Here is a 72,089-nt window from a genome sequence, read left to right on the forward strand (position 1 = left end):
ATTGTGTTAATTTATATTTTTATTATAAAAATTAGCTTAATTGCATAGAGTGTACATTTTAAAATTTATTCAGGCCTGTTATTACTTAATTAAACAGTATAGTTATAGCTTATAATGACTATAAGTCAGTTCATTCAACAGTCTTTTTTAAAGCTTTTATTTCAGGTAGAGTATAACTTAATAAAAAAAAAGGAATAGTATTGTTTAATACTTTTTTATAGAATATTGAAAACTAAACCTTCTAGAACACATACAAAATCTGATTTAGGCAAACAGTATTCAAAGCACGGCATGTTACTTAAAAAACTTTAGCTTTTGTAGGTAAAATAAGGCTATTAATGAGAAACTAGTGAAAGCTTAGTTTGAAAATTTGCTTGTTCTTTTTTAATTAAAACATTGATGTAAAATCGTCGAAATGAATTTCTAAAATGTTTCTTAAATAGTAAAAACTGAGCCAGTCTTACGTCATATACAAAATTAAAGTTTTTATGTGAGTTAAATAAATTCAAAACTAGGTGTAGGTGTCAGAAATGCACGGAACGTCACTTTTGTACAAACAGACACTTTACAATAAAAAACACCAGTTTAAAAAAGAATTTCCAAACTACTATTCTATTTATTGGAAAACATTGTTTCAATTAAACAGTTAAAAATTATAAAATTTCCTAATTAGAACATTTAAAGCCCGTGAACAAGTGACGCTTCGTGCATTTGTGGCCAACTCCCTAAGGCTAAATACATCCCGAAGCATTTTTATAAAAAACTTTGAACATACTTCTTGGATAATCTCAATATCTAGGTCCCAGTCTACCGAGAACTTGTAATCTGGTGATCAGAGTTAAATGATCAAAACTTGTTATAAACACTTTTTGAGCTTGCCTAGTCTTCAAGAAATTAAAACACGAAATTTATTTTGGGTGCACGAAACGTTTTGGGTGCATGAATCGTAACTTGAAAAATTATCTTAAGTTTGGAATCTCACACTGGATTTTCTTGAGTTGATGACGAAAAGTTAAAAAAAGGTCTTGTGCGTTTTTAGTAGTAGTTTTTTGAGAAATATTGTTGGAGGGGGCCATAGCTTGTTTAATTTATTTATGGGGGGGCTTTTCGAAAAAGTATTTGGGAAACACTTCACTAGATATTAAGGGAAATTTGGAACTTATACTATATACTCGCACATTGGGGTACACAGAGCTTTAATTCTTCAATTTAGGGTGCACAGATTTTGATTAGCTTGAAGACCACTGCTTTAGATCATTCAGGTTGCTTAAAAAGGTGTATAATAAAAACATTTAATTACTAAAAGCGTATTAGATTAAAACTAAATAAAATAACCTGGTTTTATAAACTTTATTAAGCCTACTTCTGAGACTGCGATTATTATAAAGATTAATTCAACAAAAACAATATTTTATTTTTCAAAGTTAAGTAGCAAAATAGTATTTGCTTAAATATATTTTATGATAATAAAAAAAATTGAGCACTTTATTGAATCATTAAAAATATATCACTTTATAACTTAGTTTAGAATATTTTACTTTTTAGAAACAATCTAAATTAATTGCTTATAAAAATTCGCGTAAATGAACAAAACCAAGTGAAGAATAAAAACCATCTTCGGAACTAATTAACTTTTTAACGCTGAACATAAATAAGACATAGTAAAAACAAATTTTCACAGTACTCATTTTTATTGAAATAACATTTGTTTTTGTGTGCGAAAAGAGTTAACACACTTCAAAAGAATCCAAAAGTACTATTTTTTTTGAATTATTTTTATAGAAAAAAAATTCAAAAAACGTTTTCAAATGCTTTAACAAAAGCTTATAAGTAAATCTACTACAATTTTTAAAAATCTAAAGAAAAATATAAAAGAAATCATCACAATGAAAGAGAATCATATTAATAGTAAAATATTTGAAACTAAACAAGTTTAATAATTTAAAGTAGAGCTAAATATAGTTTATTTTGGTGGGTATCAATATCTTTTATTACTGTGTATATTATAGATCAGTGAAAAAAATCCCACTAAGTTATTAGGTACATACATTTTAGTTGTCAAAAACTACTTTTTTATGACTTAAATGTTTCTTTTGCTAAGCTTTTTACAGTGTTTATTTAGTATCATCAATATGTTTAAATAATAAGATGATCTAATAAATTGTTTATTACTTTAATTTAGAAACTATATTTAATTTTCTGTGTACAATCAAAAACACTGATTTAGATAATTTCGTAAAAAATAGTTGCTTAAAATTTTTAGAAAGCGTTTAATCGATAAGAAAACTTCTGTAAAGTAAATATTGATAACGTTATCTTAAAAGGAGAAAGAATTAGGCTTAAAAAATTTAAAAGTTTTAAGAAAGTTAATTAGAAAAGTTCACAAAAGATTCCAAAAAACTGCTTCAGAATCTACACAACTAACGGCAATTTTTTTAATAACAAAGAAAAATAAATGAGCAAGATAACAATCTAATAAAAATGTACAGAGTTTCCTTCATACTAAATCAAAAGTTACTATATAAATTGAAAATTTTATTGATGGGCCACCTCAAAAATTTTTAGGTAAGCATAAAATACTGAGCAATAATTCAAATTAAAAGTGGAAAATACAAGGTAACGTAAGTAGCACTTTTGATAACAACATCAAATCATTTAAAAATCAAAAAGCTAAAATGGACACCTAACAATTGACAAATTGTTAAGTAACAACTTGACGCCCGTGATTCTTTTTTTAATAAGAATTAATTATTATTGATGGCGCAAAACATTTCAACTCTGTTGATGATGGCTGTAATAACCACTGGTAAATAATAATAAACAAGTTTTGGCTTTTCAAATTAAATATGTATACACACCATTGTAGTTAAATGTAAGTCTAAATAAAAAAAAAACATTAGTAAATTCAGACATTTCAACTAAAATCGGATCATGTTTTTTTTTTAGAAAACACTTGGTGTTCATCAGAATCAATTACTAATACTGAACATTAAAAAATATATTTTTCTATAGCATTAGTAAAAGAAGAATAAAAAAAGACTGCTGCGAAAAAATAATCATATAAACATATTTCAAAAAAAAAACAGACATTGTTGTAAATGAAAATTCAGAGATAAATTATCATATCTTTATAATATTTTTCAAAATTGAAGAAAAGGTAAAATACAAAAATTTGGAAGTTTAATTTCAAGCAGAATTATTGCATTTGTAAAGACTATTGAAGAAGCTACAAATAAAGAACTGCCAGTTGGAGTTGAGTCTAGAAAGAGCAAATAACTTGCTTTCATACAAAGGTCCAAAGCTAAGCCAAATAGTTGGCTCTTCTATTAAATGGAGATCAGCATACAAACGCAAAACAAAGTTAAAGAAGTTAAAGCAAATCAAGACTCTAAAATAAAACTAAACGAAGTTGAGAGTATTGCTTTATATTCAAAACTTATAGAAAAAGTGGAAATAGTTAAAATATTCTGACATTAGTACTAAGATGTCTAGTACCAGGCATAGTAAATAAAGTTTTCAGAAAGTTTGGAAACTCTGAAGTTAAAACTAAAATATCAAAACAAAACTAGATTTAAAAAAAAATCAATGTTTGTTGCAAAAAATCAAAAAAAAAAAGTTTGTTTAAGCAGCACTTTTGATAACAATAACAAAATATTTCAAAATCAATAAGCTAAAACAGAAACTTCACAAAACTATCAATACGTTCGTGAAACTCTTGTAGATGAGGATTTAAACGGTATGTAATAGTTTTTCTTTTTGATGTAACACCCGTTAAAAACACATTATTATAGTTTAATACAAGTCAAAATCAGATAGAAATAAAAATTGTATATGCCAAGCTAATTCAAAAAAAGTAACTTGTATTGGTTACATACTAAATAGTTTGATGAATTATGTCGATAAAAAGGTTTAGATTCATGTGACTTATAATACTTAAAGTACTAAAAAATGTATTGAAGAAACTTTTAAAAGCTTTTCAAGTACAAAGACTGAAGATAAAAAAATAACGTAATAATAAAACTATTTGTAAAATAAATAGAAAAACGTAACGTCAAAAATAATCATAGTTAAAAGTTTTATTAAAATTGTCTGTTGTAAATGTAATTGACAATTACAAATAGATATCATCATCTTTGAAAATATTGAAAATTGTGAAAAAGTTAAAACAAAAGATTTTTTATTATGCTTAAAAGCAGAAGCAATACAGAAGAAAATGTTAAAGAAAAAGCTACCAGTAAACAACCATCATGCTACACGATAGACGTCACGGGGTGAACCATGAGAAAACCAAATTTTTATTTTTGCTGATTCCAACATACAACCAAAACATCAAAAAATTGACAACACAAGTACCAATTTCATTATGAAGTTGCAAGTAAATAGAGCAATGCAAACTAGAAACTGACGAACAATTGAAAGTTTGTGGGCAGTTTCTCTAAACAAAAGTGACGGAGAATTATGTCAACTCTTACTAGATTTAAAGGTTTATTTTTAACACTATTAGTATTACAAAAATAACCGTATTGATTTTCAAATAAGTAATCGTATAAAATTGTATTCATAACAAAACAGATGAAAGTTTAACTCAAAATCTAGCTGAAGAGACAGAAAACTTGAAAGCAAAAAGTAAGGGATTAAAACGAAAGTGTTAAGTAAAAAATGTTTTGTTAATATTTAAGAAAAACTTAAACCCATATTGGTCAGTATCGTATATTTCAAAATTACCGAAAATTGAATACATATGTGAAACTAAGTTAAATTAGTTAAAGCAAATTAAAACTTTGAATTAAGATTACACAGAATTAAGAGTATTGTTATAATATTTAAAAACATATCAAATAAGCATTAAAATTTAACAAAGTCTGAAATAAAAAGTAAAACTTCTAATATCAACTAATCGAGCATAGAAAACAAATTTTCTATAACAAATTTAGAGACTATGCAGTTAAAATTATTTCATCTAGTCAACACTAGATAAAAAGTATGCATAATCATAAGAAATATTAACATTTCATGTACTTTATAATTTAAACAAAGCTTTAAGGCCATAGGGGGGGGGGTAGGCCATGTTTTTTACAAGTTGATCTTATTATATAGAGTTTTTACTAAGCTTCAAGTTGCTTTTTACCGTTTTTAAAAATTCGATTTATTTTTTGAGATATGACCGGCCAAAGTCGGGCCGCATAACAGGTTCCTTATGGGGAAGGAAAAACTAAAACGGCAAAAAAAGACTAATGCATTCAAAATCTATCTCCTCCTTCATTTTTTAAGCAATCTTCTTCAAACTTTCACAGTCTATTCTTTATACAATAACAAAAAAACGTTATTTGTGACTTTAAAAAATTTCAAGTAAAAATACATTTTTTTTGAAAAAAAAAATTTTTTTTGATAAAAAATAACTTTTTTTTTTTTTTGTTGTCATAAATTTTTTTTTTCTTTAAATTATTAAAATTCACAAATAACGTTTTTTTCTCATAATGTAAGAAACATTTCCTGAAAATTTGAAGAAGATTGCTTGAAAAATGAAGGAGAAGATAGATTTTAAAGCCCGTTTTTAAAAACTCGAGAAAAACGACTTTAAAGTTACCCTTTATATACCCTTTATAAAGACAACCCTTTATATAACCGGTCATAAAAAAAAAAATTACTTAATATTTTTAAAATCTAAAAAAAGCATTTGAAAGATTATGAAATTTACTATAATATAAGTCTATATGTTATTTTTGGTCAAAAAATGGCTTCTACCTCCCCCTATGGCCTTAATATAAAATTTATAAGGAGCTTTGCTGGGAGTTTATAAAACCTCGAACTGACTATTTTTTTAAAGGTTCGGTCTTATATAAAGTTTTAGGACAAGGAAAATGTAACTATTTAAGCAAAACAGTACAAAGATATTATAAAACCACTTTCTGCTTATTTTCTGCTAAAAAAAATAAATTAATAAGATTAAGAACAGCATCAATAAAATCGTAAAATTATAAATCTTGTTTTAAACTTGTACCAATTGATAAAAAGACCTTGAAATTTTTCGCTAAAGAAGTCTTGATTCATTACATTTTTATTATCTTATGTACTACTATTGTTCGTGTTAGACACCTTGGCACCTGTTTGAAAAATTATTGTTAAAATAATTTATTAAGTATTTAAGTTGGCTTAATTTAAAAAAAAATTAAAACAGTTTTATAAATACTTAAGCCAGTATAGATGACTATTACTATATTATTTATAATTAGTACTTATACTATTATAGACTACTGTCCTCATATAAAGATGAAAGATATTGTACAACGTACATAGAAATTGCTGTAGCTTTAGTAGCTAAAGATTTATGTATTTTATTAAAAGTATTGCTTAAGTTATTTTAAATCAATTTGTTATTTAATATTTTTACTTATATTTATGTTTATGATTTTTTTTAAATTAGAGTGGCCATTGGTTTTTGGCAAATTTTCTCCAAGTTTTAAATTTTTCTTTCAGGTTTTTGAAAGTACATCTTTTTTGACCACTTTTAGCAGTAAACTAATCTTAAGCATGGTTGCCACTCATCAAGCTAAGAAAAATTTCCTGACTTTTTACCAAAATTTTCCTGACTTTTCTATATCAAACTCTTAAATTAAACTTAATCTAAAATACATAATCTAACACTTGAAACTATATAAAGCTTTCAATCTAATTTTAATACAGGTTAAAAACAACAGTTTTTTGCTGAATTCTATCATCAAACTTCCAGTACATCACTTAAACCATCTGTGTATGATTGATGTTTGTAATAAACAGCTCTATCAGCAAAATACTTGTATTATTACCTTAAAAACACAGCTTGTCTGAAAAAAGACACAAAATTTTAGCATTTACTAGCATGAATGTATCTAGATAAACTAATGACATATAAGGAACTTTGTCATCTATATAGTTTTCAAAAATATAAAGATGTAAAGTATACACATTAAGGTCATAGGGGGGGGGTCCGACTTTTTTTTTTACAAAAAATAACTTTGGCTTTTATATGAAAGCTTTAAATACAAACTACAAGCCTGTTTTTATAGAATTTGAAAATATCATTTAACTTTTGAGATATTTTATTTTTTGTAAAAAGTTTCCGATACAAAAGTATGGACCGCAAATTTTTCGGGGTCAATTTTCTCGGAAATTTTAAAACTCACTAAAAATCTATCTCCTCCTTCATTTTTTGACCTAGAGACTTCAAATTTTCAGGAATTGTTCCTTTTAATATTTTGAAGAATCTGAATGTTGGAATTTTTGAAATTTTGAAAAATAAAAATTTTATCCACAAAAAACTAAAAAAAAGAGTAGTTTTTTGACAATAATTTTTTTTTACTCAAAATTAAAAAAAATCCTACAATAGATCTCTTTAAAGTTTAATGATACACATTCTGTAAAAATTTGAGAAAGATTACTCAAAAAATGAAGGAGGAGATAGATTTTTAGTGAATTAGTTTTTTTTCACATTTTTAGTTTTTGCCTTCCATAAGGAACCTATTGAACGCCCTTTCTTTGATTGCTTATATCTCAAAAGTTACTTTGAGTTTTTTTAAGCGATTAAAAGTGTCTGATAGCTCAGATTAAATTCTACAAAATAAGATCAAGTTGTAAAAAACAAAGTGGACCCCCCCCCCCTATGGCCTTAACTTGTTACATAAAATACTAAACTAACTGCTTAGTTATAAAGAACTCAATTATTTACTTAAACAAAAAACAATTTGATTCTAAAATTATGCTAGATAAACTTTTGTGTATAAACACAGTTTTACTATGGAAGTGTCCTTGCTAAAGACCATCAATACTACAAATCTTACAAAATCTGCTTGTTCAAGTAGGGTACTTGTTTAATATGTTAATAGAAAATTATTGCAGTTTTATAAATGATATTTTTCTAATTTATACCAGATGAAGGCATTGGAAATAAAATTAAATATTTTTGTAAATTTCTAGGAAAATTTTGGAATTTTTTTCTGACTTGAAAGGTCTTTTAATTAATTTTTACCATTTGAAGGCTTTGGAAAACAAGGAATTTTGTAAATTTAAACTGACAAAATCTGACTTTCTTTTTTAAATTTTATCAAATTTCCTGACTTTTCCTGACTTTTTTTCAAAATCCCCCATTTTTTCCTGACTTTTCCTGACTTTTGTAATTTTTTTTAATTTTTCCTGACTTTTCCTGATTTCCTGAATTTTCCTGACCGAGTGGCAACCCTGCTTAAGTTAAAAAGGTGGTTTTTGACAGATTTGAATTAATTAAACAATACATTTTGACTATTACCAGGGTGGTCAAATGTTTTTGAGAAATTTCTTCCAAATTTTTTAAAGTACTTTTTTGGGTCTGATTTTAGTTTATTAAAACTAAGTTTAATCTAAAAAACTGTGTTAAATAGTAAAACAACATTTAAAAACTACTGTTAAGCTACTTAAAATGTGTTTTTTTAAATATATAATAAAGACTATGACAAACTTTTTTTTATCTTCAGTGATTTTTGTTCAAAATTCCAGGTTTTTCCATGATTCCAGGTTTTGTGGCCAACCTGTTTTATAAATTGTTCTATAGTCAAAATTTCAGAACAAAAATGACCAAATGAAAAACTAATTTTAACAGTTTCTTTTTAAGTTAACAAGAATAATTAAGCAAGAATATAAACAATACAAATTTTTGAAGACAAGTTTATGACCGAAAATGCAAACAATTAGTGTAAAATTTATATTTTGAACTTTTTCAATTGGTTTTAAGAAATGCCACAAAAAGTAAATTAAAATAAAAACGTTTTTAAAGTTTTTTTTTTTGTTAGTAAATAATTAGTAGTACAAACAAAAATTACTTAAAAGAAAAATATTTGTTTAAGTTGTTATATCATCACTAGGTTAACTGAAAAAAATAACTAAGTTTACTTATAACAATAACAAAAGTTTATTTGAAAGTATAAATCTTCGAATAAACGCCTAGTACATAAGAAATTTACAAATTATTTAGAATATTAGAAAAAACAATAATAATACATATACTAATAAAAGATTACAAACTTAAAATCAATTTTAAATTATACAAACCTTTTAACACACAAAATTTTGTTTTTCAAATGTATACTAAAATTAATTAAGTATTTATTTTATTTTATTGTATTAGTATTGAAAGTATGTTACTTATTAAAACTGTATTAAATCAGTGAAAAAATTGTAATGTTGTTTGAAAAAGTCTTAACACTTTAATATAAAAAACAAGAAAGCTAATCAAAACAAATCGTTTTTGTTATTTTTTGCATTTTAAGGGCATAGGGGGGTCCACCTTGATTTTTACAAATTGACCTTATTTTATTGAGTTTTATCTGAGCTATTAGACATTTTTAACCGCTTGAAAAAATTCAAAGTATTTTTTGAGCTATGAGCAGTCAAAGTCGGTGACCTCAATATGTTCCTAATGGAAGGCGCAAACTAAAAACGCAAAAAAAAGATCATTTCACTAAAAATTTATCTCCTTTTTCATTTTTTAAGCAATCTTCTTCAAATTTTCACTGAAAGTGTATTATTAAATTTTAAAAAGATTGAATGCAGGAATTTTTTTAATACTGAAAATTAAAGTTTTTATAAAAAAAAACCACCTATTTTTTTGTTTTTTTTATCTGAATTTTTTCTTTTTTAATATTTTTAAAATTCCAACACTCTAAGTCTTTTAAACTATAAAAGGAACGTTTCCTGAAAATTTAAGGTCTCTATCTCAAAAAAAGGAAGGAGAAGATAGGTTTTTAGTGATTTTTTAAATTTCTGTGAAAATTGACCTCAAAAAACTTGCGGTCTATACGTTTGTATCGGAAACTTTTTATCAAAGTTACAATACCTCAAAAATTAAATTATATTTCTTAATTCTATAAAAACTGGCTTGTAGTTTGTACTTTAAGCTTTCATATGAGATCCGATGTTATTTTTAGTAAAAAAAAATGTTGGACCCCCTATGCCCTTATTACTGAAAGAAATCATTACAGTGTTAATTAAAATCTATCTTATCTTATCCTTAATTTTGTATATACAATTCTTTAAATTTTCACACAAAGGCCTAAACTAATATTTAAATTGATTGAATGCAAGACTTCTATTTAGAAAATTGAATATATTCACTAATTTTTTTAATCTAAAATTATTTTTTATTCTTCAAAACCTAACATTCTAAGTCTTTTAAACTTTAAAAGGGATGTTTTCTAAAAATTTGAAAATTCTAGCTCAAAAGGGAAGAAAATAATAATTTTTACGTGTAATTGCATACTTTTAAAACCATTGACAATAAAAAATAGCAGTCCATACATTTGTATTGAACATATTTTAGAAAAACGTCTATATCTAAAAAAAGTAATAAATATTATACTATATAAAAAAATGAATTAGAGTTTATATTTAAAGATTTCATAAAAGAGCCTATGCTAATTGTTTTAAACAAATGTTGGACGCCCCTATGCCTTTAATTAAAGCTATATGCTCATTTATTATTTTTTCAAACATTTATTATTTTTTGAGTTGTGGCCCTTAAGATTTTTTTCTAAACTTTAGTTTTTGGAAATCAAATTTTTTGAAACTAAATATCAGCAATACTGAGTTAGCTTAAGTTTAAAAAACAAATTCAAAAAATATTGAGTTATAGTGAGATTTTTGAAAATTTTTAAATATATTGAGTTATCCTGAGTGTTGTGAAAGTGTGGCAACCTTGAGTTTTACATCAGAGTAATGAAAAAAAGTAGTTGGTTTTAAAATTGTTCCACAGTTTTTCCAGGGTTGCTATTCTTTGAGGCAATTAAGCCAACTTAAGTGACCAAAAGCAAGCTTGAGTTATATAAAGCTGAATTTATAGTATATCAGGAATAATTTATGAAAAAACTGAAAAATAATATTATGAGTCAAAAACTTAAGGGCATAGGGGGAGGAGAAAAAACTGTTTTTTTTTGTTTATTTTTTATATAAAAATTCTAAAAAATATAAAAAATTTATATAAAAAAGAAGTTTATTATATGTTCTGACAGAATTTTCTAAATATATCAAGGAACATTTCCTAAAAATTTGAGGTAGTTATCTCAAGAAACGTAGGAGGAGATAGATTTTTAGTGATTTCTAGTTATTTGCTGTTTTAGTTTGCGCCTCCCATAAGGAACCTATTGTTGCCTCCGACTTTGACCTGCTATATCTCAAAAATTAATTTGAATTTTTTAAATCTGTAAAAAGCATCTTGTAGCATAGTAAAAAATATACAAAATAAGATCAAAATAAGATCAAAAACCAAAAAAGGGTGTTTACCCCCCCCCCCCTATGCCCTTAATAAATACGTATGTAAATAAAATTTAAATATCTAAAACTTTGAAAAAAAAGCAAAGAACTTCATAAAAAAATAAGAATTTAAGTCAAAAAACCTATCCTGAGGTTTAGAAAACATGATAATGTAAGCCTGAATTATGCTAAAAAGTTAAAATTAGCCTAATTGTTTATTACTTAAATTAGACTAGGTCATGCAGAGAGTATTGATTATGTGACAACCCTTACAGTTAAATATACTCAATAAATATTCATCATGAAAAATATTATCAACAAAAGTTGTTTACCTTTGGTTGATGTTAGATGTTTTTTGTCATTGAATGTACCTCTTGCTCAGAACAGGCATTGTTACTCATACTGATACCCCTGGTGCCGACATCTGATCAACAAACACAACAAATCTGCAGTGCTCCTGCCCTCATATTGTTAAGCATTTCATGCTTTCTAGAAGCTATATTAAAGGTGCCTGTCCAAGTGCCCAAGTTTTTGACATTATTGAAAGCACTTTTACAATCATTCTTTTAAAATTATGTTGTAAATATTTTGTAATTAAATAACATTGTTGTCAAGAATAAATTAACAAGTAAAATCATCCTATAAACTGGTTAGAATAGTGTTAGGAAGTTTAAAATTATTAAAGATAAATTAAATTAAAGTAAAGAAATTTATCTAATTTCTAAGAAGAAATTTTTTCAAAACGTTTAAATTTTGATTAGACTAAATTATAATCAATAATTATGTAAAACATTTTTAGCCTATTGCTAGCTTTGCTTTAGGTAGCTTAAAATAAGTGACATAATTGATCAAAATGCTAGATCTGACATAGCTTGCAATATCCCTAGTTGACTATACATTTATTAGTTTGAAAAGATTAAAATCTGGTTACTACTGGAACTTAAATTTAAAACTATGCCCTATCTGGTTCTGGTCCAATCTAAATATAAATTTTAAACAATATATTAAAACAATCTTAACTAGATAAAACCTTTTGTTAATACCAAGATGCAACCATAATAGAGTTAAAATCTGTTATTAATCAAAACCTACCTAAATAAGGATCTCAGCTATTATATATGGTCAGAAATGACCAGATTAAATTAGATCTGTTAGATCCAAAGTTAACTATTATTTTTTCAGAGTTTATATATTTTTAAAAAACAAACCTTATTTTAAAATATATAGACTTTTTATTATTCTACTAAAAGTGTGGCTATGTGAAATATGAAAAAAATATTAGAATCATGATTACGGTAAACTTCTTTTTTTCAAAACTTTGCAGCTAAAAAATAATACTTATCATAAGTTAACTTTGATATTAGCTCAGTAATAAAATAAACCCAAACTAGATACACTCAGAACTCTTTTTTAATTTTTATTACTGCAGAGTACAGAATTTTAAAATTTATAGTTTTAAATGCTACTCAAGAACAATGTTCAAATTTTACAATGCTTCTATGCTTGAATGACTTCACAAGTTTGAATTACTAAACAACGTTTACCTAAACCACTAAAACTCCAAAAAGTATCAGTCTTAATGGAAAGGAGAGAAAAATAAAAATGATTATTTGATGTCAAGATGCAACTTGTTTGTAAATTATTTTTATATGAAAAGCTCTTATTTTAGTTAATAGTTATATATTTGTTTATTTGTGTATAACTTTTAGATTATAAAAATAAATTTATTGCATAAGTATTAACCTAGCTTTCATTATCTTTTGTATTACAGACTTTATCATTCTTGTAATTAGTTTGTGAATAAACTTAACAAAGAAAGATATATTTATTTATGATAAAGCCCTATTCAATATATGTGAATTATAGGTGGTGTGGTGGATTGTCTGCACAAAATTCTGATAGCTTTTGCATCCAAGGTCGTAGGAAAAATATGTTCGAGCGTAAAAACGTAAAGAAGAAAAAGTAGGTACAGACAGGGACAGAAAAATGTATTTATACACACTGGATGGCGACAAAAACCACACAAATCCCAAAGCAATCATCATCACCTACCTCCAAATGATAAGAAGTCATTACCTTACGTTGGAAAGAGTGTTATGACTTACAATAACCCGCAGATCTCAAAAATGTCGCGTGATGTTTGGAATAAAAAGGAAGAATCTCTCAGTATTAATTTTGTTAAGTCTCTGGAAAATATAAGTGAGAACACAAAATCGTTGCCACCACTGAATTGCGGTGATCATGTCGTGATACTAAATCAAACAGGTAACTTTCCTAGCAAGTGGGGGAAAAAAAGGAGTGGTAGTGGAAGTGAAGGACTGCCATCAATGTGTTGTCAAGGTTGGTAAATCAGGTCGCTTAACTGTTAAAAATCGTAAGTTTCTAAAAAGATTTACCCCTCCTGTATGCAAATTTCTAAGTATTATCCCTTATCTGAGAAAAGCAAACATACCACTGTAAAAGTTTGTCTTTTCTGGTAAAGTTGAGAAAAAAGATGTCAAGAAAAGTTTAAATGTTCTGTGTTTTTATAGAAGGAAGATTCTTTTTGAATAAGCATTGTGTAATTTCCGTCTGTACTGATGGCTTTCTTCAAAATTGATGTTGAACTGGAATGGCTCGGATTTGCTTTGATCTATATTTTCTTGACTTATATTTTCTACAGAAAAGCAAACAGAGCGCCAAAGTTTACTTGCGAACAACAATGTGTCCGGGATTGGTGTGTGAAATTATCGGATTATTCGCATTTTTTCTATGTATAACTTTAAGATGCTTTTCAAAAAATACGTGTAAAATAATGTTTTATGGTCTAATTGATGAATTTCAGTTCTATCGTGACGTCATAAAGTTTGTAATTGAATTTGCAGCAGGCTTGTCTAACAGCCGTCTGTTAAAGTGATCTTGGATGAGGACGCAGACATTGACTTTCAAAATGTCGAACTGTTAGTTAGTATCGAGTATTTGGAAAACGTGTGTAGCAGTATTTCTTGAGTGTTTACCGAAATCAGTTATGCACCTTCTACTCAGTTTGAAGCTGAAATAATGATAGGAATGTTTATCAGCGAATTGAGTGAGATTCAAGATTAGATGAATGGCGTGTAGTTTCGTTTGAAAAATTCAAATCGGTGAAGAAATTAAGTTTTTGAATGCCTGTATTCAGCAATTGAGTAAAAAAAAGTATAGATTAAGTTTCAAATTTTTTGTTACAGTTTGTTCGTTTAAATTGTAGTCTTTTTTTAACATTTTTATTTAACAGTGAACTAAGTTAATCGTAACTTTTAAATTTATTTGTCATTTTGAGTTCAATTTCGTTGATTTTTAGAGTTAAAGTCTGTGTTTAAGTTTTTACAAATTGTTTTGAAATCATTTTATTTCGCTAGTTTAATGTATCGCTTTATCTCCTTCGTAGATATAATCTGGGGGGAGATGTATAAGTATTTACCTAGCTTTCATTATGTTTTGTATTACAGACTTTATCATTCTTGTAATTAGTTTGTGAATGAACTCAACAAAGAAAGATATATTTGTTTATTTATCTTAAAAAATCATACTTAATCAATCAGAAGACTACTACATCACAGTCTTTCTGCCTATTAGAATCATCAGATATACAAAACTTATTCCAAAAAGAATTAATTACGCATCTAGCCTTGTCCGTCTAAATGAGAAGTATTAAATTTGACGATCCCAAAAGGAATTAAGCAAACTTTTCTCAAAACAAAAATTTTAAGCTTGTTTATTTTTTTGTTAATTAATATTTCTTTCAAATTTACAGCCGAAAAATAAAAGAAAAGTTGGACAGGCAAAAAAGCTGAAAGAACAAGAGATCAGAGAAAAGGAGGAGGAAATAGAATGGTGTCATCAGTACATGAAAATATGAAGAATCATTCTATTTGTCAGAAGTTCCGTTTGTCGCTTATTTGAAGATACTTTTTCCTATAAAGTTGTTTTCTCTAGTTTACTTTTACTCTAAATTTGGATAGTGCATTAGGGTGATCAATAATATTGCAACCTTTAAGTTTTCACCTGTTTTTTTTAACATTTGGCAAATTTTACAAAAGCATACTGTGAAATAATTTTTTGACTTGAAGAAAATTTCATCTTAACATAATATGATTTTCTGAAAACCACCGTAATGCAAACTATAGAGGGTTCTCGGAGATTTTAGCTGAATTTTTTTACATTTTGCAACTATCACAAAAACACATTGTGCACAATTTAAGACGATTTATAAAAAAAATTATTGGAGCAACTCTTGATTTTTGAAATAAAAAGGAAAATCAAGAAAACTTATAACATATTTATAATAACTAATAGTTATTAGGTAAACATTTCGTAAAATAATTAGCAAGCAAAAAAAAAACGCTTTATAAGAACAGAAGAATTCTTTTTATGTTTAAGAGGCGAATAATTTAACATGCAAAAAATAAAAAAAGCTTAACAAAATAGGTCAACTGAGATTTATCTGTGTGTTTTAAATAAGCATTAAAAAGCTGTATATAGCTTATAAAAGCTTTTTTAGTACTTTAAATATATGATAATAACTACAAGATAATAGAAGTTTAACTAAAATATATAAAAACATGGTTTTCTACAGTAACTAAAATGTTTACAGCGCTAATGCTTTAGCGTTTAGTTAATGTTTAGCGTAAATGTTTTTAGCGAAATTTACGAACAAACGTTTGATAATGTAAGCGAAATATTATTTAGACCATTATTTGTTTAGCTTGTGTACTATGACAAGATTTTTAATAAGACGAAGTGTTCTAACAAAAAGTTAGTCTTGGTGGAACTTAAAACCTTGTCTATTTATATATATTTACAAGAACATGGTTGATTTAAAAACTTGAGTCAAAAAAAGACCTGGAATTTTTTACTTAAGCATAAAAAAATGCTAGAAATAGTTCAGAAAACCTAAAAAAAAAAAAACAATTCTGGAGTTGAATTTATTTCATATTTAAATTCATACTTTTCTCTCAATCTTTTTTAAATGGTATATAATTTTGTTTTAATATTACTCTTACTGCAGTAGTTACGTAGGAGAGTTCTTAATTTTGTTCAATTTTTAAAACTAGTAAAAAATTCTAGTTTCAATTGTTTTAAATATTTCTATTATTATTATATTGATTCTTCTAGTATTACATTACTTGTAATCGAATCCAAAAAAAAATTAAAACTAAACTGCGTTGTTCAATGAATATATAAAACAGATGAGCGCGGACCAAAATATTTTCTTAAAAAGATGTAAAATAGTTACCTTATCTAAAACAAGTGATCTCAATTCTCAATTTATATGTACTACTTTGTTTTTGTGTACAAAAAAATGTTTTTACTCTTCAAATTGAAATTTACAATCAAATTTAAGTTAATTAAATTTTCTTAAAATTATTCTTTTTTTATAAACTAAACACTTCAATGTATCTTGTACTCTTATTTTTGGTTATAATTTGTTTATGTTTTGCTTTTAGGTCGGTTTTATACTGCATTGCTAAGTTTAAAAATGCTTGAATATTTTTTAAAAGTAGTATTAAAATGATTTTGAATAGTGATTGTTTTGTTTCAGCTTCACCGAATACAAAAAATGAACAAAATTGTTTATTGTGCTTATACTAGGTTGCTATACTTTCAGGCTACCCAGGATAAGTAAGGTTAGTTTGAACTTTTTATTTAATTCCTAAACCTCACGCAGTTTTAAATACTTTTAATCTGTGATTTTTTAAAGTGTATTTTTAATAAGCCTTTCTGTTATTGCTTTGGTATTTTAAGGTTTTAAAGCTTGATTGACGGTAATATTTTTTTTTTGACTTTTCCTACTAATTTTTTTACTGTAAATTTTTAACTAAAAATACTTCCCAGTTTATTACCAAACCTAGTAAAAGAACTATAAATATAAAAATAAAAAATAAAAAATATTACACAATTTTTCTATACAATTTATTTTGAGTCTAAATGCATAAATTTAATTTTAAAAGGAATAGCCAGAACTGTATCAATCAGGGTTGCCAAAACGCCTGAAAATCTGAAAAAACCTGGAGTTTGACAATCTAGGCTAAAAAACCTGGAAAAACCAGGAATTTTAAAAATATTGAAAAAAAAAATCCTCGAAAAACCTGGAACTTTTAAGAACTTTAACATGTTAAGTAATAAAATTTGATTTGACTCAAAAAATCTATCAAATAGATAAAATTTTTTGTCATCATTAGAATTTTTTATAAAAAACACATTTAAAGTAGTTGTACAGTAGCTTTTCAATGTTTATACAGCGTTTAACACAGATTTTCGCCTTAAACTTAACTTTAAATTAAAAATAGACCTAAAAATGTGTACTTTTAAAATCTTGGCGGAAATTTTGAAAACCAGGATAAAATTTGCCAAAAACATTTGGCAACGTTGATTATAAGAAATATTCTTTAAAGAAGTATATATTGTAAATCGTGAAGATATTTTCTTTTGAATGGTACCTTTATTAAATTTTCAGATTTTGAACATTATGTTATAAGATTAATGTCGCTACACACTACAATTTGTAAATTTTTGAAGCTTTTTTCAAATTCTGCTAGTTTGATTTTTTTTTGATGTTGTGAAATACTCGGACAAACTCAGATCAGTTTTAAGACTTTAAGTGAAAAAAAATCTAACTTTAAACTGTTACAATAAAATTAAAATGATTAACAATGTTTTAGTAAAGTGAGCAATAAGCTATTAGTATGTAAATCATAATCAAGAATTATTTTAAAGTAGATATTGCAGCTGTATTTCAAGTTGTATATAATTATCAAAATTGAAAAAACCTTGTTTACTTTTAAAAAATAGTTTTAATGGTTGCAAACATTTAATTAATAAAAATTTTTTAAAGTATAGAAGTAAAAAAGTTTAGTTATTTTAAAACATTTTCCCACGCATCTTATAGCATGATTTTTTCTTTTTTTTTATTAAGTTATTCAAGTTTTAATTCATATATTTAAAAAAATTTACCATGTCATTTCTATAGTTTAACCACGTTATCAATATAGTGAAATTCAAAATTAGATTTTATTTTGCGTTTAACTTAAAGGCTTCATTTTAACTTTGTTATTAAAAACGTTAAACAGTGCTTACGCTAAAACCAGTAAATGAATTTTCTAGTTTAAATAGTTTAAATAAATATTTTTTTTTCAAAACAATTCTTAGTTTTATCCAAACTCCAAACTCATAGTTACACAGACGTTTTTATTATAGTTCAAAACTTAAAATTTAACCTTGTATTAAAGTTTATAATTGAGAGATAAAATCTACTAATACTATCTAACAGTGGTTAGTTTTAATTCTTCTTTAATTTTTGTCTCTAACTTATAAATTCTTTAGTGTTTAGTAATAAAAAGGGTTGCAACTTTCTTAGGATACTCGGGATAACTGTAGTAACTTTGAAATTTTTGAAAATCTCAAGATGACTCAGGACAGCTCAGAATATTTTTAACTAATTATTAAAACTAAAGTTAGTTTTTTTTAATAAAAAACATTAAGATTTTAAAATATCTCACGACAGATTTTTTTTATAGATTCTGAATAAGATCTAGTTCTAATATTTTGATCAGTTATTACTAATTTTGTTGAAGTACTTAATTTTTAGTAATAATAAATAAAAAAAAATAAAAAAAGATTTTACAAAAATCAAACTCAGGACAGTTTCGGTCACTCAGGACAGATTTTTAGACCAACGAGTGGCAACCTCTCTAAAAATTTCAAGCTGTATTTAATACTACTAACAATGCCTTAATGTTTGACAAACATTAATTAATTGAATTTTGTTTGTTATACTTTTGAGCCACTAATTTATGTCTAGTAGCAATATCTTTGATACTAAATAACTTAAACATTTTTTCAGATTTATTTTAATGAGCTGATTTAGCGAGACACCTAGTTTCTTTTTTGTAGAAACTAGGGCTACTTTAATATTATTAATACTTACACAATAAAAAGCAACTGCTTTAACATATGAGTAGATTCTTACATCACTCTCAAAATAGTTTGTTTTTTAAAGCTTCTTTAAAATTTCTATATTATTTACAAAAATAAATGTTCTACTTTACTAAAATTAGCCTAGACACTATCCTGGTATTTATTACAAAACAAAAATAAAAACAGATGTTTTAGAAAAAAAATTAAAGTGTTTAAGATTATAAGTAACGAATCTTCATATCTATATCTATTATATTACTATTATTTATCTATTACTTATCTATATCATTATAAACTGTTAAAACAAATCAAGCTAAACTAAACATTACTGTATTAGAAAAATATAATAACGTAGTTGAAAATTTCTAACAATATGTGAATAATAAAACTGTAGTAATCTTTTAATATCATTATTAAAAATTATTTAACTATTTTAGTTAGTATATTAGTTTTCAGTTCCAAGTAGTTTGAAGTAATTAAAAAACAATGGATGATGATCTATTTTCCCCACCTGTCCACTCTAGAATGTCGGCCCCTGCAAAAATCTGTGAAGCATTTGGACTAGGATGTGTTCTTGGAGCACTGTCTACAGTGCGAATATTCCTGACAATGCACAAGGAGATGAATGTAAGTCGCAAAACTAAACTCCTGTTCGGAAGATCTTCAGGAGTTGGTGCCATTACATTTGGAATCTATATGGCGTATGACGTTACCAGGCAGCACTATAGAAACGAATAGTGTAATATAGTGTCTTTTGTTAGATTTAAAGCTGTTTTTGTTAGGGCGTATAAACTTTATCTTCTTAAAAATTTTAGATAATTAGTTTTTATTGTATATATTAAGTTTCTATCGTGACAATAAAGCACAAAAAAGAGATACAGTGTTATTTTAATTTATTAAAAGTAACTAATAGTGTGAACTGTTCTAAATAAAACGTAATAAGTTGTAGGGAAAATGTTAGTCATAGACTAGTTTAATTGTTAAACAAAAGTTAGTTAGCTGTATAACCACAGAGATGTTTTATAATACTGGTTATTTTTATGGTGTTAAGTATGTGGTCTCCAAGTAATAAAGCTTCAAACTGACCGCTTTACTTACGAGTAGCTTACCATAAAATTGGTCTTCCTTTAAGGAACAAAGTTATGATTAAAACATTTAAAAATAAGGAATATTGTTTCAGTAAAAGGTCTATTGTTGTCCATTGTTTTCGTTTTAAAATATTTTTTTTCTAGTAATTCAATAACGTTTTCATCAACTACACTTTTTTATGAATTAAATGGTAAAATTACTTATTTAACATTATTAAAAATGTTTGATTGCTTTAACATAAGGTGTTTGTTACACATATTTAGTAAAAGTTTTTAAAAGTGTATTTATAATGTTATATTCTAGATAGATTTATGTTTTTATCCAACTGTTCTTGAACTAAAGTATTTTGATACTCACTTAGCCCATTTTAAAGTCTTAATCATGGCATAGAATCGTTTTTGCTCAAAACATCTATAAATTTGGTGTTTAGTTGATAAACAAATCGGTACTTTGTAAGATAATGTTTAGCTTGGACCGGTTAGCAGCTAATATGTTAGTGAATTTTAACCAGGTTTAGCTAGCTTATCACTGTAGTAGTTTCGGTTATACCGTGCTTCCTTGCTTATTCGACCCTGCTAATCCGTTATCTCACTAATCCGGCCGGTTTAAGTCAAAAGGTAGATTAAATTAATTCAAATAAGTTTTTTGTTGTACCTTATCTGGATCTTTTTTCAAATTAAGATCCGGCTTGAACCGGTTAATTTTTCAAACTAAGATTTATTTTACTTATTAATTTAGCTTTTATGTTCATTTATGTTTTTTATAAAATAAATAAATAAAACATTTTTATATTCAAATTTTTAACCAATTTAACTTTTTTTTTAATACTATGAAGTGCTCATTATAATTTTGATTACGTTGGGTATGCATTATGCAACTCGATGACCGAGACAAGAGGTCTTTTTGCGTGATCAGGTCCTTAAACCAAAAAATTTTTGAGAAATGTTTTGTTTTTGTTCAATACACCACTATGCCATTTTTTATATGTAAAAATAAAAATTGTGTTTAAAACTGTAACTTTTGTATTTTGCCTACTAAAAAAATACAAGTTTTTTTATTCATTTTATCATAAAACATAAACAATTAATTTTTAAAATAATACTTTCAATAAAACAGAATTAAAAACACTCTTATTTCAAGTTTGTTTAAGTAAAAAGCAAAACAGTTTCTAATAGTCGAATAAGCAATAAATATTTATAAAAAACTTACTTAGTTTCTAGTAAAATTTGTTATTTTATATTAACAAAACCAAGGTTTGATAGCCTTTTTATGGTCGCGGGGTATTATTTCAAAAATAATATTTTTAAAGGCCTTTTTTGTAGTTTTAGATAGAACATGACGTTTTTTTCTTAACAGAACCCAGTAAATTTAGTGTAAGTTTTAAATTTCCTGTCAAGTATACCTAATATTAAGGCCTTTTTCACACTTAAAATCTTTATTCCAAGTTCCATAAAATCTAGATTAAGCTTTAAACACTAAATGCTTTTTAATTATTAAAGCATGTTTACTACCCCCTAAAATAAACCTTTGGTAAATTTTATTAAGTTGTTTTTTCACTTTCTTCGAAATGGTTACAATTTCAAAATAGCTTAATTTTCTTTAACGAATTTATAATTAAAAAAGCTAACTTAAGTCATGCTCTCCACAGAATTTACAGTTTGTAGTTATTATTTCAGTAAATATATATCCAATAAGAGCAAAAAAAATGTTCTTCACAGCTGGAACATTTAAGACGGTTTTTATTTAACTATTATTTTAGTTAAAAACCACTACTTAAAAACTGGAACTAAATTTTTTTTGTAAAATAGTTTGTAATTATGGTTTTTTCTTAATTTTATGTAAATTAATTAAATAGCTATAAACAACAACAAAAATATTTTAAAATTTTGATTAATTTCACAAACATTACATTAAATTTAACAAACATTTGATTAAACTTAAATTTCATAAACTGCAATATGTTTAGCGAATTAAATTACGCACTTTTTTACTTCTAAAAAAAACTATACAAATTATTTTTTAATTATATACATTAAGTTTTGATACTAACTATAGTTTAGCTTGTTAAAAACAGAAAATTTAATTTGTTTTTTAAAGTTTTACTTTGTTCATGATAGATAGGTTTAGATCAGCGGTTCTTAACCTGTGATAAATTTCTCCCTGGGAGTGAATTTCTTTGTTTTTGGGGGTAAATTTTCTTTATATAAGTTATGTAAATTAATGTATATTAAATTTGTATAAATTTATAAGTTAGTATTAAACTGTAATTTTTTTAAGCTAATAAACTCTTTAAACTTTATGATTTTTTGTATTTAATAAACTAAAATTCAAAAAAAAAGTTCCTATCTCAAAATTAAACAATGTTTTGTATGTTGGAAGTAAATTTGGTAATTACCTTCCAAAAAGGGGTAGAAATGAAAAAAGCTTAAAAACCGCTGGTTTAGATTGTTTAAAAAAAAAAACTTAGTATGTACATATAAAAACTTTTCTTATTGGTTTTTAACATGTTTAAGTTTCTTATTGGAATATTTTGTTGTAAGGCGTACAAATTTAATGTAAAAATACTAGGCTTTTTTTTTTGTCTGGCAAAAACTGGTTAGAAAATATTATGATTTATAATGTAAGTTTATTAATTAAACTTTTATTGCTTGTGTTCAGGTGGAAAAATACAAAAATCTAATAAAAGTAATTTTTTGAGTTAATTTTTTTTTAAACTGTTAAAAAGATTTAATTCTTAAATTTTTTCTTGATTAGAACTTTAGGTAAATTATTTTTTTTTTTAAATCATAATTGAAAAAGTTAAAAACAACTTATTTTTCTGTAAATTCAACTGTAAAAATTAATTTTTTGCTATGTAATCTGTAAAGTATAGGTTTTAGTACTAAAAAAATCGTTTTTTTTTTTGGGATTGTGAGAACAGTATCATTTAAATTTTCTTTTTTATATCAGGCTAGTTTTTTATGCAATTAAAAAACAGTAGTAATAAATCATCAGAAAAATAATAACAAAATTTATTAACTTTAACTTGAATTAACATTCTAAACTCTTACTGTTTATACAACCATAACATTTAAAATATATATATATAATAAATTTAATTTTAGCCTTTTAATAAAAAAAGTAAAAAACAAAGTTCAGTTTAAGATTTAAAAAAAATATTGCTTTCATATTGATGAAATAAAAAGTGGCTTTATACTTAACTGAGTTTATTAAGTTCAAAAAATGCTAAAAATTTTAAAACTAACAAAACTTCGTATTTTTTTTAAACACAAACGATACTAAAAACTCTTATACAAGTTAGTTTTTTATTTGTTGATATTACAAATAAATTTTCACGCTTAAAAAGAAATTGGTTAAATTTTCTTAATTACGTTATTTATTTAACAACAAATTAATTAGTTTAAGGAACAAGTGTGCGTAAAAACACTTTGTTCATCAAATGTACAACACTCGGATACAGTTTAATGTCTTTTTTAGATTTACATTTGATAGGACTTAGTATTAATTTGAATTTTATTGTTAAGATTTTTTTATAAATTTAATTCCTATAATGTTATTGGTTAAAGTTTATAAAAAATGTGTTATATAAAATATGTTTTTTGAAATATAAATCTTTTTATTTAAAGAACGATAGCATTGAAAACAGTTATTGAAAACTTTTATCAAGTATTTTTATCTGAGTTGGTAAATAAAAGCTTACAGAAATATAAAAACGACTCTTTATAACTATAAAATCTTTGTTTTTTGTATTAGATATAAATAAATAAGCTGCTAAACTCATGTACTTAAGCACGCTCGATTTGACTTATACAGTGATTAATCGTGACCATGTTAGCCTAATGAGTCCTAAAGAGACCGAAATCAGTTTGCTGACCATCATATCGAAATTTAAATCCCATATATCTTTATAAATTTTCTGTTTAATAATTTTTAAGATGACTTTGATGCATCTTTTATTGGTGCTCCTTTCTAGACTTATAGTTTTTATATTAAACAGTTTTTATTACCTACAATTAGTTTACTTCTACACCAAGATTTTGTATTGTAAGGTTGCTAAATTCTATGAACTCTGTCAAGCACAAACATTCTGCCCGCTATTTACTTTTACTTAAAAAATCTTAAAGCCATCACATTAGCCAAAGCAGGCTAATTATTGCAGAGTTTTTCATAAAATAAAGATTGACAAACTTCGGTCGGCGGGTTACCTTCGAAATTTGTTTCATTTTAATTATAGCAATTTTGTATTTAAAAAGTTATATTGCTTCTAATCTTCAAAATTTACTTTATCCTACGAAGCACTTTTTCTTAGAAATTTCGACCCAAAATTGTTTTTTTAAATAATGTTATATTATGGTCATTTTTAGAGTTTGCCCACTTTTTTATAGAGTATAAACTCAAGGCAGAAAATAGCAATATATCAAAAAATGTAACGTGATATATATTAATTTGTTTTACTCAACTTAAGTTTTTAGTTTTTATTAGTTACCTGTAATAACTTAAAGCTTAAAATTAGCAAAAAAAAAACTTATAAAATATAATCGGTTTTAATAAGATGTGAAAACAACTTTGATTGTCACAAAGTATCTACCTTGCCTTATAATAATACAAAGCTGAACACAATAAGTTTACAAATTTTAATGAAAAATTTTTAAATTGGTGTTTGATGTACACAACTTTGTAGTTTCCAAGTGGCAACATTTTTTGAGTACACCTTATAATTTTTAAGTTAATTTGAATATTTTTAAGTTGGTACTAAATACTGGCTGATGGCTTTTAAAGTTAGTAAGTAAATTTAAACAAAAATTAAAATGAAAAGAAACTTTAGGGCCAAGATAAAAGAGTAAGGTATTTGAAAGAACTAATATACAATTAGAACTAGACACACCTTTGTAACAAAGGTATACAAAGCTTGGACTATAAAAACTTAAAATAAAGCCATTCTAGGTAACAAATATAAGTAAAAGATGTACTTTAGAAGAAAAAAGTTAAATACAGGAATTTTTATGCTAAATGGTAAACACCTTTTTAAGTTGTACATATACAAAATAACTATATAGTATAACTATTATAACTAAAAACTACCATAAAACAGATTTTGAGTGTATTATGATAATAAAAACTTTTGTAGCGATCTTATTTTATTTCTACAAACATTTAAAAAGTTGGCTATTTAAAAAACTAGGTAGGTTTAGCTAATTAATTTAATCAGAAAAACAGTTATTATCAGTAGTTTAAAAGAGCAAAAGGTGTATTGAAACTTTAACTTATAAAATAAATTATCAAAAACTTTTAAATTTCGAAGTTTCAAACATAACATATAAATAAAATTTCAAGCTCATTAATTCTTTGTATAGATTTTATATATATAACTAATACCAATTTTAATAGTTAAGATTATGATATTGAAGTTGTTGTTTCCAAAAATATATTCTGAAAACTGTAAAACTTTATACTAATAAACGGTAAAATTTCTCAAAATAAAAAGTATACTAAGATATAAAACACTAAAATGAAAAAAATAAAAAGCCTGTACGTGCAATAGCTTTTTACTGTAGTAGTTTTTTTTTTAATTTTTAACGACCGTTTATATATTAAAATGCACAAGGTCTCTGATGAATTAACTTTTACGTATACTAGCTTAAAAATATTTTCAGTCGCTGTATAGTCGTATTTAAAACTTTTATTAATTTAAAACATAAAACAATGAGTATTACCAGCATTTCGACAGCTAGTGTTGTTCTTAAAAACAACTTAAGTTTAATTAAAATTTATTTTCGCAAACCATATCCCCAGGCATATTTTTTGAGTCGAGCGAATGAAAATGTTTAATGATGAAACTCAAAGAATACTAAACGCAATTTGAAATTTAAAAAATTTGAAGACAAGTTTTCAATACAATTAAAACAAAAAATATGGTCATAAGTTGTTTATCTACCTTGTTTTGTGCTAAAAAATATAGTTTAAAAATATACTCTTATTAAATTAAGACTATAAAGAATTTGCTTAGACTCTGTTTTACTAAAATTAAAAGTTTTTTAGTTTAATTCTAAATGTTCTATTTAACAAACGAAAGTATAAGCTGAAGTACTGAAAGGAATAAGCTCTCACCACAGTATGGTTCGATTGCGGGCTACATGTTTTTATATCTGTTAGGTTTCTCTCCATTTAAAAAATGGTTACACGCTTTAAATTTTTTGTTAAAAAATCAAATGTTGCTTGGTGTAAACGTTTGTGAACATTAAGAAAGCAGTGAGTTTCTAAAATAGTAATTAATCAATTTGTATCACAACTTGACTAAATCTTTTACATACATGTAACTACTTTTCAAAGTTAATTAGCAAGCTTTATGGTTTTATTTAAAATACAAGTGTTAAGTAATCCACTGTTATTCTCAGTTTCTAGAACAATGACTAACTTAAATTATCTAGCTTTAGAATAAAAGAACAATTTTTGAAAAATATAAAAATTTTCATTAATTTTTAAATCCAAAATTAACATAAAAAAAGATGATATGCCATAAAACTAAATTTTAAGTGTGTTTTTGTTAAATTCCACAAGAGCTTTTAACTGTATTATAATTATAAAACGTTTGTAACGATCTTGTTTATTACTAAGTAAAAAAAAAATAGTTATTTAGTCTAACTGTGTACTTTTTTCTGTATTTTTGAATACTTAAGTTTTTTTTATTTTTCCAATAAAAAAAAATCTAACGCGCTAAGTGTCCATTTGTAATAATTTTTGTAAAGTTTAATTTTTAAAAACACGATAACTGTATTAAAACTTTTACTCAGTTTTGTAGATTAACAATAATGAATCCTTATTTCTAAATGGTTGTAAAAATACGACTTTACTAAAAATAGCCTGTTTATTCGTTTCTATTAAAAAGTCAAAAAAAGTGCTGAACTTTCAACGCAAAACAATATTTAATTTCAGAATCAAATCAAGCATTCACCTTTTGGACAGACTTCAGCAAAACATCAAAACATCTTGCAACAACTCAACACACACAAAATCTCACGTTTCGAGCAACCCTCACTAATCAAGCGTGAAACTTTCGAGTCTCGAATGTTTCGCAGACTTTCATCACACGGTAAGCCCAGCTGACAAAAAGCCGTTTGTGCAAATATTGAATCGGTAACTCGATGCTAAACCAATCACAGGCTACAGTGCATTTTCGAATGGTTTGGTTTCCTTTCGAAACTCTGTGACCTTAAAAGGATAAATAAGAATCAGTTTACGAAACTTGTTTTGTTCAATTAGCTTCGTTCAGATATAGTGTATTTTGATAAGAAGTTTATCAATTTTACAAACAACTTAAAGTTAAACAGTTTTCAACTTTTTTTTGATTTTAATACTATATTTGCATAAACCTTCTTGAGTTAATCAATTACAAAAAACATATGTTATCACTATACTATAATTTTGAAGTATTCAAAACTTTTCAAACAACTATTTAATTTTGTTTATGAATTGGTAGAAATTTTTTAAGTGTCTTAAGTGCAATTAGAACAAATTTACAAAATTACTTATATTAAATAAAACATAACTAAAACTTAGCTAATTAAGTTCAACATTTAAAAATTCTAATTAATATGTATAATATTCTGTGAGTTTATTTAATTAGGTAAGTTTTTATGTTTATGAGTTGTGTTATCTAATGTAATATATTTTGAATTTCAATATAAGAATTATCAAAGAAAAATTGAAGCTACAGTATGCTTTGTATATTTAATAAAACTTTTAGCTCAGAGTTAAATTTGTTTATTTTAGCTAAACTAAGTGTTTGAGTTGCAAAAACTAAAGGTTTTTTTGATAACAAATAAGATAGGCAGATTACTATTTTATTTATTACTTCACAGCTTTTACTAAAAAATTACTTCATCCTAAACTATAAATTTAAGTAGGTTTTAACGATGTGAATATTACTAACAAGTATTTAACTAAAGCTTTACTAAGGCCTAAATGCAAGCATTATATTCTAAAATTGTTATAAAGCTTTTTTTAGTAAAAATCACTACTTAAAATTTTCAGAGTTAGTAACTGTAATAAACAAATTGTTGTTCGTTTTTAATCTTTGTTTGAACAAATACTTAAAAAAAAGTAAAAAAAAAACTAGCTTTGTAGACCAGTTGATATAAAAAATAAACTATTTTTCAGCTAGTATTTTATAAACAAGTTGGTACGCTATTTTTAAACATCTTTTTATAAGTTATTAGTTGTTTAGAATTCGACTTATTTAATAAACTATGATAACCAACTATAACTGCATTAAAAATGACCTGTCTCATGTAAAAAATAGTTATTCATTGATGTATAAGGCATTACTATTTTTTTTTAATCTACTTCAAAAACAAATTACGTACAAAACTAAACATCAAAGTTAAACACATAGAAGTAATGCTCTAATAAGTAATTTATGAAGTTTTAGTTTTACGTTTAATAAGGTTGAAGATTTTTTTACTGAGTTATTTTTTTTTCGGAATTTCGACTTTGTAAAATATCTTTCAAAGCCAACTAAAATTTAAATTCAGTTAATTTTTAAATTAAGTTAAAATTTTTAGAAAAAATTGTGTTATTAGATAGACAAAATTTTAGCTAATTTTTTGTAATCTTTTGAAGAAAAATTTGTTTAATATTAAATACAAAACTACTTTTCTACAATAAATTTGTAAATTCAGTGATTAATTATCTAGCGAATTAAATTTTAGTAGCCCTGAGGGTTACAAGTTAAACAACGGATCTAATTCATTATAGTTTGTACAAAAATATAAAATATAATTTTGAAATCAACTATTAAATTATACAAACTAACGTTGAAGTAGCAACATATTTCAAGAGCTTACTAGAAAAAACAACCTAAATACTGTACAGTGTTATAAACGTTTTCACATTCTATAATTCGGTTTAATAACTTTTTCATGTCTCGAAAGTGGTTAAGTTATATCTGCACGCTAAATGACTTGGTGTTTACACAGATGCTCTGAGTGTGATTTGATTAGACGATATCCTTAGCAAACAAAGTTTGCATTTTGAAGAATCGTTTTACACACTAGTTCGTTTTTTTTTTGCTGTCACAGTGTTCACAGTCTCAAAAAAATAAAAATTAAAAATATTAAAGCATATTTTTATGTCAAAAGTTTACTTTATCATTATTAATAATGGTTAAGTGCAGCTTAAACTGCCTTGAATTTAAAGCAATTCTATAAATGAGATTTATTGTTTTTAGAAATTATGAAACATTTTTTCTTGTGAAACAGCGTTTCGAACAAAAATAAAAAATTGGCTCTAACTATTATTTAAGTCTAATATATTAGCAAAATTGAATACAGATTTTTAAAATGTTGCTTATTTATTTGTAATATTTAGTTTTTAGTGGTGCCAGCTAGACCATGCGTACGTGACTTTAAATTTTAGTTGAAAAAGCATCAAGGCGATAACAACCCGTGCTAACTCTTTAACTAAAACCAGTCATGCGATAACAACCTATCAGATAGTCCTTGACTCTTTTTACTTTATGCTTGATCGGTTTTCAAGCGTATTGGTATCGTTTAGTTTTTTTTTTAATATAATATACCTAAAAGTAAGCCGAAAGTTAGCTTTATCTTTAAATTTAAACTGATGCGTAAAACTGTTTTAAAAAATACAGCTTTTGTTTTTACATAACTGTTTTTTCAACCCTTGAAAATTTTAAAATATAATGTTGTAGACTACTTCTACTTGATACTTATTTTTTATTTGTTTAAAAATTAGTTTAAAGCTGCTTTTAAAAATTTATTAACTTGTTCTAAGTAAACTTTAGTTTCATATTTTTCTATTGACAATTTTTTGAGACATTTATTATTAGTAGATAAGTTTGTTTTAACAAGGGTTTACAAGCTCTCTAAGTTTTCTTAAACTTGTTCGATAACAAATACGAATTTTTGAAGAAACTATAGTTTTTATTATATATGAAAAACTTCTTTTCTAAGCAAAACTTTAGTAATTTTAGACATGTAAACTTATGAGCAAATGACGAACGAAAATATGTTTTTAATAACCACTAACATCCGTGCAAAACCTTTCAAAAAAAAAAAAAAACAACCGATTGCCGACCGCTTTGTTCTCAAAAAACCCTCAGCATTCAAAAAGGAGTCTTGAGAGTTTCAAGCTGCGATGCTCGGCTCGATAAGAGTTTACGCGAGTTTGCTGGTCTGGGCAAGGCAGACAAGATTATCATCGTGAGTCATTATTTGCTGTTCAGCAATATTTTGGTTTGCTGCTGAGTCGACTAGACTTAATTAATCAGCGTAATGCATCTCACTTGCAATCGCCTTCGGCCAACAACTTGTTAGAGGCTTTCAATTTGAAAAATTATGCGGTTTTCAACTAACATCTTCGCGTGATTAAATGTCATTTTTCACTTTGAAAAATTTTTCTCTGAATCATACATAGTTGTGATCAAAAAATTTTAGTATTTCTTTTAAAGTCGAATTTTCAAAATAGTTTCTCGAAAGCTGTGGTGTCGTAATATTGAAAAACGGACATTTTCTAGTTCTGATGTTAAAGATTGTTTTAAGAAAAATGTTTGACCACAAAAATGTACTTTAGCTGAAAATATCTTAAAAAGGACATAAATTTTATATTAACTCTTACACCATCATAATTTTTATTACAAAAAAATATTTACTTAAGTTTTAGTCATAGCTTAGTGGTTTCATAACTATCTATCACTAGTTAAAACTTTACTTGAGTTTTTTTATTTGAACTTAATATCGCTAACGGGTGCATAACTATTCAAAATTGTAAAATTAAAGTCAAATCAAATTTAAATAGTTCTGTGTTTTTGTTCATATCTCTTTTATTGAATTGAAAAAAAAATATCATAATCTTATTAATTATATCTACATGCGTATTTTTTAAAATATAGACCAGTTTTTGAGACATGGATAAAAGAAGTTTTAAAACAAACTAGTTTTAGTTGTTCTAACAGTTCTCTTTTATATTTTTATTTATTTATACTTGTTGACTATCATAAGTCTATTAATTACACCTACAAGAGCTTTTTTATTAAAAAAAAGTTTACTGTTTTTTTGATGTAACCCGTTTAATATTTTTTTAAGAACTTGAATTGTGATGTAACTGCTTAGAACAATTTCATATACCTTATAAACGGATTAAATCATCTTTAAAATACCTAAAACTGTGTAACATATATTTTTTTGTGTTTAACTCAAACTTTTTAGTAATACAAATAAGTAAACATTGAACTATAGACTTATTGATTTTTTGTGTATTTTACTACTTTTATTTAGCGAAAATAAAAGCAAGGAAATAAATGTTAATCATCAAAGTATACTTTTCCTTTTAAAATATTTACTTTTTGGCTTCATATAATAATAGTTTAGTTAATTTAAAAAATTAGATATGTTATTAAAAATTAATTTAGTAATTACTAAACACTCTTAAAACATCAACGCAGTTTGCAAACTAAAAATAAATACTTTTTTATCTAGAACTCAAATTTTAATAACACTTTGTTATTAGTCTAACGTCTTTTTTTAACTTTATAGTCGAAATGTACTTTGAAATAATTCAAAGTGATATGATTGTTTTCAAAATAGTTTAAATATTCGTACAGCGTTTCGAACAAAGTAAGTAACACTAAAGCTGATAAAGTTGAAATTGATACTTTTTACAGTGAAGAACAGTTAGTTTGCATGTATAAAAATAGACCCTACTTACTTTTTTCCACACTGTTGACTCATATTTCACTGGTGTACAGCTGCTTAGCTGGCGTCACGCATTTTTGAATCGCTTCCCTTTCCTGTATACTCTATTTCACTTTAGCAGTTTAGAACTGTGTTGAAAAAGTTATTTAAAACATTTAGTTAAACTTTTTTTTATCTCTAATTGTTATATAAAACACTCCATTTGTTGATTCCAACGGCATTATTATAACAGGATTATGCACTCACCGTTATCTAGTACTAATAAAAACTTTATTAAAAATATAAATATTATTTATGTAACTTTCATAATTAGTTATCGTTTTGATTATTTCCAATTGAAAACGACCTGATAAAATTAGTTAATTGTAAATCAATTTGTTCTAATCATGCTTTAAGTTATACTGAACTTACTTAATAAGAATTAATTTGTTGTTTTCTGTTAAAGTACACTTTTACAACCTATTAGAAAATCATACTAAAATGAATCATTGATAATTTATGTTATGTTTTTATTTTTTAAGCAATAAGTACTTTAAGTTGCTAAAAAAAATACTACCAGCTTTTAAAACAAACAGTTGATTAATTACTCGAGTGTATTCTATACTTATTTAAAATTTATATTCTTTTTTATAATGCTAGTCATAAGTAGTATGATTTTTAAGGATTAGTAACAGCTAAACTCGCTATTTTGTTCTTTAAACAACAAGTAAACTCTGAGTTCGAATAAAAAGTCAGATAAGGCCAGTGGCAGTTACTTCTTGTTACGTTGACTTAGTTTAGCACAAAATCGTATTACCGACGGCTGTTGTTACCCAAAACACAACTCAATAATCTTGTGTGTTGAAAACAGGGTGGCTCGCAGACAAATCGGCTCGACTTCTTGCTTTAAAAGAGACTCAAACGTCGCTCTAACGAAGATTTATCTTGCCCTCGAGCTAGAAGTCTGCGAGACGTTTCTGTTTTCGCAGGTGCCCACCTCGTACTTTGCGGCTTGGTATTAAAATTTGAAGTGAAGCAAAACTGCGATTATTTTGAGATCTTGTAGTCCGTAAACTGATTTTTTAGGAGTTCTGGTATTTGTGATCGGTTTGTAAAAAAAAATTAAAAAATAATTTTTTTTGGGAAAAGAGCAGGGAATCTAACTTCTACAAACTGAATTATCTTTGTAAGAGTTTTTAAATTTTTTTTTTTCAAAATGAATACAATCTCAAGTAAACTTTGGTAAGTTGAAAATATATTTTAATAAAATAACTACAAATAATGTAGAAATTTTTTGAAACTTGATTAATCTTGATATAGTTTTTTTCTAAATGTGTCTTTTGTTCGGTCTTTACAGCTTGATAACACTCTAAACTTTTATTTATCTTTGAATAAGTTGTTTATTAGTTTTTTCATCTACAAGTTTCACTAAAATATTAGGTACTAATGGTAATTTTTTGTTATCTTACTTTAATATACTTTAGTTACTCGTAAAGTTGTAACAATATTTACTTGGATATTTTTTAATAAAAAATAAAATAAATACATGAATCAACACTTTATACTTTTTTACGAACCAAATTTATAAGTTCTTTATTTGTAATTTGGATGAAAGGTTTAATATTTACCTAGAAAACCAATTTTAAGTAATAGAATTAAAGTTTTAACAAGTTACAACTAAATTTTATAACTTTTTATATTGGGGAAGCAGTTAGGAAATACAAAGAGTCTCAACTGAGAATTCTAAAGAGAATGAAAAATCAACGCAATATTTTTCACTCAAAGACAATTAGCAATTTTTTGCTTTTCTAGCAGATTCTAGAACTCTACGTGGAAGCATTGATGCGTGAAAAATTTTAATAACGAGAGATTTACTTTTTTTGTTGCGTCTAGTCTACAGAGTCTCCGCTGTTCGGTTGTTTATTGGCCCCAAGGGTGCTTTACAAGTGGCTGGCTCGTGAGTTTGAATTTTACAAAAGTTGTTTTAATATTTTAAGATTAATATTTTATAAGAGGTTTGGATAGACTGACTAAAGGATAAAATTCTATTATAAGTAAATTTTTTTTAAGTTAATTTAATTTTAATTTAAAAGTTAATTATTACATACAGATGATATTTAATTTTATATTATATATAGTTGAGAATTAATGTTTAGTTTTAAGTAGTTTTAAAACAAATAGTAGTACTTCTTTTAATTTTATTATGCAGCTCGTTATTTTACAACTATTTCAAAAAAATAAAAAGGTAGGTTAAAAAGTATATTTTCAATTTTTAGAAAAATAAATCAAAACAGTTTGTAAGTTTTGTGGCTACTAGAAAATATTTTTTGTTAGTAAACTGACCAATGATAGGTTCAAATAGTTTTTTCAAACTATAAATACAGTTTGAACGCCTTTCGACAGACATATAAAGCTAAAATACTGTACGATAAGTTTTGAGCTATTAGCAAAAACTAATCATAAGTTGTTCATATAACTTACTGTTTATTGAACGATGAAAAAGCGCTCAAAAAGTTTGGTCTAAGGACCCTGTGTACGAAAAAAACCTTTCGGTTATCGAGTCGCACACCACATATAACATGCTTTTATTTGTCTAAGTTTGCTACTAGATAGTATGTTTTTTATTTAATTAAGTATTCTATGACAAAAAAGTTTATAAATAGTTCAATTTTAAGTTATCATACATAATTTTTAAAAGTTTTCGTTTATTATAATTTGATGCAGTTATACATTTATAGTTTATTTTTTGTATCTAAAATTTGTTTGAATATTCAAACTTGTCATAATTATTTAACTTTATCTACTTAAAGTTCTTACTTTTTTATACTTTTAAGTTTAGGGGAGTGTACGTGACCAAATTCTTGCATAAAATAAATTTATTTAAGAACATAAAACCATGCTTAAAATATTAAGCTATACATTACAAGCTTAGTTTTAAACTTTTAACTGAGTCAGCAATTTTGTTTTCTGCTCTAAATTTTATAATGTTTAATTGCTTTTTGAATTTTTTTTTTCAAAATTTAACAGCCATTGTTGAGTTGCATGTTTATTAAAAAAAACCAAAAAAGAACAGACTGACAGAATAACTCTCTAATACAAATTTTTACCACGGTTTAAAATTTTTACAAACATTCTAAAAACTTAGTTATTAAGTTTCGCAATAACCTCATACAACGCGTATCGCCGATTTAAATATGGCTGACAGTTGTGTATTCACGTGATTGGCTCTCAGCAAGAGCTTCTTGTAAAAATCGCCTCATATTTTAATACGCTTTTGTTGTTTTAACTCGAATGTTTTTTAGCGGCGTTGTTTATATATTTATTGTATAACAGTCTCAGTTTGTACCCGAACAAAAATAAAACATATGCAAGTTTTTTAGTAGGTTTTAACATTTTTTATTAACGTAGTAAAAGTATTTTAATATACTTAAAAGCCTTTTTTATACGCTTCAAGCTTAAAATAATGTGTAAAATTATAATTCTTTTTACAACTGCAACTGAATTTTATAAATGAGTGTGAAGTTAGCTTGAATAAAATCTCAAAAAATGTCTAAACTTTGGATTTAATTATTTTCCTTATCTTAATAGCTAATAATTTTTTTTTATTCTAGAGTACGGTCCTTTGTATAAAAACTAAAAAATATCCTAGGATTGGGGTTTCGTTTTTTGAGTGGGGTCCCTTAGAAAAAATTTGGTTAAAAAGGGGAGTAAAAAAGAAATTGATAATAAATTTTATTTTTTCAACCTTCTTAATAATACATGTATAAACGGCTATAATTTTTTTTTTACTAACTGTCAATATTTTGTACAATTTGGCCTTAATTGGTTTTTTTTTTATGATTTTTTTATTTTATGAGTTTGAGTTCATAATTCATGGAATTCATAAATCCAATTAAGGCCAAATTGTATAAAATATTGACAGTTAGTAAAAAAATAAATACAGCCGTTTATACACATAACATTAAAAAGGTTTAAAAAGAATAAATTATTATTAATATTTTTTTTTACTCAAACTTAAAAAACAAAAAAAATAAAAATAAAAATCCAATTTTTTCTAAGGAGCCCAAAAAACGAAACCCTAATCCATAGGATATTTTTATAGTTGATAGACAAAGGACCGTTCTTTAGAATAAAAAAAAAGTTTTTAATTAGCTATTAAGATAAGGAAAATAATTAGATTTAAGTCTGGAATTTTAAAAAAAAAATTATTCAAGCTAACTTCACACTCGTATTTTATAAGTAATTGCTAGAAATTGGTAAAACTAAATAGGTACATAACCTAAATGGAAATCTGCAATTAGTTGTAATTATTAGCTTTCAAAATAGGACCAGGAACTCATTTTATGTTTTACAAGACAAATTGTCTATATTTAGTTTATTATCATTAAAACATATGTTTATTTAAACTAAACAAGTTCATAAATATTTTGTATATTTACTGTATAAGTAAAAAAGATCAGTGATAACATTTTCTGCTAAAAAAATTAAATGCATAAGGTATTTAATTTTAGTAAAAACGGTTTCCACGGAATTCAAACTTATTTTAAGCTGTAAAAAATATTTAAGACTTTTAGCGGTGGCAGTAAGTATTTATAGTTGAAAGTTTTCTTTTTTTTTTATTATATAATTTGTTATAGTCATTGTAAATTCTAAAAAGTATCCGCTAGAGTGTAACAGTCAGTTTTATACATTAATCTTTTTAAAAGAGCTTACTTACATTTACTCTATCGATAGAAGCTTTGAATACTTTATTTAAAAATGTGAAAAACTACAAGTAGCTTCGAGCTTAAAATTGTTTTTTTTTTTAAATAAAATGCCAAATTTATATCAAGACAAGTTGTATTAAGTACGAATAATACATGTACGGGTAATTTAATTTTTGAATTAAGAAAAAAAATAACAGTCTATATAAGTCGTTTTGTTAAAAAGTTTCTTAAAAAATACGTTCTGTACTGAAAGTGATATACATTAATTTCTTAAATATATTTTACACTATAATCTAAGTAGAGAAAAAAATGATTAATTAAATTTCGATGCTGGTTTTTTAATTTTAAAAAATGTTAAAGCATTTAAAATTAAGTAACATGAAGTCTATTCAGGTTTTTAATCTCAGTTGTGATATAATCCTTATGTTTTAGTTTGAAAAACTTTAATTTTTGAAAACGAAATCTCAGTTTTAAAATTCTAAGCTTGTTAAATATTGTACAAAGCTAACATTTTTTTTTTATTAACTGTAAAACCTAAAAGAAATGAAAAATAACTTATGCAAAAAACATTTGATAATCAACAAGTAGTTCTTATTAGCACACTTCTTTCAAAAAACTATATTGTACTTATGTTATATTATTTTAGAAAATTTTATGAAACCATTTTTTATCCAATAATTAGTGAACGAGTTAAAACATAAATATATTCAAATAAAAGTTTTAAAACATTTACATTATATTTTAGCTGATTATATGTTGTTGAAGGGGTTTAAGTATAAAATAATAAGTAAGGGTAAAACTACTCAGTTTTAATTATTTTGTTTTTTTTCTGCTTTTGTTTAACTTTTATAAATTTATGAGCATTAGATATAATAATAAATTCTAATAATGTATACGTTATGTAAAATGGAAACAAAAAATAACCATTTACTTAATAATATTTCTTTAGTCTTCATTAGAAAAAACAGCTTGTTAATTATAAAAATCCGTGAAGTTTAATTTGTACAAAGTTTTATTAAACATTCAAATAAATAAAATAAACATATTAAGACTATAACAATATAAAAAAAATGATAATGCTCATTTTAGCTAAGAATTAACAACAAAAAGTATTTAGTTTATGTTATATAAAACAGAGAAAGAAAACAAATTAAACTATTTATTTTTATATTTGATGAAAAAAATAAATGTACACTAATTTACACATATGCACACTTTAATTAGCAATAAACTCGTATGGCTCCTAAAATTTCAAGTGTGACACTCCACCTAGCGTATAAAAAACTTGGCACTCCATAAGAATTAATTGACCACTTATAATTTTAACGTGCTGCAGAGCTATAAAATAAACTGAGATTCTTGCGGTTAATATTTTCGTTTTTAACAATAAACACAATTACGATCCGTTACACAAGGTTAAACTTTTGCCAGACTTTTTCTAACCTCAACTTTGTAATAATTTTGTGTTTGCTCAGATCAGTTAAAGTAAAGTTTTTACATTTGCTCATTCAGCTTTATTCAAGTTTGAAACGATTATTGAATTTTAATGTTTTTTAGTTAGAAGATATACTATTGAATGTGTTTGACAATTTTTATACTCTGTAATTTAATAACTTTTAACAAGTAATTCATTTTTGAAAAATTTATACTTTTTTTAGTCAGAGATTTAGATATTTATGACAATTTTTGATAAACGATGTTTGGGACATGTATTGCATTTAAGGTGAATTATTATAAAGTAGATACAAAAAGTTGAAAAACTAAAAAATACTTATTTTAAAAAATAATTTTACAACAAATTTCGTTTTATTTAACATTGTCTTACTTAAATAAGATCTGACTTTTTATGATTCTTAGACCATTTTTTTAAAACAGATAAAACTACTTTTCAAAATCTATTTTATTTCTAATTAAAAATTCAAAAAACTGGTCAGAAGTCCGGCAGTCTTGGTCACGTGACTTCACAGCGAGAATTCATTAGCGCGAGCGTCAAGTTCAAATTTAATTCGAGAGAGGCGAATTGCCGAAACGAGAGAAGTCAGAAGAAAAAAAGTCAGCTGAGCGTGTCGGCTTGTTTTAAGCACTAGCGTGTTATGATTCGATCAAATTTAGGGAAACAAATTTTAACGCTTACGTTATTAATTGACATTTAGCTAAAAATAGTTTTTTTATTAATAGAAAAATAAATTCGAGTTTTTTTTTGTTTGTTCTTCTTAATAGTACTCGTTTTATTGTTTATAAGTAAATTAGAGATATTTTAAATGAATTTAAATAGTGTTAGAAGAGTGTAAATAGTTGAGAAAGTCTAAAAAACTTTTGAGCTTTTTTTGATGTGTTTAAGTTCGAAACTTACGGTATATTTTTGCTTATAGTAAAATCCTAAATACAATAAATCGTAGAAAGAATTATATTTAGTTGTTTTTTTAAGTAAATGTATAGTATATTTGTCACTCTTTTAGATGTAACATAAGTATATACTGAGTTTTAACAATCAAAAAGATTTTTTTGTGTATGACATATATCTATAATTCACGTTTTTTAAAACGTTGATCTTAAAATACATTGAGCTTTAAAGCAATTTCATTTTTAATGCATTCTAACTAACAAACTCGCAACTTTTCAGACATTTAAATACATGCTAGAAAATTTCAGTTCTAACATCAACATACTGGACAACATACTGGACATGAACGGCGTCAACGTATTCGGCGAGAACCGACACGGCATCGGGGGGAACAACCAGCAGAACAATTTCGTGCCCAACGGGGGAGCGGGACCGTTCAACCTGGGAGGAATCTCGGGGGACGGCATGAACGGGGGACAGCGCAACAACAACGGCCAGGGTCAGAACCACTTCAGCCACGGCGGCGTCTACGTGAACGACATCCTGTGCTGGCTGTCCAACTACCACAACCGGTACAACAGCCAGACCCTTTGCCGGCAGATCATGGAGACGTACTCGTCCAACGACATCCTGCAGGCGTGCACCACCCTGAAGGAGATCGCCACCACCAACAACACCACCTTCTCCGACAGCTCCGTCTTCTTCAACGACCAGATGTCGCTGGAGGAGAAGACGGTGCGGTGCATGCTGTACATATTCAAGCTGAACAAGACCGAGCGCAACGTGCTGCCCAGGTTCGTGTCGCAGGGCCTGCACCTGCCCAAGGTGCAGCACTACACGCACGTGGAGCTGCAGGAGCCGCTGCAGGACCTGAGGGACCACATCACGGAGCAGGTCATGCTGATCAGGAACGAGATGACGAGCATGAAGAGGATGATCACGGCCAAGAGCACGGAGGAGAGCAACAACATGAACAAGATCATGCAGAACCTGCTGAAGTTCAACAACCAAAACTTTAAAAACTTCAACACGAACAGTAAGTGTATATTCTAAACTTTTCACCTTTAATAATTTATTGTTTATAATATTTTTTTTTGTGACACGTTACCAAAAATAATCATTTTTTACAGACTTCTCAAGCACAAACAGTCAGCCTGGGAGCAAGCTCAACTCGATAAGGGACCAGCTGATTTTGAAGCAGGCCATGAACCAGAAGCAGCAGCAGTTGCAGAACCACCTCAACAAAACAAACAATGTTGTTAACTTTGGTGCGACGACTTCCGCCGGCAATTTCGGATTGAACTCGGCAAGCTCCAGCGGAATGGACCTCGGAAGTTTGTTCGGCAGGTCTGGCAATAACTCAGCGACTTTCCAGCTGGCTGAAACTTCTGATGGCAACAATCAGAATAATGGAAGTGAGTTGAACTTTTCTTAGGCAGAACTTATACTTACGACTATATATGAGTATTATTTCGACTTAAGGAGATAAAGTTAGCAACTAAGTCACGAAGAGAGAGTTTTGATAACTAATAACTAAACTATTTAAACACGACTCAGCTTATTTAAAAGTCAAAAATCTGAATCGTTTTAGTATAAATAATGTACATAACTAATTTTACGAATAGTAAAAAGACTTGCTGCAAAACCAGCAATTATTACGTCACAACGCGAATCGAATCGTTACTCCATTTTGTTAAGTGTGCTTTTAAGGTTCAATCAGTTGATCGTAAAAAGTATATATGACTGAACAAGTAAAGATTTTAATGTTTATATGAAATTAAGTTTAAAAAAAAGCTTATAGTTTATGCTTTGCAACTTTATAACCATTGTAAAGTATGATTTTTCAATTTAAACCGTACTTAAAAGTTTTCAAAAAATTAACAACTAAAAGTTTTTATGGAAAGCTGAACATGATTTTTATTTATTGTTTATTTTGCAGCAGATAATGAAGAAAACAAAAGTGAAATTAGCGCAATGGAGATAAATCAGACAGTAAGTTTTGTTTTTTGTTTTAATTCGCATTAAATTTAAAACAAAACGAATATATTAGACAACTAGTCACAAGTTAAATATTAGTAATGTTATTAATTATGACTATTTTTCCTCAACGTAATTTAAAAAAAGCCAATAAGTTAATTTACTCATATAAATTCAAAGATTACAATATTTTTAAAGTCGTTTTAAGTTTAATGCTTTTTTATTATATCACTTAAACAGAGCTGTTGAAACTTTTAGTTACTGTTTTTTGCAGAATTTACAAACACATAACAATAGTTTCAAAACTCACAAAAGTTGTTAAATTAACACAAGTGTGATACAATTTGTATTTTTACTTAAAAGTATAATTAGTCGTTAGTTTAGTATTTATGACTAAAGCTCAAATGTATTTTGTCAAAGAAAAGATGAAAAAAATTGATAAAACTCGATTCGATCAGCGGTTAAAAAACAGCATTAAGTGCAATTGAAAACAATAACTCATTTTATAAACACCACCCACGCACCACCATACGCTTGCTCACAAAATAAACAAAAATCACACAGCTCATTCAAAATAAGCTTCGAATGGCTTTAATGAAAGTTTAAGTTTCAATTCTCTGATCTTCTTTTCACCTTAGCGAAGCAGATTGTGACGTCACTTGCAGCAAATTCACGTGACGTCATAAAGTTTAACGCATGCTTTTTATCTGCTCTAACGCGGTGCTAAACTTATGTGACTCGAAAACTGATATAACTAATTTTGAATTTTTTGCTTTATAACTGTTTATTTTATTTTATCAAGTATCTTAGAACGACAAAATTAAGTTAGAAATTTTTTTAACCTATACTTTAAGTCCGATTTTTCACAACAAAGTTAAACACCACTTTTTTTTCACCAGCAAAACGACGACGCTTCGCAGCACTCCGACCAGCGCAGCACGGCCACTCCGAACCAGCAGCCGAAGCAGGCGGAAGTGACGATGCGGTCGTTCGACCTGTCCTCGAGACCGAACCTCTTCTCGTCCACCATAAACGGGATGAGCGTGTCCGCACTCAACGAGGTCATCAAGAAGTTCTCCTCGGGAAACCTGTCATCGCTGGCGGCCGGGGCGGCGAACATGGCGTCCAACAACATCGGCCCGTCCTCGTCGTCAACACCCAACAAGGACGAATCGGTCATGGGTGCGTTTTTAAACTTTGTAAAAAGCGCATAAAAGTAACTCGTTTAAGTTAAAAAGTTTTAGTTTATAACGATGGTTGCTTATAAAAGATAAAAACGCAATGAGTCCGTTGAAATATAAAATTGTAAAGTACTCATTTTGTTAAAACTAACGACGTTCTGTGCTCTAGTTACAGCGTAAAGAAACGCCGTCTGTTTCCAGTAAACTTAGTAGTTATTAAGACATGTTTAGCTCAATATGTGTCAACAAAAACTAAACATTTTTGATTCATATTAATTTGATTGATAAAATTGAAGGAAACAACGGACTGTCCAACGGAATGATATTATCCCAAGCAAAAAACGGGTTGATGGCGGCTTCTACCAGCCCACCGGGAACTTACACTTTGAAGCTGGACGAAAATCCACTGACCATTACTACTGAGGATCAGGAACTACCGACCATGGTTGTGGTGAGTAACTATAAAATGTTTTCTGATGTATTTCAATGTTTTAGTTGAAAATTCTTACTTTGAATGACAATTAAATGAGTAAAATAAAATTTTGTTTAGTTCTTTTTCCACTGAATACAACTTTGAAAGTATCAATTTAGAGAAAGCAAAAGTAAAACTTTAAGGATTCATGCATTTTAGCAATCACAAGATGAACTTGCTTGTCATGAGTTTATAAACTTTTATATTTTGTTTCATATTTTAAAATTGTTTTCTTAAATTTAAAGCGGTTAAACTTTATATAAAAAACACATGATCAAAAATATCAAGTTGTTCACAGCTTTATCACAAAATTAACTATAGCAATTCTGCATATTATGTGTTTTTTAACGTAAAGTTGTTTTGATAGACTTACTCATGCTTTTTGAACAACTTTAAGTTGTTTACTCATTTAATACATTTAATAGCTTTCAACTACTTAATTAACTACTCTTAAAACAGTTTTGTTTATGACTTTTTTTCATACAGCTATGAAAAAACTATTAAGTACTGTATTTTATAAATAAAATATTTAATGTCATCATACTCACATTTAATTAAGATAAAATAAGCGCTAAATTAGTTATTCTTTCATATGTTGCTTTATAAAATCTTTAAACTTTTTACTTAGCTGTATTTATAGACTACTATATATTTACTAGTTTAATAACAAAAAAAAAAATTAAGCTTAACTTTAGATAAATATTTTTTAGTCTTACCAAAACAAACGCAATCGTTTAACACATAAATATAAGTTCACCAACTACTTGCTAAAATTTTATTTTAAGCCTTTGCATTAAAGCATTTCGCTTCTAAAGTGACCAAACGTCGATCAAATACCCCAATTACATTACATTGAGCACCGTTCTCCTCAAAACTTTCGCTTCGACTCACCGTTGCTCGATTGCGCTTCACCGGCTCAATAGAAAAAGCAGCAGGAAGTTAATTCGAGCAACTTACATTCAATCACATACACACAAGTCGCGTTTCGAACGCAGCGGCAGCAAAGGGATTTCAGCTCTCAACTCAAAGTCGAGCGCGGCGATCGCAACTGAAACAATGCAATTTGTTTACAATGCAAATGCGAAAGGCTCGCATTGAACTTTACTCAGCTCACGATCGCCATTCCGATTTATCGCGAAGAGAGTTTTTTTCATCGAGCGAAACAAGAAATCTAGATACGAAGCTTCGTGATGTACGCTGAAGCGCCGAGATTACTTTCTTGGATTAATGCAGGCTGGTTTCGCCGTCTTGTTCTCTTTTTTTGGTGCTTCGGCCTCCTCTGATATCTTGTTCTGCTGGTACCTTGTCTTTCAGCATCAGTAAGTTCTATTGTGAGGCCTAATGCAAAGTTTTGTTTTGATTTAAACAATTTTAATGGATGGCCCGTACCTCGGTCGCAGTGGTTAGTAGAGGATACAAAGTGAAATTGCCGAACAAAAATGTTTCATTTGCTATCGTAAAAACCGCTTTTTTAGTTAAATCTTATTTTTAACCAACTTTCTTATTAAAAACTAATGTTGTTACAATTTTTTAAGAGTTTACACAAATGTACTGTAAAAAAGTATAAAAATGTTTAAAAAATCAATACACTTTTTACCTGCTCAATTCTCTTAAGTACAGATTCAAATACGAGCTGAACTATTCGCATTTTAGAAAAATTAAGTTGTTAACGCCTGCAAAGTTCTCATCGCTTTTGCAACGTTAACTCCTAACTTTAACTAGAAAGTCAGCTACAAAGTACAAAACTGCAGTTTTTTCCATACAACTGTCAAGTAAGGAGGAAGTGAAACACAAAAACGTGTTGTTTGCGAGTGAGTCTTCGATAGAAGTTTTACATGACAAAAAATCACAAGCCTAAAAATAGACGTTGTTAGAATTAAAGCAGCTAGTGATCAAAAGATAAGGAAAACCACAAAAATGCGAAGCTAAAACGCACTTAAAACGGTTGAGTTTTTCAATATTTCCTTTTGATTTTTTCTCATTAGTAAGATTTTGATAACAGAGTGCTTAATAAAGTTTTCTCATGAAACATTACCCAAAAATTTTTGTTTACCTATTTACTTTACACTTTTATAAAAAAGTTAATTCTGCTTCTCTTTTTTTCAAAATAGAAAGTCCACTAATTTAATTTCGACATACTCAGTCTTAAAAAGCACCAGTGTTTAGTTTCTTTTGAAACCCGATATCGAAGCTTTAAGCAGTTGTTATCATTTAACATCCAGCCGTCTTTGATTGAACCTGTGCAAAATTTTTCCACCACGGTAATATTCTTTCAATGAATCATTTTGTTGATGTTTTTTTCACGGCAAAGTGCGTGCGCACTTGAAACTGCGGTCGCCAAAATATGATGTTTCCTTTCTGCGGCTTGCAGCGAAACGCAAAAATTAAACTCTTTAATTGAGTGTTACAAGTATATTTTTTTGTTTACAGACGTTTTTGTTTGCGGTTAAAACAGCGACCAAAAACTTCAAGCAGTATGTAGGTTACACCGAGTTTCAAAACTTCAACGAAAAAGGTAGGAAGGGTTTTTGCTGTTGTTTTGCTTGCCACTAAGCAAATAGAGCGGCGGCAAAGCAAACGACTCGGCGAACCGGGGTGACACTCAAATATATAGGCCATTCGAAGGCACTTGAAAACGGCCATCGATTCAATTAAAGCGGCGTCCATATGCATTTATATATATATATAGGTGAAGCGGCTTTGAACCCGGAAAACCTTTCAACGACAATAGCCGCTGCGCTGAAATTTCTTGAAACCGAAGCGCCGAGTCTATTTTTATGGCGTTCCTTCGCAGAAAAAACTAACATCGTTGCGCGCCTTGAGTCTTTCTCATTGTGCGGCCGCACCCTCGGCGTGTTTTTGTTGCCTCCATTGTTCGCCCCACTTCATTGTTCGGCCACTCACGCGGCTCGCCAGCAAACGAGATTCTATTCATGTGAAGTCTCCGGTATGCCGCTCTGCCTTTGTTGGCTTTTTTACATGCGAGCTTTATGTGAGCAGAACGAAACAAGTCGTGATTTCGTGAAAATATTGATAAGAATGTTTTCAAGAGAAGTCTTACCCGGTTTTTACTTTGTTTTGGAGTTAAGCGTTGTTTTTCTTCTCCTTCAAAAAAAGTAGTTTGTTCAACACTTTCAGCTTAGTTTTGGTATTAAATGTAGGAAACTAGAGCTATTTTTTGAAAAATTGTTCCATGTTTTGATATATGTAGTTATTTTCTAATAGCATAAAAAATATTATTAAAACTTGAGCTACTCAGTTTTATTTCGCTAAAACAGTGGTGAAACAAAATTCTCGAAACTTTTAAAGCATTTTTACAACTAAAATTCGTCATTTATCAAATTATAATTGTATAGAAAAACTATCCAAATAATGAGTACAAATTATAATGTCTTTTAAGCAGATCGGATACTTTATCTTGGTGTCTATTTATCACTTATTTATTTCAATCACCACGTATAAAAAATAATAAATATTAAAACTAACATCCGTTGCAAATGCAATTAAACATTTAAGATTAAAAAAATGTTTTCACTTTTTAAAGTTTTTGTAAAATGGAAATGCAGTTTTTAAAACATGCACCATATTTACACATCTAAAATTAACAAAAAAATCTTAAACCTAAAAAACAATTGTTCACAGAAAAACAACAACTACAAGATGTACAACACCCCGATCAGCCTCAACAGCCGCCGCAGAAACAACCCCCTCTCCCAGATCAACCGGCCCCGCGTCGTCAACAACAACGGCCAGGTTGCCAACGGCTTCAACGCCACCGCCAACAACCGCCAGTTTTACCAGCAGCGGCACAACGGCAGGGGCGGCACGGGAAGGAGGAACGCCAAGCAGCACTCGTGCGAGATCTGCGGGTACACGTCCACGCTGACCGACGTGACCAAGCACAAGCGCACCCACACCGGGGAAAAACCCTACTCGTGCCCCATCTGCAAGAAGTGCTTCAGCTTGAACAGCAACATGCTCAGGCACTACAGGAAGCACAAGCCGCACGAGCACGAGGCCCTGCAGAAGCGCAAGGAAGAGGAGGCTGCAGCCGCCGCAGCCAGCACCGCTAAAAACGGGACTGCGCCCGTGGCCGTGCCCCAGGTCACCGACGTGACCGAAGCCCTGCCCAAGTTCAAGGTCACCAACAACGTCACGGGGCCCAACTCCATACCGGCCTCGGCAATGAAGCTGCCGTTCAGCGCCCAGGTTGAGAGCTCCGTCAACTTTGCCCGGCCCCTCGTGCTAGTTCAGTCGGCCAACTCTGCAAGTAACAGCTTGCCTGCCGCCATAGCAACGGCCGTCATAACGACGAGCGCTGTAAGCAACAGCCCCGTCACTTCGCCTGCTGTCTCCATTGCCTCGCCCGGTTCGTCCGCGTCCCAGAACGCCGACTTACCCGTCGTCAAGCAGCAAGCTGCGTCTCCATGCCAACCGGTGACCAAGATGGAAGTGAAAGAGGAGGAAGAAGAATGCAAGCCGCCGATGGACCTCTCGGAAAAATCCCCGTCCTCCAACGACGGGTCCTCTGTGGAGGAGAAGCAAAGTGAAGCCGCTCAAGTTGCTGAGAGACCAAATACCACGAATGCGATTTAAAAACTATATTAATTACGGTTTTTGAGTATTAAAACTAAACTATTATTTTTTCATAATTTGTCGTAGCTCTACACTAACAAGTTTTACTCGTCTATAGATGTGTTGTTTTAGACACAACTAACACTTTTTTGCTATATGAGTTTACGAAGATAGCTACTTGTTAAAAGCTTTGATTTCATCGCAAAGTAGTTTCGTTTTTTGCTTATTCGTGAAATTTCCTCGCAGCGTTTGGAGGTCTTATATAACATGTTTTTTCGGTTTGTCAGCATTTTCTATTTTAAAACACAAAAGATAAAAGGCTTTGTTTACTTTTTGAGTCTTCAGCAAGTTGAAAAGCTTTTAAACCTATAAACAAAACCTAAGTTATTTTGAAGTAATTATAAACTTTAAAAATCAAAGTAAATATCAAATAAAAAGTATAAATGCTTTTTAAACGTTTTTTTGTGTGTCTGCGTTTGATTAGGTTTTTTTTTTCTTTAACTTCTAGGAAATGAATCGTTTGCCTATCATACGAATTTTTCTTTAAGCTTTCTTTCAAAGGTTGGTTTATTTTTGTTCGGAATTAGTGATTTGGTCGATTCACTGTATTCAATGCGAACCGAAATCCGAACCTAACCGAAAAGTAGCTTTGTAATACTATAAAGTGTATTTAAAGCTTTAATGACGCAAAAAAACTTGCGATTTATAGCTTTATTAAAACAACTACCAAAAACTTATGCATTTTTGGGGTCTTACAGTTTTAAATCACTACCGTTTAAGAAATCTTCGGTTCTATAAAGGGTCTTTCAAGATATGACAAATGTTATAGGAAATTTTGAACAACATATCAAATTGTATGGTGTTAGACATCTTAGACGTAAAACGCCCCTTCTACCCTCGAAAAATATTTTTGTGCTCATATACTTTTTTTCTTAGGTTTATGTCTAACCAAAAACAGTTTTTTTGTGTATTTGTTTAAGAAATTTAAGTGGCTCAATGTTGTTTTTCAGACTAGGCTTTTGTAAATATTGTAACAAAAAACTAGTTTGGAAATGGAAAAAAAGTTTAATATAATGTCTCAATAGAAAGGACAATCCGATATGTATAAAATATTAGTTTCTGTCGAATTAAAAATGTTTGAAATCTTTGCTTTCTGATTGTGTTTTTAAAACGTTTTGTTTTCTTTTTCTTCGTTTACAAAATTTTTGATTGTTTATATCATTATTGTATACTGTCTTATTAATTTTCGGTTGCTAGTTCTACATAAATTTTAAGTATCAAAATTGTTACAAAGTCTTAAACATAAGCGAAAAGCAATTACATTCAAAATCTCGGTTTCTCAAAATATTGTCACAGTATACCAGTATTTCAAAATACTTTCTTTATTTCATTCTTATTATTGAGACCTTTCACCACTCAATAGGCTTACAGCGCGCTCTTCTTATTTTTTCTTTCATTTGTCATCAGCTCAAGTCAGTCGACCAAGATCTTGTTCTTGATCACAGCGAAAGAGTCCCAAGCTCGCTTTCTTAAACGCGACCGGACGAGCTTTGATTGACTGGAAGCGGGCCAACAAAGCTCCTTGATTTGTTAATCCAGCTCAATTATGCTCGCCGCTTGACCGGTGCTCAAACATATTAATAGAATGACGTTCGATCTTCGAACTTGCTTGACTTCTTCGAGCGAGCTTATGTTTAAAAGCCCATTTGTTTACGCTGGCGCGCGAGTCTGAACCGGCTCGTTTTGCACTTACTTGATGAAATGTAAACAGACACCACTTTCGTTTGTTTCTACTTTATTTCGTTTCGTTGTTTTTTTTTCGTGTATGTCATCCTAACATGGCCTTTTCATCGCGATGTCTTTCAGTTGATACCCAAGCGCTTATTTGCTTTAACTATTTTGTAGTAACCTCTCTATCTTTCTTTTATGCATACAGCTTTTTTACAGACAAGCTTTTGGCCTATATAACATTTCGTGTGCTTCTAATCGAATGTCTTAAGTTTCTTTTTTTTTTTTTGGTAGCTTTCACAATAATGCTTCAACGTATAAACATATATGCTTAAACCGTTTGTTTTAACTTTAGTTGCCTTTGAGTTTTGTTTTAAGACTGTTTTAAATCTTTTTTAAATAAAACCAAAGTACAAATCGTTTAGCATATATTTAGTTTAAACATGTTGCCTCGCAAAACTCTACTTTCTAATTAATATTCTTGCTCTTAATTTTTTGAATTTGAATAAACGGTTGCAAAAATATTTGTATAATGTTTTCTAATCACATAGTTATAACTTTAGTTGTATAGAAAAGGTTACTTTTATAATATAAACCAATTTTTATATCAATTTAAAGTAAGTATATAAATAGTTTTGATTGAGTCCACTAAAAATTGTTAATAGATACCTGTAATTGTAAAAAAGAATTACAAAAATATATTTCAAATAAGTTTTTAACCTTTTAAGTTTTATAAACAAGTTTTTTAGTTTCAAAAAATGTATTATTTTCAAAATTTAACAATCTGTTGTAATAACCTTTAAAAAAAATTAAAAAGCTTCAAAAGCTTGAAAGTAGTTTAAAAAAAAAAAAAATCAAATTAAAAGTAGTTTAAAGAACTTAAAAATTAATAAACTAATATTCGGGTATTGCAAAGATATTAGCTTTATAATTTTAACAATCTAATACAACAACCTTTAAAACAAAATCAAAAAGTTTCAAGAGTACAAAAGTACAAACAGTTTGAAGCTGCAAGAACGTATCGGGCAGTTTTCGAGAGAATACAGCTATACGCTGTACACAGTCAGCTACAAACTCGCTTGTAATACGTAGCCGACATCGCTGAAAGCTTGTATTCATATTCAGTACAACGCTGATGCACACTGAAGCGCTCGAAAACTCCGCGCAACTCTCTTTTCGTTTTCTCCCACTCTCCCAGCTCGCTCTCGTGCCGAAGAGAGTTTTCTAGCATGCTTCGTACGTGTGGATGAATTTCAACCACCGATGTGAAAAGCGCACAGCCCGAAGCTCACGCGATACGATCAGTACGATGGCTGCAGCTTGTAACTCACATCAATGTCACATTGCACGGTCGCACTTGCGTATTCATGCATTCGACGTCGATATATGTGTGTGGATGTAATTCGGTTTTTTTCCCGGCATCCAGCTGCGGTCGATGATGATATGGGGAAACCGAAATTTTGTCGGATTCTGAACGCAGGCTTCGTGCCGCGCAAATTAGATTAAAGTCGCGCGTCTGAAAGTGTGTCAAGCCGATGTTAAAACGGCTTGTATTTTTTAAAGCGGTTCAGAATTAAATTGCAAAGTTGAACACTTATGAAATACTTTTGAAGTATATTAAAGAATTGTAAGTATAAAAAAATAGTAATTAGTGTCAATATTATTAAAAAAATAACAACAAGTAAATATTTTTAATTATAACTTTAAAACGATAAAATCTATTCAAATATCAATTCTTCGTAACATTTTGCTAACCAAGTCTTTTTAATAGTTAAATTTCAAACTTTAATTGATCAGCAAAAATTTATAAATAAATTTTAATTTTTAAAGATTATTGATATTGTTTCTGCAATCGCTTTACATAGATCAAAACGTGCGTAAAGAATACGATAAAACTATGCAAAGAACTCAAACAAGTATAAGTAAGCTAACAAAAATGTCACTGTAAATTTTTATTAAAGGTATAGATCATAAAATGTAAGTTAGAACATTTTTAATTTGTAGCATAGACATTAGTTTTAAAGAAAAAAAAGCTTAACAAAATGTACAAAGGTATGCTTAATAAAAATATGTTTAAGTTTTAATTAGAATAAAGAAGTAAAAAAAGTATAATGAAACTTATTTACTTAAATATTATAGATAAAAACTTAAAAATTTTTTTTGGCATGAAGCAGTTATAAAAAGCTGAATATAATTCTAGCAGGATGTTAAGTGTTCCAGCATATAGGTGAGGCTCATGTGATTACTTTAAATTTCTGTCAAGATTCGCGATACAGGCTAATTAAAGTTCCTACAACTTGAACTTTAAAACTTTCAAGTATTACCTCAGAAATTCGTTTTTCTTTAATTGCTACCGCTAAAAGATATACACTAACTTGTATTAGAGTTATTATGAAATAAAGATTTGTTTTATGATAATTAGGAAAACTTCAAAGCAAACTATTGTAAAGTTTAGGTCTAAGAATTTGGCTCTGTTGTTCTTTTTGCAGTACTTTTTAAATTGAGCTTTTTATTGTTTCAGAACTCTGATTTAAAAAGTAAACTATAAAATAACATAAGTTAATATATCAATCTAAAAATATTAATTTTATGAAACTTATTTTAAATTTTCAAGCTTTTTGTATATACCATCATACATATGAACAAAACTGTTTTTTATAAACTAAATAATATTGCGATAAAAACTAGTTGAAAAAGTTATAATAAAAGTTTAAAGAGTCTGTAAAATATATTTTATTTGAATAAAAACTTACAAAAAAATCAAAGATAATATTTACAACAACAAATAATTTAACGTACAACTTTATTTTAAATATTAATTTTATATAAACTAATAAAGTTGTTTATAAATCACATGACAGCGCCTTTTATAAATCGAATATAAACTTAAGCTCATATGATGTAGCAAAAGTTTCCAAATAGTATGATAGTTATAAACAAAACACAATAAGTGTTTGTTAAAGTCTGTTGTTATTTTCACAAGTAAAGATTAAAGTACAAAACATCAAATGCTAACTAAGTTCAATTGATTTGTTTTTTCCAATATTCAAGTCTATGGCGACTAATTCAAAAACAAAAAGGTGTTTTTAATAAGTCTCGATACACTGTTGTTTCTTCAATGAAAAAATAAGTAGAACAATTTAATTATTGTTTAACAATCTTACACACGCCAAAGGTGTTGTTGCAGCAATTATAGCCAGCCTCACACATTTGATGCACTTTTTGTTGAGTTGCAGCGTTTTTTTTCGAGCAGCAAAAACGTGTTGTAATATGAAGTGAAAGAGGAAGTCAATGAAGGCTCACCGCTCATGGAAATAATATGAGTCACATTGAAGAACCAGGAAGCAAAATTTGATGAGATTTTTGTGCATTCGAGTTGTAATTCAGCCCGCTTTTACCGCGAAAAACTAGCTTTGCAACGTAAAGTTTTGCGTTAAACGAAATTTTTGAAACTCTAGAAAATTTATATCTACGTATAAAACATTCACTGACTGAAAAATATAATGGAATAATAATAAAACTGTGTTTAAAAAGTAAATAAAAAATTAAAAAATATTCAAAAAAAAGATATAAATCTATTTTAGCATCATGAGAGAGTTAACAATAATCATTAAATTCGTATCAAAATAAACCTGCTAAACAACCTCAAGCAGTTATTTTCTTTCGTTCTCGATCTACAAAATAACTCCTTTAATCTACTCGTACGAGGCAATTAAGCCGGCATCAGAGTTGAAACGAGTTCAAACCGCGCCATTCAACACACAAAAACTTTCAGCACAAAAACGTTTATTGTTTGAATCCTTTTGTCAAAATTTACGCTAGTGTGTGTGTGCGCGCAAAGGAAACAGAGAGGCGCTGCGCCCAACCGGTTTCGGATGGGAGATCTCGGCCAAACAAGTTCATCCCCTGCCATCCACACACCGGATCGACGAGTTAAGGCAACGCGTCACGCTCCATCGCATGGGAATGTCATGAGCGCTGCAAAGGAAAGGCTCGCGTTACAGGGGGCAGGCCAGTGCAAACGCGCTGTAACGAAGCGCAGTTGCTTGGCAAACAAGTTTCGAGTGCTGCGCCGAACGCTACAAGGTTAAGCACTACATCAGCATCACAACAACAGTCGCCTCTCTCTCTCTGTGATGGCGTCACACTGTTGACCACTCTCGTTGTAACTCTATGTGGACAACGCCTCGCCTCTTTTCAAACGAACGCCACACAGAGCCTTTGTGACGTCATAATAACGTCGAGAGGCTTCTTCTCGGCAAACTTCCACTGCTGGCTGTAAATTAAAATTGTTGACCAATTTCGCAATAAAAAAAGTTCTAAACTTTAATTTGTGAAGAAGTAAAAAAAGGCTTTCAGCAGCAGAAACACACCAAAGTATATTTTTTTACGGCGCTATCTCGGTGTGTGGGCACCAGATCTATATTAATTTCAGACAATAAACTTGATGGTTGGATTACCATCGAGTTCGCAGCAAACAATTTGCTGATACGTGTTTAAAGCCTGCAGCTAAAAAGATCTTGTGCATTACAGCCTAATTTGCATGTGCACAGCTCGTTTTATCGCGAGTGTCATTCGAGGTCGAAGCAATTTGATTTGGCGGGGGATCTTTCGCGCGGCGGGCCGGGTTTCCGGTGGTCGGCTTCGCTTCAGACTGCAGGTTCGATTCAAACAGTGCTCTGAAGCGTTATTTAAAAAAAATAAAATTGTGAGCGTTGAAATTGCGCGCGCACGGTTTTGCGGCAATTTGTTGCCGGGTTGCCGGTGCCGAAGTATGCAAAAAATTCCAGCAATCGCTAAAAGTTTTGTTTTAAAAAAAACTTTATATTTTCGATCAAAAAGTCAGCGAAAAGAATCGGTTTCGAAACGGCAGCAGCTTACGCTTTTTAATGGAAAAATCAAATCAAATGATTACAGCAGGCCGTCATAATTCTTCAACGCGCTAAGCTTTAGCACCGCTGGCAACAGCAAATCGTTCGCACTGAAGTGAATGATGATAACCAGGCAGCTAAAGCCACGTATTTGCGCGCAAGCTGCAGCGAGAACTCGCATGATCTCTAAAGCCGGTTACTGGCCGCCCGCTAAATCACCCTTCGCCGTTCTTTGTGCTGCATGTGAAGAAGGCTTTAAAAGTTTGAAAGTTTTGTTGATGTCGTTTGCGGTGGTGAAGTTTCTCGCTGCTCGATCAGCTTCGACACGAACAGTTGCGGTGGCTGCGTATCATCAATAAAACCTTCGCCTTTCACTGCTCTTTTTTGTTTTTGTTTAAATCAAAACTCGAAACGCTTTGTGAACAATTAAACCAGTCCAGTGTACGTAGTTTTCCTGGGTGCTTATATTGAATTGTCAAACTTTGGGTTGCACTTTAAGTAATTTGTTTTTATAGCAACAAACGACTCTATGTTAAATCTAATTGCATACTTTTACTTTATTAAAAATTTGTGGTCACAGACACGTTTGATTTAAATCGCTGATTGATGTTTAAAACTTCACGCCCCAACGACTTTCGAGCAAAACATGTAACGACTGTTGGTGCAAAAACAACCGAACTTGAACTTTCAAATTATCTCAGCGCATCATACCAATCAACTCCGCGCGAACGAGCTCTCAGAAATTATCCACGGCAGATAATCTAATCTCAAAGTGGCTCGGCCCGACTAATCCGCGGCCATCAGACAGCAAATCGCAAGTAAACAGCTTGTTGTGTGCAAGATCGCGCCATGACTCAGCGATGCCATGACGAGACGAACCGAAAACGCCCGACCGCGGGTTTGAATTCGGATTTGAAGAAAAATAAAGTTGGGAAAAAAAAAACTGAGCACCTGCCGCCGACGCTATTTTCGGCTCGATCGCTCAAAATAACACAGCAACGGCAATGAAAAGGAAGCACAAGCAGAATTTGATTTGCGCTCTGCAAACCGCAGCGCTTTAAAACTTCCCACCGTCCGCCGCCCTTCTATCTTCGCCTTCTCCCTTCGACAGGCTCGCTCGTCGAGCAACTCGAAGATGGAAGCGCGCGGCTTGCCCGATGGCGAATTTCGATGCGATGCTTCCACACACGGTGTTGAGCTGGACAAAAGAGCTCGCCCTTGCAAAACATACACAAACTCACTGGAGCGCGTCGGTTTCAGCGCTTGATTTTAATTTTTGTTTTAAATGAGGAAAAAAAAAATTGAACGCCGTTTACACAAAAACAGCACGAAAGTAAAACGGCGTTGTGTTTTATTTTATAACTATAATTTTTCTGTACAGCCGTATCACTTTTGCGGTCTGAAAAAAAAGTGGTCATTCTAGAGTTTCGCGCTATGTGTCTATTCTCGGCGGATTTTAAACGCTGTGTGCTGTTCGATCGCGTCTCCCCGTTCGCTTATACATGTCTGCTCTAGTTGTAGAGCATTAGTCATCGTCGGTTTAACTCTCTCCGCTTCTTATTGTGACGTAATAGTCGCAAATAGTTTTCGTTTGGATCTGCCAGCCAAGTTCAATGTTTGTGCTTGTTGTGTAAGCGTTTAACAGTAAATGATTATTCAATTAATTTGATCAGCGTCAATTCTTGCAAGCTAAAATGATAGAAGTTTTTTTTTTCTCACACAAATTTTCATGAACTTCAAGCATGTTGAGCTAAACTCTAAACAAAATAATACTCGAAAATATGGTTTTAATTTTCATTAAAACTTCAATACTTATCTAACATTTACTAATGTATTAAACAGCGATGATAAAAAAATACAAATAATAAAACACTTTTTATTAATGCATAAAAACCAAGCTTAAAAGTACTTTTTCTGCTTTAATGATCCAATAAATGCGTAGATAAAATACATCATTATTAAAACTTTCATTAAGATTAAATTTCTACAATAACTTCGAGATTTGTTTAACTAGCAATTTTAATATACTTCAACACACTGCGTTATGAACGATAATCAAATTAAAAGTATCGTGTAGTTTTCAATTTTTAATTTTTTTTTTTTTATTTGTTTTTGTAAGCTTTTTATGCTGTTACTAAAAAATTAAACATATTATAAATTAACTTTGTTTGTAGTTAAAAGTATTTGTAAACCAGACATTTAAAAATATTTTTTTTAATCATGTATGTTTAGTAGTATAACTTTAAAAAAATATTTCTAACGTAATAGTTTACTAATATATAAAAAAATATTCGGGCAAGTAAAATAAAAAATAAAAAACTTAAAAATAATTATTTAAAGGTATAGACTTTGTCTAAGTAAATAAGTTTTTATTAAATATTTAAAAATTCAATTTAACTTTGCAACAACTTATAAAACTTTTGAAAAAATTCTGCTTAATTTTTCTTTATTTTAATTGATAATATTTTTACTACTTTATAGCTTTCAAAATTTCAATTATAACCATCGGTATTTTGCATCAAGTAAAATTTAAAAGTGTTATTTATTTACATTAAAATAATCTAGATATGTTTTTGTATTTTTTGTTAGTTTAGAAATTAAAAAGTAGAAAACATTTATTTAAAATATAACAGATATTTCTTTAGTTATAAACAAAATACTGAGTCTACTTAATAAAAATTTTGAATAAGTAAAAAAATTTAAACGAAATAACAAACTTAAGCTAAAAACATTTAATATGGATAGTAATTCAATGCAAAGTTACTTAACACATAGGTTGAGTATAAACGATGTGATTTGTAACGAAGGTATACTTTTGAAAATTTAAGTTATAACGTTTTTTTAATTGTAAAAAACTTGGCCTTATTTCTTTAAATTAAAAAACTTTTTTAAGAGGATTCAAATAATATAATATTTAAAAAGATATCTTTTAATATTTTAAAAGTTCTTTAACGCAATAAAAACATCGTGATTAGCTTAAAAATTATATATCAACTTGTTGTTGAATGTAAACGGTAGTTCAAATGTTATGTACATTTTATTAAATGTTACGTTTTTTTAGTTAGATATAACATTATTTTAGACTAATTATTTTTTGTTTAGTTAAAAATTTTATCTTAGACTAAACAGTAACTATTTAATAAATAAATTAAAACTTGTTAAACTACAAAAACATTACTAGAATAAATAAAATTTAGATTTTTCAATATAGAGTAGCTATAATTTTTTTGATGTAGCGAAAAGAATACATACTGAGATTTTTTTTTCGATTTGTTCCATAGAAAAATATTTCTTAAAAGATCTTAAATGTTTTTCAGTTTTGATTTCTTTAAATCCTCATAGAATTTTTTTGTTCTTGATATAAGCAAATTAGAATGATTATGATTTAAAAACAAATTTGAAGGTTTATATTTCAAAAAATATGTTAAAAACAAATACGTAAATCTCTTTTCAAAAAAATTTATAGTTATAACATTAATAAACATTCTTTATTTTCTTTTTAAGTTTTTTTTTTAACCTACATCTGTTTACATAAACTATCTCTATAAAAATTAACTTAAAATTAACTATATTTAAAATTTATAAGTAAATATTTTATAAAATTGCAGATCAACAGTAAAGTATTTAATCTAAAAAGTAGTTTATTCAATTTCTTGTTACTTAAGCAACAAATCAAAAAAATAGTCAAGCTCAAACTTTTTCACTTTTAGATTATTATATAGATTTTAAAACAGTTTGCTTTTGACAATTACTGTTTAAGAGTATCATTAAAATACGTATTTATTTTTGAATTTCCTACGATACAAATGTTGTTTTGCTTATATATTTTTTCAATAAAAAAAAAGAAAAAAACTTTAGCTTTTAAGAGTATTAAGTTGCTCGATATCTTGATTCAGCTCCTAGATTTTTCATTATTTAAACTAAAACAATAAATTTCTTGCATTACTAAACAAAAGACTTTAAAGTTAATTGATGAATTTCAATTTACGAATGCAAGAATAAGATCCAATTATTAAAGTTCATAAATTTTAATAAACTTAAGAGGATGTTTAACATCTGTACAATTGTTAACCCAAAATTTAAGCTGTTTTAAAATCCGTGATACGGTAATTTAGACTCTCAATGGCTTAGTTAGCGCGTTTAAATTTTTCATTAAAGAATCTCTGCTCTTTAATCCAGTATTTTAAGGATTTATCAAAATATTTGAACTAGTTCAGCTATACTTTCCATTTTAAACTTGTGTTTGAAATTACGATTTTGATGTATCTTAACATACTTTTTTTTTAATTTAAACCAGTAGAAACTAACAATCTATAGTAAATACTGTAAAAGATAGAACGGTTAAAACTTCTACTTACACTGATCAAAAGAAAACAAAGCTTTGGTACAGTGCAGTTAGACAAAAGTGTTTTTGATTTTATCGACAAGTTATCATTTTTTGTTAATAATAATCTAAAATGCCGGTACATTTTAGTTAGTTAAATAGTTAAGTTTTACAAGTTTTTGAGAAATCTTTGTATATTTTCATAGTTTAGAAGAATTACCAAGTTATTAAGTGTGTGTAATTAATTCTTATTCGGCCTAATTATTCTCCATTAAAGAGTTTTTAAATAATATACAACAATTTTAAATTTACACTATTAAATTTACAGTAATTTTTTTTAAAAAGAGCACAAAACTTAAAAGTATGTTTTTTAAATCCTTTTTTTTTAACGTAGCTCCAGATTTTAAATAATGCATTTGCAAGTTTTTATGAAATTTAACCCCTTTGCTATGATAAAAGTATTAAACTTTTTTATACAGCTTCTATGTAATTTTAACTTTATGAAGTTTTTGTATATTAAAAGTTACTTCCCTCATGTAGTAATACTATTGTTTATTAAACAAGAAAACGAAAACACTCATAAAGTTTGATCTAAGGACCTGGTGTGCAAAAAAAAACGTTCTTTAATTTACTTTAATTTACTAAGAGTAAAAACCACTAAAGCCTTGAAAAAAGTTATTTTTTCAGCCTAACATGTTTAATTTCTTTATCTTTGAAAACCTTTTAAACCTTTTTTTTTTTTGCTTTAAAAACATCATCAGTAAAGGCCGAGCGTCCCGACGGTGATGCAAATTCAAGTGTAACGACTGACGTGTTTGTGAAGTTTCGGGCGAGAGGCACGCTTCACTGTGTATTGCAACATCACACACACACACCACACCCAAGCACAACTCTGCCGAGCAAATCTACATTCTCAACTTTTCGTGAAAAGTGGAATTACAGCATTTCTTTCTCCTCTTGATCAGTGGTAACACACTGCAAACATTCGAGAAACTCGTTTGACCTCTTGCAGTGGTGTCCTTCCGTCGACTGAGCTTGAGTATAAAGTTTTGAACGATTTCTTCTAATTTTTTTGATTATTTACAATTTTTTAAATTTATTATTTCTTTAAAATTTCCGAGTTGGAAGGTTTATTTGAAAGGTATTGGGTTGAATGTACAATTGTTTTTATCTGGGGTCTAATTTAAACTACTTTTTAGTTTTTGATTTTATAAACAAAGGCTAGTAATTTGTTTCAAACTTTATTACTAATATACATAAACAAATAAAAAATAGGTAAAACCTAATGATAAAAGCAATATATTTTGTTTAACATGTAAAAAACATTGTTCGTATTTTATCAGCTTAGGGATAAAAAATTTTTTGAAGTTCGCTGTAAAACAGAGAAACTATCTTTAGGTACAACTGATATTTTTGTTTATAAAGCTTTCTACCAAATAAAAATATTTTTAATAAATATCTATCATAATAGATTAGTGGTAAAACTGAAATTAAAATTTATTTTTCAAGGCCACTATGAGTTTTGACTTAAAATGACTCGGGGTAATGTCATATTTAATCATCGTTAGTTTTTACGTTAAAAGTAGTATTTAACAACTTAAAGTTTTCGTTTGATATAAAAATTATCACATTAAAAAAAAAATTTAATACTTTATAGTTTTAATATTTTATTATGTTATTATCGGAATACTTGTTAAAATTGAAATTAAACTGCACAATTACTTGATTTTTTTAGAATCAAAAATATCTTGTTTTTGGCTTTATGTCTACCTTGCAAGTTTAAAACCTTATTTTTTATTTTTTTTATTACAAGATTTCACGTTGTCTCAAAACTAAATTTTTATTTATATTCAGAAAAATACTTTACATATAAATGATATAAAAATAAAATAATTGCATCCTAGTAAAAATAATTATTGTGACAGGTTTACATACGTGTGTCATTCAAAATTACCTGCTACATTGAAACTTACATAATTATTTAAAGTTAAATAAAGGATAGTTTTTGTATGAACTTAATTACCGATTTATGTTATGAAACCAGAACTATAAATCAGTGAATTGTTAATTAGTTTCAGTGATGTTTTCAGTTAACTTAAAAATTACAGAGAAATTACAATTGTACAGTGCAACAATCTTTAAAGTATTTGCCTGAAAAAAAAAATTGCAGGCTTCGATATTCCTGACAACGCAAAACGGAGCGGCAGACTTCATACTTGGTTACCGAGCCAAAACAAAAACAACAAAGGACCTAGAAAAAAAGAAATTAAAAGCTCGAGCACGTTTAGAGGCAAAACACGAAAAATACCAGCAAGGGCAGCGGCCAAGCAACGAAGCGAATCTAAAAAAAATCACCAGCAACTTATTAGTCATCAGCAACTTTTGTTTATTACACAATAAGCGCAAGCTCGTCACCAGACCTGGCTAACTTCAATTCATCTCTGTGACGTCACACGAGGCTAGAAAGCCTCGCGAGTCGGTCAGCATCCGCGTGCGGTGAGACGAAGTTGTTTGCCGAGAGCGGCGGAAGGAGCAAAGGAGAAGTTTCGGAGGCGATGCGCGGTCGAGCGTGTCTAAGGGGAAGCGTTGATCGTCATGGTTGAGCGAGCACGCGCTGATCTTCACTCTTGGCGTTTTCGCGTCGATTTGTTTTCGTTTCGGGGAAGTCGAAGGCCCGACCCTCGCACAACCTAGAGAAACCGGCTCGTTCTGGATCGACTCTTGGTTGGTGATTGCACGCTTTTTCCGCGTGATCGCCACACTTAAGTCCATGATCGTATATTTTTAGCTACACAAGATATTTTTAGCCTTGAATCTTTCTGACAATCGTAGAAAATGTGTTCAATGTCATCGTAAAGGTTGTAATAGTCGTATGCTTTTTACAGGATAAAGAATATAACAAGTTTAAAACTATATTGGTTTAATTAATACTTCAATAGAATCTAAACACCAAGCCTTAGTATACTTTTTAATGTTTAATTAGAGCTTAAAAAAGTATAAAAAGTCACAACAAGTGAGTTACAGCAACTAAAATCTATGCATGTTGTTTAAAAAATAATATTATATATATATACATATTATTCATTTTATGTATTTAGATTATTGTTCTTAAAAGTATACAAATAATTTTCACGTGTTATTAAATGACTATTTGTAAAACTAAAAACTATACTACAGGTTGTAATTCTTTGTAGGTTACTTACTTTGTTTTGCAATACGACTAACAAAAAATGCTTGTTTGAAAGTTAAAGAAAAAATATTAAACTTTTTTGAACTTTAAATTGTATAGATTTTAAAGTTGCTTGAGAAACTTGTTTAAAATACTATTTGTAAAACTTAAAAACAGTATATACAGACAAAGCTAAAAACATGATCACAGTTTTAATTTATTTATCAATACAATATTTATGTTTAGCAAAATCTAACAGTGTTTCATTTATGGTACTATCAAACAAATAATTCATTAAAAAAATATTTAGCGAATTGTAAGTTTTTAAATCATTGAAATACAAACTTTGTTTGCATACATAACAAAAGCAAAGTGTATAACTTTAGCTTTTCGTTTAGTTTCTTATCATTAACGTATAACCACATAACACTTTATTTGTGCAACAATAACTATTTATTAAATTCAAGTTTGTACGTAAAAAAGTGTTCGTTTATATATTAATATACGCATCGCTAATAATATGTGCATACTCACAATTATGAGACAACTTAATCACTTTACAAATACGAAAACTTTAAACTAGAAATATTTACTCAAAATAAATGCAAAACAGCCATTGGTGTACCTAACTTAAATTTTTTAAAACATTAGAAAATAAATATTTAGAATAATTAACAAAGTATGGTTAAGCGAAGTTAATTCCATGCAAGAATTTCAAATTAAAACAAGTTAGGTAAATGTAAGCTAATCGGTGCATATATATTTAATCGAGATCTTGATTTGGTCAAAAATAAACATTATAAATAAAAAAAAAAGGTTTTGTTATGTAATTTTGTATGTTAAATGGCTATTTTGGAAATTTAAAAAAGAGCTATAAATGTGGGTTAGATATATGAACTTTAGTTGGTTGCACTTGAATTAGATTTGTTTATTTTATTAGTTAATGAGTTAAAATATCAGAAAATATCAGACTTGATATGGAATTTTTATTTGAACACAACTTTATAACATTAGTTGTTGAAAACATTTAAACTTTTAAACGTTTAAAACAATTACAATAGAAAGCTTATAAATACCATTATATATTAACTGTTGGAATTTTTAAAAGAAAATGAACATATATTTCAGAACCTAAATCGACACAAGTAGTTTAGTTTGAAATAAAAATTACGGACGCAAAACACAAACGTTCAAAGCATTAAAACATTTACTCAGCAAGCTTAAAAGACGGTCTACAAAAACGAAAAAAAAATTGAAAAAATTGAACTTTTTAAACATTGACAAGCTGATTGAGCAAACAAACAAACACTGCTTGTTTGCTGTTGCTCTCCTTGTTCAAATAATTCGAGTCAACATTGTCCGCTTCTTTTGTGAATTTTCGTGGAAATTTTTTGCGCTTTCCAAATGGACTTTTGAAAAGAAATAATCTATATTTATTTCTTTTATAGGAAACAGTTTCGATTGATTGGAATTGTAAATTGACGATAAAACTAATGGAATTTACTTTAGTTTAGCATGAACTAAACTAAATTAAGAACACAGTCGAAACTGAAATATCTAGTTGGATGTTGTCTAATACTTTAAACTTAAACTTTAATTACCCTTTCGATTAAATAGTAAGTTGCTTTTGATCTTTAAAACAAAAAAAAAACTTTAAAATTTAACTTAAATAATATATTTGCTTTCTTGATGTTAAAACTACAACTCTTCTTTAATATATAAGTCAATTTGGTTTAGTTCTTAAAGTATATTCTATAATAACTTTTAATTATGGAAATTATTAATTTCAATAAGAATGAAGTATCAGATTTAGTAATAAAAAATAAAAACTCTAAAAATTGTTTCCACTAAAATGTACATAGTATATAGTGTAAATAAAGTAGAAAAGTAAGTATAACAGCTTCAAGAAATAAAACTTAGTTAAATGTTGGTTTTTCAACACCTAAAACAAAAAATAAGCATTACAAGTTATAAAAATTTTAGTTAGTTAACTATTTTAGATTAATTTAGTTTAAGTTGCTTTTCTTTAAAAAATAGTTAAAAGTTTTATTTTTTTAGTTAATAGCAAGAACTATATTTCACTATTTAAAAACGGTATAGATACGGTTTAGTTTAAAAAGTTATTGAAATTTTTTTTAGAAAAAAACTATAGCTATTTTACTTAATCAATTTAGTCGTTTAATCTAACTAATACTTAAACTGCTTTAATTATAAATCATTAAGTTTTTACCATTCAAAACTTAAGAAAACATAGTATACTATATCTTATAGGTTGTACATCGAGCATTTTTTGATTAACTATTTTTCTTGTTAATTAGACTTTAAAGTTAACTTATTTTATTAAAATTTTTTAACTAGGTTCCTTTATTACAGACAGGGCCCATTAAAATAACCTTTGTAAGCTGTCTAAACTATAGTGTTTGTAATATTTGTTGTACACAAGTAGTTATAGATGTTTCGTAACGTAGTTTCAGTCATATTTTGTTTCTTAAATGTAGCTGATACAATATTAACTAAAAGAGAGGTAAAAACTCAAGCAACTGTAGATTCGGAAAAATTTAAAATGTTTCAAATTAAAACGTAGCCTCTTAGCCGTGGTGCATCTTATTTTCATTCCACTCTGCAACCTACTCTATTATTTATTAAGCGGAAAGTCATTACTCCCAGGAAAAAAGCTACAGAAAAGTGCATCATTTTCAACTCGTGACTTAACTGTAAAACTGGTGTCGTTTTTCGAACTTATTCACTTAAAAATATTATTTTGGATACAAAACTTCTTTTTTTATATTATTTTTTTGTGTATACTTTTTGCAAATTTTATTATCAGGCTACATCCGCAAACTGTTTTTGTACTAACTTTAATAACAAATGACTTTACAATTTAATTAGTTCTTAAACCTAAGTATAGAAAACGTTTCGATTGCGGGAAAGACGTATCAGCGAGTGAACTTGGGTGACAACTGAAACTTGATGCAAGCCATGCCCGAATGTGACGTCACAATGGCCGAAGAATGCGAGCTGAGAGTTATTGATAGCTCGGCGATCGTATGCTTTTATGATTTTCGCAATGCATCATTAATTTCGGCCCAACCTTGGTTTTATCTGTTAAAGTAACTGCTCTTTCCTGTTTTGTTCGCAATAAAATGTTTTACAAAAGCGTTCTACTTCGAATCAGTTTCTTTTTCAGTTTCGAAATGATCAAAAGTATTAAATTAGTTGGTTCCCAACTCTAAGCTTAATGCTTAATTCTGCAATGAAAACTTGTTACTTCTAAATTTGTGTAAGTCAATTAATCGTTGTTGAAGTTAAGCTTAGCAAGCCCAAACACAACGACGTGTTTGAAAAGTAACGCCAATAACGTTTGGTTAAAGATTCCATCAATAATTAATCTTAAAGTTGAAAGCTTTAACTTATTTCCTAGCTTTTTTTTGAATCAGCCAAGGTTGAAACCACTTAAGACCGTTCAATGATTATCTTTTCTTTTAATCCTGGCTGTTAAAATTTTAAACGTAGAGTAAAAAAACTCAGCTACTCAAATACAACTAACTTGTGAAGTAGTCCAAAATAACTTAAAAGAATGGATAAAAACTTAATCACAAATTTAATTTAATATTTATTAAGTTAAACTTTTATTTTTAATTTTGTTTTAAGTTTAATAAACTTAAGTGTACAGCATTTCTCTTAATACCCGTGTTTTACACTAGTCTACAAAAAAGGTTTTCTTAATTTAGTTATTTGCTCTAAAGTTTTATATCATTCTTAATTTTTCACCAAACATTATTTAATTTTTGTAAATAAGTACAAACTTTTGAAAAGGGGAGATATGAAATAATACTTGGATTTTTCAAACAGATGTAGTAAGTTTTTAAAAGTTTAATTTTTGTTTAATAATTTTATTAAAGTACAACAAAAAAGTTTTATTTCTTATGTTTAAGCTATACATAGAAATACAACAAATAATTTTGCGTTATTTTAGTGTAATGACTATAACATTTCAATGCTACGATACAGTGGTAAGTCATTTAACTTGCCTTTAAGTACATATACCAAGTTAGAGGTATATTTTACAACTTAAAGTTAGTGCATTGCAGTTGCTTTAACAAAAAGCTAACCAACACCCTTAAAACCCTTACATTGTCGCCAACCAGTTGCTGGAATCTATATAGAGTGCAAAATTAAATTTATAAACCTTGAAAAGCTCTTATTTACTCTTTGAAGATAGCCTTTTGTTGTTGTAAGCGTGTTATCTCTTAGGCTGGCGTCCAAGCAAAGTTCCATTAACTACAAAGATTCTTGCAGCTCAAAACAGAAAAAGTACCTCTCCGTGTTTACCTTGCGGCAAACGGAGCGATAAAAACCTTAAAATGACCACACCTTTGTTAAAAGCATCGCTGCAATGCAAACACAATCTCGAATCGATTTCGACGCTCAAGAGTTGGACTCTGCCGTTTTCGATTTGGCACGGCAATTGATGTGAAAACAAACCGACCCAGAGCACACCTTTTATCTGCGCATTGCCCACATAATTGACATTTTCTACATTTGAAGTGTTGCGAAGAAAGCACCGTGAAACGAATATTTATCTGAGCGTCTAGAAAAATTGAGTCTGCCTAAATCACTGGAACTAATGATAAACGTTTTTTTTTTGTTTTTACAAACAAATATTTTTACAACAGAAGTAATTATTTACTATCAAAATATAAATATTCCTCGCATAAACTGCAATTGAAATGTAACTAACGTCGCTGTAAATTGTGAACAAATAAAATTTTACGACCGATTCTTATAACGTAAAAACAACAAAATTTAAAGATAAAAATTTATTTTATAAAAATCTATTTAGAACAAAATTAACCATTATAAAAATAAAAAATTGATGGTTAATGATGCCTGAGTAGTTTTTTAAATCGAATGAGATAAAAATTTGATAGAAATAGTGTTAGTAGTAGTTTTAGATATTTACCAGGAATCAATTAAAAAAAAAATAAAACAGATAAACTTTCAAATAAAAATAAATAACTGGCAATTTCATAAATCGCCATCGGTTTAAATTATTTCTTTTTTCGTTTTAAGGAAACATATGGTTTAGTTTGATGAAAAAATATTGCAGAGAGAAAGCACTTTTTTGATAATATATTTACGCCTTCTACATACTTTTACATAACAAGTGCACTAAAACCTACCACAAGCTTATAACTAATTAATAAATAACTTTATTTTATAAAGATTGTATAAAAAAAAACAAAAATAATAGTAATATGCCAACAAAACATTGATATCGGTTAGAAAAGTAGAAAACTCGCTTAATCATACTTAATAATTTTACAACAAAATTTCTTAGAGCTAGTGGTTTAGTTTACAATTAAAACTTGATAGACACAAAAAACTGTTTACATAAAAGCTTTGGAACAATAGCTTACAATGTCTGAGGTATGAAACTGTAGTTTTACCGACAGAAATAAATCACTGGCTCGGCATTGTTAAAACTAGTTTACCAGAACTTTGTTTTTTAAAGTTTAGAAACTTTAAAAATTATAATCAGAGACCTGGTTCCTTCGCCTTGCTTGGTCTTTAGAATAAAACTAGAAATCAATTTAAATAGCATTTTTTTATTAAATTTAAAATAACTTATACTTATTTTTTAGTTGTTTTCACATATTTAAAAAGAAATTATAGACAAATAAATCGTAATATAGCTTAAACAGTACTTTTTATTCAATTTAAAATAATTTGAACTTATTCTTTAGTAGTTTTTATATATTTGAAATCATAGAAACCTTTATTTTATTTATATTTTTGTGCTTAAATCAAATTTGAACTACAAAATTTTAGTATTTGTTTTGTCTTTTTTACTAGTAATACAAGTAAATTGCACTGAAACCTTAGACAATAAAAAGTTTAAGCTGTCCAAAGTTTATAGTTACAATAAGAAGAAAGAATCATCTAAACAAAAGGATCTAGAAATTATATAAGGTTGCCTTAAGTAATAAAAAAAATCTTTAGAAATTTTTCAAGTGTTTAGTTTGATGAAAAAGAATAAAACAAAACCGTGATTGATTGCTCCATAACAATTACACTGATAAACAGATTCAATTTTTAATTGTCTTCGTGGAAGCAGAATACTTGAAAAACTGCTGAACTCTTTCAAAGAGTTAACATGTTTGTGAACTTGCACAGATGATTAATTTGTTTGAAATAATTCTCATGAAAAGTTTATCAGGTTTTCAAGAGTAGTTACATATAAAACGAATTCTCTTACAATAAAATTTTACAAATATTTTTATAATTTTTCGTTTTTATCTAATTTCTTAAAGGTTTTGAAATACACGCACAGTACTTATTTGTAACTTAATTTTTTTAAGTAGTGTTGTTAAATAAAAGACTGGTTACATTCTGCTGATTTCTTCTATGGTTTTAGAATTTTGATACCGTTTAGTACTATACTGTTGAGCGTTTTAATGAACAAAAAAAGCATCTAGTAAAGTGAAAAATGTTATTAACAATCTGGTTTTCTTGATAAATTTTTTTTTATGAAAATGAATAACACAATAATATTAGTTAAAAAAGTGTTTTTTGTATTTTTCTATAATAGCTTACATTAAACGTTTTTTTAAACCAAGTTTTTTTAATTATTAAATCTAAATAAACTCAAACTTTATTCAAATAGATATAATTGTTCGTTTTTAACAACTTAATGCATATCAATCTTATTTTGTACACATAAAGATTTTATTGCGTTAAATATGTTTATTGAAAGTAATAAAAACTTTTTTCAATGTTATTAACTGTAATTTGTGACAATTTTAATTTATTGCATCACTTTTTTTTGATGTTTTTAGACAACTTTGTTTTAATCTTTGTTTTAAGAAAACGTTATTATTATAATTATTATCTTAGATAAAAATTTAGCTTAAAAATACCATACTTTTTCCTACTAATAGTTTTAATAATATTAAGTATAAAACAATATAAAAGGAAGGTCGTATTTCAATGATTGGTAGTTTAACTTAGTATTGTTTTTTTAATGAATTGAAGATATACTATTTTTGTACTAAACTGAGTCTGAAAGTTAACTTTTTATAACACATAATTAAAAGTAAATAAAAATTAATTCATAAAATAAAGTTTTAGATAAGATGAAAAAATAAATATTTTGTATCTTTCCTTTAAAAAAAAATGTATCCGATTATTGTTCTTGTTTTTTACAAACAATGTGTCAGTTGATTTTTTTAATTTTTTTTTTTTAGAAAGTCATCACTGTTTTGTCGACACGTTTTTTAAAATAAGGTTTTAGTTAAAAGTTTTGCTTAGTTCTTTTGTCTAAATACACCATGTAAATTTTCAAATGGTTTGTATCATTTTTTCTGGAATGAGCCATATTAGGATTGTTAAGCTAATTCAGGAAATCGTACAAATTTTATTGGAGTTTCTTTATACGACTTGTGAGTTCGATACAGGTAAAAATAATTTTTTAAACTTATGTATCTTTTTTACGATTTTTAATTTAATGGGTAAGTAGAATTTTGTTTTTAAAGTATAGTTTAAAGAATTTAAAACAAATATCTGATAAAAAATTTCCAAGTTTTTAAAGCTTAAGTAACCGTAAATTAACACGAATATTGTTTTAACAAACATACTTTTAGAATTCAAAAACTTCATTAAAAAGTTATTTATAATATTTTTGTAGCTAGGTTTTAAAATTTTACTTTATACTCAAAACATAATTAAAAGCACAATACTTAACTTATTAAAGACTGAAGTTACTTATGTGCTTAGCATAATGTTTTTAATGCATGTTACATCAAACTAATAACCTAACAAATGAAACAACTTATAAACCGCTTGATTATCTTGATTAACGCATTTGCGCAGTTAAAGTTAACTCACTTAAGATTAAGTTTTTATTTTTTCTCTTGCGTCACCTAACGGTTGCTAAATTATTTCTGCTGTTTGAATCATTTAAACTGCTTAGGCTACGTATGAAAAAAACTGTTAGTTTATATAAAATTTAGAGGTGCAATGAGCTTAAAGACAACTTAAAAAGTAAGGACAGAATTTTTGAAGTTCTACGTAAATCCTTGTGATATAAACAGTTTTAAATACAATATATCATTTTTCTAAGCTAAAAAACAATTTTTAAAACTTAAATGTTTGTTAAACAAAGTATTGGTAGTTAATTAAGCACCAACAACACTTTAGGAAAGTACGTTTTTGTTCTGTTTTAATCACGTTCAACTTTTTTCTGAACACTATTTTATAGGCTCGATAAAAATTTTGTTGTAAAAAAATGGTGAAAAATATTTTTATTTTCAAGAACAAAAAACCTAAAAAAGTTAAATACTTAAAAAAAATTAAATTTTAAAGTTTTTTTTTTTTAGAAACAACATAGTTTACTGTGGGCAAGTTTCGTAAATATTTGTTTATAAGAAAACCCAAGAACATGTATGATAAAAGTATACAAACTTTGTTTTACATTGTTAGAGTAACAAGGTTTTCTTGTTTAATTCATGGAAAAATAAACAAAAAAACTATAAGTAACCTATACAACTACATTGCCTTGTTACAACATTACGATAAAAAATTAATAACATAAAACAACTACTCACACTTAGTTAAGAGGATGCTTTTCACTAATGAAAAAAAATATTAGTTTCAATCCGTGTACACCCCCGTTTTTATTTAAATACTAAACAAAAACAGCTAAAAAATTATTCTTCTACTTACAGTCTATAAACATGATTCAACTGCTTTTAGCTCAATACCAGAGTGAAAACAACTCGCGTGTTATCAGATAAGTTTATTGGCGAAACCATCACAAATATTTTACATATCGGCCGAGGTGGCGGTCTGTTGGATCCACGAGTAGACGTGGGAGTTCTTGGACCAGGCGGACGGGTACCTGACGTTGCAGGTGCTTGAACCCCATGAGGTGTTGCCGACCAGGTACCAGGTTCCGTTGTCGTTCACTGCGAGTGGACCACCTGAGTCTCCCTGAAAATTTTAAGTTATAAGCTTTCATTTTAGTAAATTTCAAAACTTACTGAGTATGGTGATTTTTTTATTTTTTTTTATTAAATGTTAAAGTAATTTTCTTAAAATATTATTACTTTGTTAATTTTCGAGGTATAACTTAAGTTTCAATCTATAAACTTTAAATCCAATACAAACTGTATTAATGTTTACAAGAATTTCTATCAGTGTTTAAAAATTTAACTAATCTTTAAGTGTAAGCCACGTTTTTTAGACTTTATAATTTAAAAAAAAATTTCTGTCGTAACTTGAAAGCAACAGCTTTTTTGTGAGCCAATTACCAGCTTTGCAATAACAAAATATACAAACAAAAACTTTTAAACCTTACAAACACTAAAAATGGTCTTCCTCTTTTTATTAAATTTTTTTAAATAATGTTTAATATGTATAACAAACGTTGCATCCGCTGTTGCTGGTTGAAGCTCCGGCGCACTGCATGCGGTCAGTGATGACGATGACGCCGTCCCATGCGGCCTGGCAGGTCTCGACGCTGTCGAGGACGGTGTAGGCCATCTGAAGGTCGCGAGGGATGGAGCTGATGGCCCCGGTCTTGCCCCACCCGGTGATCAGGGCTTGGGTTCCGGCTGGGTACTCCTTGCTGGCCACTTTGATGTATTGGATCTGTTTGTAAAATTATTTTGCAATAAAAAAATAGATGTAAGATATTAAAATTTTCTTGAAAATTACAGTGATTTAGTTTTTTCCAAAATTTTTAGTTAAATGATATTATTTTTCCGTAAAAAGCCAAATCTGAATATCAAAATAGTCTTACGTCGCTATCTTCAGCAACAGATTCTTCGAGAGTGATGACGGAATAATCCCAATCGATGACGCTCTCGTCGTAGTTGGGATGGCAGGTGAAATCTCCGGCGACAACTTTCTTTGGGTTGCGGTAGTCAGTGGTTCCCATGGCGACGTTGATGCGGCTAAATTCAGACAAAGCTTAGACTTACGACATTTTTTTTAAGTTTTATAACATATCATTTTAAATAACTTTGGTTTTTCCATACATTAGTAACTACATAAAACTGAATAAAGAAGAAAAACAAACGGGTATTAAATATTGTATGCTTTGTTGTTTTGTATTTTTTATTAGGTTTTCAAAAAATTCTCACCCCAAGTTGCAGTGGCAGGCCGACATGACGTGTCTTGATCCGATGAGGGATCCTCCGCAGAAGTGGGATCCGGTGCGTTGGAGGGAAACTTGCCATGGTGCGACACTGGTATCCGGTGCGTCCTGACCGTTGACGATGCGGTTCTGCAACGTGGTCACGTGGTTGCGGCTTGGGTGGGCTAAAACGTACATTTTCGTTAAATTGTTAAATCTTTTAAATTAGTGTGATCATGAGTTGAATTTTTATTACTTTATTTCAATTAAAGTTTACAAGTTTTCTTTATTCGAAGTATTATAATAAAATGTTATACTTGATTGTTTAAATGTTTTTTTAAACGTACCTGCTGCAAGAGCAAACAGACAGACGAAAATGTACATCATTTTGATACGAATAAGTTGAAAACCTTCTCGTAAGTGCAGTGTGTAGTTTTAGCGTCGGTTATATACCGTAAAGTGTTTGCTTGTGGTGCATATGAACGTTGTTTGAAAACAACATCTGTGCAGTTCCCATTCAAAGTAATGCTTGCGTTAAGATCTTAAAAGCTTAAAAAAGCTGCAAACAGTTAGAAACAAAGTAAACAAACATTTACGAAGTTTCAATATTGTAAGCATTTAAAAATATAGCTGTGTT

General features: G+C 28.2%; 2 protein-coding genes and 1 long non-coding RNA gene across 4 annotated transcripts; 1 reads left to right on the forward strand and 2 right to left on the reverse strand.

The window, feature by feature from the left end:
- Nucleotides 1-6,007: 6,007 nt before the first annotated feature.
- Nucleotides 6,008-11,670, reverse strand: LOC145849149 (uncharacterized). The gene is made up of 3 exons (XR_014372326.1): nucleotides 11,589-11,670; nucleotides 8,471-8,540; nucleotides 6,008-6,104 (listed from the first exon to the last, which is right to left on the reverse strand). It is a non-coding gene; the product is annotated as an uncharacterized LOC145849149 (long non-coding RNA).
- A 27,634-nt stretch (nucleotides 11,671-39,304) lies between these two features.
- LOC145829161 (uncharacterized) lies at nucleotides 39,305-49,399 on the forward strand. Of its 2 annotated transcripts, none has more exons than XM_082936887.1 (6): nucleotides 39,305-40,053; nucleotides 40,148-40,432; nucleotides 40,957-41,009; nucleotides 41,894-42,176; nucleotides 42,472-42,626; nucleotides 46,290-49,399. In XM_082936887.1, exons 1-6 carry the CDS (start codon nucleotides 39,309-39,311, stop codon nucleotides 47,241-47,243), a joined length of 2,475 nt encoding a protein of 824 aa, XP_082793013.1. In that variant the 5' UTR covers nucleotides 39,305-39,308; the 3' UTR covers nucleotides 47,244-49,399. The 2 variants fall into 2 exon arrangements, with proteins under 2 accessions (XP_082793013.1, XP_082793019.1); XM_082936893.1 differs by having other exon boundaries at nucleotides 40,960-41,009.
- Nucleotides 49,400-70,137: 20,738 nt separating this feature from the next.
- LOC145836295 (chymotrypsinogen A-like) lies at nucleotides 70,138-71,839 on the reverse strand. The gene is made up of 5 exons (XM_082944113.1): nucleotides 71,800-71,839; nucleotides 71,460-71,637; nucleotides 71,117-71,270; nucleotides 70,741-70,965; nucleotides 70,138-70,305 (listed from the first exon to the last, which is right to left on the reverse strand). Exons 1-5 carry the CDS (start codon nucleotides 71,837-71,839, stop codon nucleotides 70,138-70,140), a joined length of 765 nt encoding a protein of 254 aa, XP_082800239.1.
- Nucleotides 71,840-72,089: the final 250 nt, after the last annotated feature.

Source organism: Thalia democratica, chromosome 1 (genome assembly GCF_965202585.1).
Source record: "Thalia democratica chromosome 1, ktThaDemo2.hap1.1, whole genome shotgun sequence".
Lineage (NCBI taxonomy): Eukaryota > Metazoa > Chordata > Thaliacea > Salpida > Salpidae > Thalia > Thalia democratica.

What these genes read in the sequence shown, in the direction of transcription:
- LOC145836295 (XM_082944113.1), bottom strand. Translation starts at nt 71,839, where the DNA reads ATGATGTACATTTTCGTCTGTCTGTTTGCTCTTGCAGCAG. An exon ending in TCTGTTTGCTCTTGCAGCAG is followed by an intron (nt 71,638 to 71,799) that starts GTACGTTTAAAA and finishes TGTACGTTTTAG; the next exon opens with CCCACCCAAGCCGCAACCAC. An exon ending in GCCTGCCACTGCAACTTGGG is followed by an intron (nt 71,271 to 71,459) that starts GTGAGAATTTTT and finishes GTCTGAATTTAG; the next exon opens with CCGCATCAACGTCGCCATGG.
- LOC145829161 (XM_082936887.1), top strand. Translation starts at nt 39,309, where the DNA reads ATGCTAGAAAATTTCAGTTCTAACATCAACATACTGGACAACATACTG. An exon ending in CAATGGAGATAAATCAGACA is followed by an intron (nt 41,010 to 41,893) that starts GTAAGTTTTGTT and finishes TTTTTTCACCAG; the next exon opens with CAAAACGACGACGCTTCGCA. An exon ending in AACTACCGACCATGGTTGTG is followed by an intron (nt 42,627 to 46,289) that starts GTGAGTAACTAT and finishes AATTGTTCACAG; the next exon opens with AAAAACAACAACTACAAGAT.